The following is a 72,089-nucleotide window of genomic DNA, read 5'->3' on the forward strand; positions in this document are numbered from 1 at the left end:
CCTGGGGGCTGCTCTGGGCTTTTTGGTGGGGTCTGTGAGCACATCGACCCAGCCGGGGGTCCCCGAGCAGCCATGGTTGGCCTGGGGGCCGCTACGGGCACTCTGGCATGGGCTGTGGGCACAGACACCTAGTCAGGGGGTCCCTAAGCAGCCAGGGTGGGCATGGGGGCTGCTACAGGCATTCGAGCAGTGTTTGTGGGCACAGCCCAATTGCCAGGGGGTCTCTAAGCAGCCAGGCTTGGCCTGGGGGCTGCTATAACGGGGGCTTTGGTAATAGCGTGCTGTGCATCGGTACATAGTTTGCACCTATTACTACATGTGTAAATAGTTTTAATATCGGGCATATATATGCACATGCGTACATATGGTGTTATCACGATAAATTTATATTTACATAATATGTGCAAAATACATATGTACCTAATGCATACCTAATGTGTACAATATGTACTTTTTTGTAATATTAGACAATATATATTACTGTGATTATATATCTTATTGTGATTAAATATATTTTATCACTAATATTTTAAGGAATGTGCATAGTGTACACAGTATATACCTATGTATTGTGTACACAATATAGAAATATATAGGTACATATTTTACAGATTATGTACACTTTTTCTACATGTGTATTGTGTACACCTATGCACAGCAGAGTAAATGTACAGACTGTACCTATTTTATACATTTCTTGTGATATGCCAATAAATGTACACATGAGTACATTCTAAAATATAATTTTTACCATATTAGAAATTACTCCATTGACCAAAGTGGGTGTACACCCAGGTGTGTACATAGTCTATACGTGTACATATTGTGCATATTAGGTACTCATGTACAAAATGTACATGTCAACATATGTATTTATGTGTACATAGTGTGCAAATGTACATACTGTTCACACATATGTACATGTGCATATTTTGTACATGTGTACATAATGGGTACATGATGTGCATGTGTACACACTGTGATACCACAATAAATGTAAATGTACACGATGTGTGCAATATGTACATTTATATTATGTATTACTTGTGTATTGCGATTTTATATGCTGTTGTGATTATATGATATCATTGTAATATTACAATAAATGTACAGATTGCACACATTTCGTACATACCTATTGTGTACACATTATGTACCTGTAATTGCACATATTGTACAGATTATGTACGTTTTTGGTACATCTGTATTGTGTACACATATGTACATAACACTCTATGTACATATGGTATGTTTTCTGCACATTGATTGTAACATCTCAATAAGTGTACACATTATGAGTATATTGTGATATATGATTTTTAGTATATTAGATAAAAATTTCTTTCTATATCAAAGTGGGTATACACCCATGTGTGTCCATTTTTGATATAATCCATCATATTTTAAGTAGGTATTACTCTCATTTTGAAAGCAAGTGTTCACTCTGTGATTGTTCCAATATCACAGACAAAGTACAAGGCTTCTTTAATGTACTACCTAATATCCTGGGGACAAACGATTATTATACCCTGAATATCGCAGGAAGTGTACACCACCACTGTAGTATCGTGTCTAATATCCAAAAACGGAAAAGATATTACTCCAAGTATCTGATAAAGCACACAAGACCCCCGTGATATTTTTTATAATAACTAAGGGATTACAGATGACATTACTCACGATATGACTGGGGCTGTCCGCCGGTCCTGTGATATTGTTCCTAATATCCAGAGAACGAGAGAATAATGTTGCTGCCCATAGGCAAATCCTCTGAATACGGCAAGAGGAGTACACTGTGCTCTGATATGGTCACTAATGTAAACAAGAAAACAATTATATTGAATTTAACATTGCAAGGGGTGAAACCCCCTTAAGATTTCAATTCTAATGTCCAGGGGTGTGAGGATGACATTTTTGTCAATATGGCAGAGGTGTAACTAGAACTATTGCCTAGTATATCAAAACCCAGAATAACATCATTTCCATATGATATGGTCGCCAGCATCATATTACACCACATTTTCAAAATAGCCGGGCACAGCGCCCTAGCCAGGGGGTCCCTAAGCAGCCAGCGTCAGCCTGGGAGCTGTTACGGGCCCTCTGGCGGGGAATGTGGTTACAGCTACCTAGCCAGGGGGTCTTTAAGCAGCCAGGGTGGGCCTTGGGGCTGCTACGAGGCGGGCTGTGGTAATAGCCTGTTCTGCACAGGTACATAGTTTTAATAATGAGCACATATTTGTATAAGTGTACACATTGTGTTATGATAAATATGTACATATGTGCACAATACATATAGACCTAATGCGTACCTACTGTGTACAATATGTACTTTCTTGTGATATTACTTGATATATATATATTACTGTGATTATATGCGTTATTTTGATTATATATATTTTATCACTGATATTTTAAGGAATGTGCATAGTGTACACATTATGTACCTATACATTGTTTACACATTATAGAAATATGTAGGTACATATTTTACAGAGTATGTACATTTTTTGTACATGTGCACTGTGTACACATATGTACAGCAGGGTAAATGTACAGATTGTACCTATTTTATACATTTATTGCAATATGCCAATAAATGTACACACTATTACATTCTGAATTATTATATTTTGTATATTAGATAGAAATCTCTCCGGTTACCAAAGTGGTTATACACCCAGGTGTGTACATAGTTTATATGTGTACATATTGTGCATAGAATGTACTCGGGTACAGAAGGTACATATCTACATTATATGTACACATGTGTAGTGTACATATGTACATACTGTACCCACATACGTACACTTGCATATATTGTGCATCTGTACATAATGGGTACATGATGTACATGTTCACATATCATATCACAATAAATGTAAATGTACATCATGTTTGCAATATGTACATTTATATTGATATTACATATTACATGTGTATTGTGATTTTATATGCAGTTGTGATTATATAACATTGTGATATTACAATAAATGTACATATTGTACACATTATGTGCATACCTATTGTGTGCACATTTTGTACATATATTTGTAAAAATGATACAGTTTGTGTACATTTATTGTACATCTGTATTGTATACATGTATGTACATCACAGTAAAGGTACATATGTTACATATTCTGTACATTAAGTGTAATATCCCAATAAGTCTACACACTATGAGTTTTTTCTGGGTTATGACTTTTAGTATATTAGATAAAAATGACTTCCAATATCACAGTGGGTATATACCCATGTGTGTCCCTTTTGTGATATTATCCATCATATCCTAAGTAGGTATTTCTCTCACAATGAAAGAAGGTGTACACTCTGTGATTGTTCCAATATTATAGGCAAAGTGCAATGCTTCTGTGACGTAGTTCCTAATATCTCAGGGACAGAGGATGAGTATACTCTTAATATCGCAGGAAGTGTACACCACCACTGTAGTATTGTTTCTAATATCCAGAAACTAAAAGGATATTACTCCAAATATCTCCAAAACCACACAAGACCCCAGTTACATTGTTCTTAATAACTAGGGGATTACAGATGACATTGCTTACGATGTGACTGGCGCTGTAAGCCGGTCCTGTGACATTCTACCTAATATCCAGATAAGGAGAGAAAAATGTTGCTGCCCATAGAGAAATATTCTGAATACTGCAAGAGATGTACACCGTGCTCTGATATGGTCACTAATGTAAACAAGAAAACAATTATATTGAATTAATCATTGCAAGGGGTGAAACCCTCCTATGCTTTCAATTCTAATGTCAATGGGGTGAGGATGACATTTTTGTCAATATGCCAAATGTGTAACTAGAACTATTGCCCAATATGTAAAGAACCACAGTAACATTATCATTTCTGTGTGATATGGTTGCCAGTATCATATTACACCACATTTTCAAAATAGCCGGGCCCCAGCAGCTGTGGGCACAGCGCCCTAGGCAGGGGGTCCCTAAGCAGCCAGCGTGGGCCTGGTAGCTGTTATGGGCCCTCTGGCGGGGGCTGTGGGTACAGCCCCCTAGCCAGGGGGTCTTTAAGCAGCCAGGGTGGGCATTGAGGCTGCTACGAGCAGAACTGTAGTGATAGCCTGCTGTGCATAGATATGTAGTTTGCACCTATTTCTGCATGTGTACATTGTTTAAATAGTAGGCACATATTTGTATACGTGTACATACGGTGTTATCATGATACATATATATTTTCATAATATGTGCACTATACATATGTACCTAATACATACCTAATGTGTACAATACGTACTTTTTGGTGATATTACACGACATATATGTATTAGTGTGATTATATATCTTACTGTGATTATATATATCACTGATATTTTAAGAAATGTGCATAGTGTACACATTATGTACCTATGCATTGTGTACACATTATAGAAATATATAGGTACATATTTGACAGATTATGTACATTTTTTGTACATGTGCATTGTGTACACCTATGTGCAGCAGAGTACATGTACAGATTGTGCCTATTTAATACATTTATCACAATACGACAATAAATGTACACACTATGACTACATTCTGGGATTTTATATTTAGTATATTAGATAGAAATCTCTCCGGTTACCAAAGTGGGTATACACCTATATGTGTACCTAGTATATACGTGTACATATTGTACATACTGTGTACTCCTGTACAGAAGGTACATATCTACATTATATGAACATATGTGTAGTGTACATATGTACATACTGTGCACACTTATGTACACGTGTATATACCGCAAATCTGCACGTGTGCATGATGTACATGTGTACATATCGTAATATCACAATAAATGTATATAATGTGTGCAATATGTACATTTATATTGATATTATGTATTATATGTGTATTGTGATTATATATGCTGTTGTGATTATATGAAATCATTGTAATATTATAATATATTTACATATTGTACACATTATGTACATACCTACTGTGTACACATTATGTACATATAAATGTACATATTGTACAGATTGTGTACATTTTTTGTACATCTGTATTGTGTACACATATGTACATCACAGTCAAAGTACATATGGTACATATTTTGTACGTTGATTGTAATATCCCAATAAGTGTACACATTATGAGTATATTCTGGGATATGATTTATAGTATATAAGAAAAAAGTTACTTCCAATATCAATGTGGGTATACTCGCATGTGTGTCCATTTTGCTGTACCTTCTGTTAATCTTTGCCATTGAACATGATAGTGAGAGGTGGTTCTTTTCTCTAACAAGGTTTTCTGTTAATATAACTCAACTCTACTACCTTGTGGCCTCTGTATCTTCCATTGTAAATTGTAATTACCTATAAAAGAGAATATTTTGACATCACGTATCTACCTCTTGGATCCATCAGCCAGAGGCCTAAAATAAAAAAGACATTCACCCCACGGATGGTTATATAGTGGTTCACAACCCCACTTTATTCTAGGTAAATAATATCCTCTCTTTAACAGTAGCTACTTACAAGATTTGTGCATAAAGAATGTGACTTTTTTTATCAGTATCTAGTTTATTCTTACATAAATTTCTAAAATACTGAGAGAATATTCTGATCATTGGTTATGTACTATTTTAATTTAATTTTTTCCTCTCAAATTTTATCTTAACTGCATACTCTATTCTGTTTATAAGACTGCCCTATGGTTAAATTTAGTAGGTAGTAAATTATCCCGAGCACACAAAACAATTCTTTTTGTAATCAACTCTGAAACATCATTGAAAGAGCAAGGATATGGGAATGAGATTTATCTGGCTTTTATTTCTGGTACTTACTTGCTCTCTGACCTTGGGCAACTTATGTATTGCTCTGAGTCTCATCTTCTTCATCTGTAAAATGATCATAGTAATACCTAATTCATATGCAGCTTGGAAATGTGTAATTTAGTGATTGATATAAAGTTCCTGATACAATTTCTGACAAAATAATAGACACCCCACGAGAGATAACCATAACAATCAGTTTATATTCACATTAACTGGGATAAAATTGATCTGAAAATACAGCATAAAAAAGCAGCCAAAAATTCACAAGCATATATTTCGCTTGCCTTTTTATACAGAGCTGGAAAATTTCTCATCATTATCTCATTCATTGCCTGCAGCACGATCCTTCCAAAACTCCTCCTAAGACCGTCTGCCAGTGGAACACACTGAACCGCATGTGACTCTGCCTTTTCTGACTATTTTTGCAAGATTTTTCTCATAGAGTATTATTAACAGAAAATGGGGCTGTTATCAAGGTGACTAGGAATGGTGCATTCTCAGTTCAGGCTCTGATGGAATGTCTACTTGATCTGGTGCAACTCCAGCTGTGCTCTTGGCTTTCCTCACTTTTGTGGTTCTGAGAATGCAAATATTCTCCCATGGCTTCCTTATTTTGTCTTTCTCCATGAGGTCTCATTCAAGTATAAACATTCCCTTCAATTTTCTCAACTCATTTTATATTGTCTGAATAACCTTGATAATTTTCCCTTTCCTAAAGCTATAGACCTTCTTTTTGTGTGTAAGAACAGATTACTCACAAATGTTTACTGTCCGCTAAACATTTATGTGTCGTCAGTCCTTAATTCTACACACAAAATATCATCTCTACCAACATTTTACAACTATACTCTTTCTATAGAGAACTATGAAAGGAACTTGCTCTAAAGGAGAAACTTCCAGAGCTAAACCAAGGGTATGACAATTTTTAACAATATGTTATTCAGTAAAAATATTTTTTCAGTTAACAGAGAAGAATGCCATGGACAAAATGGCAAAACAGAACTTTTCAGCACTTACTCCTTCACAGAAACATCAATTTGAACAGCCATCCGTGCATCAAAGTGTCTTCAAAAGAGACAAGGAATCCAGGTGAGAGGTTATAGCACGTTTGTGGAGTAGAAAAGTAAGAAAAACTGCATAAAATACAGTATAAAAGAGAGTTTTCTATTACCTGCATTACCCCGCCCCTAAACCTGGGTAGTGCAGCATGGAAAGAGATACCATGTATGTGCAGAGAGGAGAGTAAATGTAACACCTGACTTCAACATCAACTCCAATGCCAGGCACAATTCAGTGAACTCAACACCAGGCAGGTTTCTATAGCCACAGGCTATGGGACAGACCCTGTCAACCCAAGCTCCAGGCCTTCCCCTATGGCTCTAAGATCTAATGCCTCCAACCTCCATGGCTCCTATCGACATAGGCTCCAGGCCTTCACCACAACCAGGCCATTTATGGCTTCCCCAGGCTCCACACTGGTTACTATAGACTCGTAAGTGCCTGGATAAACAAACCTCTACATCGACACAGTGGAATATTATTCAGCAATGAAAGCAATAATCTTTGAATGTGGCTTTTGTTGCAGAAAAAAAGCACGTGAGCTATGAAACCATTAAAAGACATAGAGGAAACTCAAATACATACTACTAAGTGAAAGAAACCAATCTCAAATGACCACTTACTATATGAATCCAACTATACGACATTCTGGAAAAGGCAAAACTATAGAGACATCAAAACGTTCAGTGATTGCTGGGGGTTGAAAAGCGGGGAAGGATAAATGGGCAGAGCATAGAGGATGTTTAGGGCAATGAAACTACTCTGCGTGTTACTATAATGGTAGACACATGCCATTACACCCTTGTCAAAACTCACTGAATATACGACAGCAAGAATGGTCCCTAATGTCAATTATAAACTATGGGTGACAGTGATAAGTCAATGTGGGTTCATCCATTGTAACAAATGTACCTCTCTAGTGAGGAAGGCTGATAGTGGAGGAGGCTGTGCATTTGGGGAGGTGGGAATGTAGGAACTCTCTGTACTTTCCACTATGCCTCACTATTCACTTTACACTGCTCTAAAAATAAAGCGTATTTTATAAAAGATTGAGCTGTTGATATAAGCCCAATGTCTACCTTGACGTCCAGAAATGTTTCTTTTAAAACGCTAATACACCACTTCCTGGAAGAAAATATTTGTTAACAAATTCTTTTCTAGAACAATTATTTTTGTGGGTGTTCCTGTCACAACTATACATAAAAATCAGAATATGCAGCAACATCTTGATACTCTAAAAACACAATACCAAAAACGTTAAGAAAATCATTTCTAAATTTGATCTAAGCCAAAATGTGGAGAAGCAAAAGGGAAGAAAATTATTTCTGTATAATGAGATTATAGGTTGTTTCTCCGAACTCCTCTACAGTTTTCAGTATTTTCCAACTTCTATCATGGAATTATATAAACATAGAAGTAGATATGTAGATATACAGTCATTAGATATATATTTATATATAATAAATAAACAGATACCATTTTTATTTTTATTATTTATATATTTATTTATTTTTTGAGATGGAGTTTCGCTCGTTTCCCAGGCTGGAGTGCAATGGCGCGATCTTGGCTCACCGCATCCTCCACCTCCTGGGTTCAGGCAATTCTCCTGCCTCAGCCTCCTGAGTAGCTGGGATTACAGGCACGCGCCACCAAGCCCAGCTAATTTTTTGTATTTTTAGTAGAGACGGGGTTTCACCATGTTGACCAGGATGGTGTCGATCTCTTGACCTTGTGATCCACCCGACTCGGCCTCCCAAAGTGCTGGGATTACAGGCTTGAACCACAGCGCCCGGCCTACAGATACCATTTTTAAAACATGTATTTATGTATTTTATATAATATATACATGTTCATATATACATCATGTTATCACCATTATGGATATAAAGAAGGACATTAAAATCGTGAAAAGATTAAAATAAAATGTACTAAAATGGAAACAGTAATTTAACTCTGCCTAGCTTTATGTGATTAAACAAGGTATTTTTCAAATCTATTTTTCTTTGCTTTCTAGAGGCTTTATAATAAATCTATATTTTTATATTTAAAAGCCTAATTTTTATTAAACAAATAAAAATTCAGCAACACTGTCTTTAGAACATTTTTTAAATCAACTTGAGCATGAAGAAAATGTTATGACTATGGTGGTGAGCATTTTGAAAGATTAGCAGAAGCAGGGATAATGTGACATTTAGCTGATCTTTCAAGGGAAGCTAGACAAATGACACTTTTCGAAAACAAAATAGTAACTAGTGTTGAAACATGGTATCGCCAGTATGATTAAGAAGGAAAGTGTCAACTTCTTCTGTGGAAAATCCTAACATTACCAAACGTAAGAAGGCAAATACTTCAACAACAGAAATGAAAAATATCTTGATTCATTTATTTAACACTTTTTTAGAGTTTAATCCCAAAAAGTCTATTTTGAAGAAAAAAAAAAATCTTACTCGTGTATATTACCCTTTGCAGTGAACTGGCCAAATAAGTCTATCCAAGGTACGTTGAATACCGAGCATGCTGGAAACATTTTTATTGACATCATCTCTAATCCCTACAACAATAGTGCAAGGAAAGGTTTAACATCTTCTTTTTACAGAGAGGAAAGCTGAGGCTCAAAGAGGTATAGTAGCTCATTTAACATTACACATCTAATACGTGGTGGAGGTGGGACCTATACTTACATCTGTCAGACCTTAAAGTCTGTGTTCTTCTTTCTACCTCTCTGCCTCAGTCCAACAATTGGGATCCTTGCCATGATGCCTCACGAGTTCACGAGGCACTTTTCAGGAAGTTTTTGACTCAGACTTTATCACTCAGCAAGATACCTCAACTAATTTACAAAATGTGACTTGAAAAGCAGGTTGTAATTCCAAAAGCAAAAATCCAACCATAAAAGATAAAGTCTTAATCAGTAGAGCTTTACAGAAGGAAGTAATGTAGGTAGTAAGGGCACTTTCGGAAATGTCTGGAATCAGAGGAGTCGATGTATCACCTGTTAGAAATTGTACTCGCTTGGTAGAAAAATTTTCCTTGTGTTCACTTCAAATAATAGTCTTGTTGTTTTAAAACCAACGCACAGTCAGAGGGTGACTTGGATGTTTATTTTTTATTCTCTTTGCCTTCTTGTTTTAAGAATGGATTTTTCCTAAATTCTAATTATTATTGCAATACATAAGTGCAGCCGATTTTGCTTTTAAGGATAAAACTACATTTAAGTAGCTTTGTCTGGATTATCAAAACCAGGCCCTGAAGAAGTGAGTTTCTAAAGGGTAGGAACTTTGCTTATGTCTATATCTCAGTTGTGTTAAACAGAATAACTGGCGCAAATTAGCAAATGATGCACTGAGGAATCATAGAACAAAAGACTTCATGAAGAACTAAGTTTCAGATTCAGGGTGACGCTAAGGAGCTAGTGTACCAGAGGATGGTATGCCTTCTGCAATCACAAAAGCAGCATTCAGTCTGATCTGGGCTCTAAGAAGTGCTCCTTGAGACCTGACATTTTATCCTAACACTGCCACTAACAGGTTAAGTCAGAAAGAGTTCACTTCCCAGAGCTTTCGATTTCTGGTTTCCAAATCAGCACAATGAGAAACTGAAAAGAAGGAAAGAGGAAAAAAAGAGAGGGTCAGAGATCCCTCCTGCTTGTACAATGCCATGATTTGGACACAGGGTTTGGGCAACCATGGTCCATCCACTCCACCAATTCCTGCCTGTCGTCTCTTGTCAGACAGCTCATGAGCCACGAATGTGAAAGAATTCAAAAAAGTAACAATATTTTGGGACATGTCAACAATTATATAAAATGCAATTTCTAGTTCTCATAAAAGTACTTTGGAACTCAGCCCCACTCCTTTATTACCCATTTCTATGGCTGCTTTCACACCACAACCACAGAGATAAGTAGCTGTGACAGAGACCATATGGGCTGCTGAGCCTAAAATATTTACTGCCTAGACCTTTCCAGAAAAAAAAAAAAAAGGATTGCTGATCTTTTACACAGACAATCAAGCAAGGGATCACCTGAGAACATTAAAATCTGTGTCTAGGACAAATGGGGCCTATATAAACTAGGGAATAATCTTCCCCACTACTTATGCAAGAACATTCACCCTTGAGAGAGCAGGCTACATGGCTTGGCAGCACTACTGCCACCAGTCCAGACTTCCCCTCACCTGTGCCCTATAAGTGACCAGCATTTCTAGGCATCCGTGGAGCAGCGGGGTGCATTCTCATGGCTGGCCCCACACCTTCCCTTCCTCCTGCTTCCTCACATTCTATTTTCTGAGTGGTTGTCAAAGGAACGCTGAATTTTGCTGTCACTTTTTCAGACCCCAATTCCACTTATGACAGTCTTGGTACCAGGAAGCATTCCAAGCTCCTATCTCATCACCACAACCGCCTGCTTCTCACTTAGTCCAGACGAGCTTGCCACAGTGCACTTGCTTTTTAATCGCTCTCTCTCTTCTTGCCCTCACCTCCTCTCCCTCCCTCTCTCCCTGGCTCTTTCTGTCACACGGGTGTGTGCACATACACAAGTTCCGATAAGATAAAAGAAGAAACACATTTTAAGTTTCTTTCTAGGCCTAATAGAAAATTCTTTTTTTTTTTTTTTTTTTTTTTTACAAAAACAGAGCTGTTTTTTTCCATTGCAAAAGTGTGGGTGTCCTTCCTTTTGGAGAGTAACAATCATTTTCTACATGGTCTTCTGACACATTGCATGTTATACATATGTGTGTGTGCACATGTGCATTTGAGTGTTAGAGTATGTGTGTGTAGCAGGGAGGAAAGGGATGGAGAGTGTGTATGTGCATGTTGGTTCATATGAGTGTGAGTGTGTGCATGCACGTGCCTGTGTGTGTGCACATGTGTATGAGCATGCTTGTATTTGCGTATGAGAATGTGCATGTGAGAGAGAAAGAAAGAATGCATGTATTTGTGAATGTGTACGTGTGTGTATAGCAGGGAACAAGGGGATGAAGGAGAGTATGCTAAAAAGAGAACACCTCAGAACAGTCAAATAAAAGATTCCATATCAACGTCATATCTTGTTAAAATACAGGATTCCCAAGTCAGTCACCTTCAAGCTGGAAGCCTGGAGTGTAAAAAGAGTGGGTGTTCTTCTCTGACAACTTATTGTCTAAGACAATTTTATGATCAAAAATATATTCGAATAAAAGTACCTGAGAAAAGTACATAAAGAGAATATAGCAAAATGTTAACAATGGTTTTCTTTGGGTGAGAGGAAGAAGAGGCAGGTTGTGGTTGATCTGTTTCTTTTAGTTCAACTATTCTGCATTCCTCACTTTTAAATTTTGGATATTAAGCTGGAGAGAAAGAACATGAATATAAAGATGAATTCGCTGAATGGAGCAACGAATGCTGAGTTAGCCAAAAATGTATGGCTACCTTCTATATCTAATTATCTGAGGGAAAATCAGAAAACACCACTTTCAGAAATTTTTTTTTTTTTTTAGAAATGAAGTTTTGCTCTTGTTGCCCAAGCTGGAGTGCAATGGCACAATCTCGGCTCACCGCAGCCTCCGCCTTTTGGGTTCAGGCAATTCTCCTTCCTCAGCCTCCCGAGTAGCTGGGATTACAGACACGCACCACCATGCCCAGCTAATTTTTTGTATTTTTAGCAGAGACAGGGTTTCACAATGTTGACCAGGATGGTCTCGACCTCTTGATCTTGTGATCCACCCAACTCGGCCTCCCAAAGTGCTGGGATTACAGGCTTGAGCCACCGTGCCCAGCCAGAAATTTTTTAAAATGTGTTTTACGTTATTTTCCCTTTCAGCCTAAGGACTAAAAATTGAACACAACTGGATCTGCGCCATTGCCTCAAAGATTCTTAGCCTAGTTCAAGATCCATTGTCTGGACACTCCTGCTTTTTAGACAGAAAACAGGGCTAAATTCCTATTGACTTCCAAATACACAGACACACAGATTTGTCACAGTAGCCTCTCTCTCTCACCCTGTCTCTGTCCGTCTGAGTCTCTCTTTCTTTCTCTCTCTCTTCCCTCACATCATCCCCAAATCAGAATGCATATATAAAAATTTGATTAACCGAAACATAGAATGATCAAGATTTTACTACAAGAGAAATACACAGACTTCAGCTAAGATGTTTGGTTGAATACCTGCATATGCCTTCACTCCATCATTAAACCACATTAACACGGGATGATTAAAAATAAATAAACCACCAAAGATAAAAGAAAATAAAGACAATCCCTTCAGCATATAGAAAACTGGCAAGCAGAAGCTGTCAGTGACACCTGACAGTAGACCCATAGATGCTAAATCCCAAGCCAGTGGCAGGAAGGCAACCAGGATCCCCAAGGGTTCAAGAGTTGGCAGCTAAATTTACCTAGGGAATTTATGTTTCAGTAGTAGGTAGATCCCAGATCCTCTCCCTAGAATCGGTGCCTGCATCCCACGGTGGTGGCAGGGTGAAGGTTTCCTCTCTATACAGTAAAATTTGGTGTCTCTAGGCAGGAGCTCTCTAGACACAAGTGCTTAAATGTACACACTGAACACTGAGATGCTCCAGGTTTTCCTACCACTGAGTTCCAATGAGGGTGGCAGATGCACTTGGTCAGAAGTTAAGATGATTTTTCTCTAGAGAGAATCTCTCTTTCTCAAGAAGAAAAGGTCTGACCCAGCAAGGCCACCGCCCACAAAATCTTACAATCACAGAACTTCCATCAGCTTTTAGCTTTTCAGTGCTCCATTTTTTTCTAACAGACACAGACAGCTAAGGGTCACCAGGCATCTGAGCAAAGCTTCTAACATGAATGGCCGAGACCAGAGCAAGAAGACACATAAATGCAGCCTGAATGAGGACTGTGCTAGGAGATAAGACCTTCTGAAACCCATATGAATGTTCTCGAAGAGATAAAAGTGTTACCATTTTCATAAAACAAGAACCAAATTTAAAGAAAAAGTAAACGCTTAGAAATTAAAAATATGACAGCAGAACTTGTGAAAAATTCTTGTTAGAATAGTAAGACAACAAAGTTGAGTAGATGAACCTTATGTCTTCCAGAAATAGCGATAAGAAAAAAGTTGAAATCCGGAAGAAAATTTGAACAGGTTCAACACTAAAATGATCAGAATTCCAAAGATAGAAATAGAGACAGAGAGAGAGAGAGAAAAAAGAACAGACACACGCAGCAAATAAGAAAGAGAGAGATAAACCCTAACACAGTAATTGCTGGAGACTACAACACCCAACTTGCAGCACTGGACGGATCTTCCAGATAGAAAACCAACCAATCAACATGAAATTTAATCTTTACTACAGACCAAATGGAACTGATATTCAAGGAACATTTCATACAGTGACTGCAGAATACACATTTTTTTCAACTCAACACATAGATCATTCATAAGTATAGAAGATACCTTAGGTCACAAAGCAAATGCAATCACATTTGAAATCAGGACTAAGAAATTCATTCAAAACCATACACTTACATGGAAACTGAGTCACTTGCTCCTGAATGACTCCTGGGTAAATAATGACATTAAGGCAGAAATCAAGAAGTTTAAGAAGTTCTTTGAAAGTAATGAGAACAAAGGTACAACTTACCAGAGTTTCTGGGATGCAGCTAGTCAAGTAGTGTTGAGAGAAATTTATAGTACTAAATGTTCACATCAAGAAGTGAGAACTCGGGACAGCTGCGGTGACTCACTCTTGTAATCTCAGCACTTTTGGAGGCCAAGGCGGGCAGATTACAAGGTCAGGAGTTTGAGACCAGCCTGACCAACATGGTGAAACCACATTCTACTCAAAATACAAAAATTAGCTGGTGTTGTGGCACATACCTCTAATCCCAGGTACTCAGGAGGCTGAGGCAGAACTGCTTGAACCCAGGAGATAAATGTTGCAGTGAGCCCATATCACACCACTGCACTCCAGCCTGGTTGAGAGAACAACACTCCATCTCAAAAACAAAATTGAGATCTCAAGTTAACTACCCAACATCACAATTAAAAGAATTAGAAATCCAAGAGCAAAGAACACCCTCAAAGCTATGCTGAATGGGAGTGGGGAGAGAGGGCATCTTTATCTTGTGCCAATTTTTAAGGGGAATGCTTTCAGCTTTTGTCCATTCAGTATGATGCTGGCTGTGGTTTTGTCACTTGTGGCTCTTATTATTTTGAGGTATGTTTTTTCAATACCTGGTTTATTGAGAGTTTTTAACACACATGAAAGTTGAATTTTATCAAAAGCTGTTTTTGCATCCATTGAGATCATCATGTGGGTAATTTTTTTCTTTAGTTCTGTTTATGTGACGATGACATTGATCAATTTGCATATGTTAAACCAAACTTGCATCTCAGGGAGGGTGGTTGTGACCAGGAATTTATCAGTTTCTTCTAGATTTCTCAATTATTTCAGGTTCAGTGGCTCACATCTGCAATCCCAGAACTCTGGGAGGTCAAGGTAAGTTGATCACCTGAGATTGGGAGTTCAAGACCAGCTGGATCAACATGGAGAAACCCCATGTCTACTAAAAATACACAATTAACCAGACATGGTGGCACATGCATGTCATCCCAGCTACTCAGGAAGCTGAGGCAGGAGAATAGCTTGAACTCAGGAGGCAGAGGTTGCACTAAGCCGAGATCTCACCATTGTCCTCCAGCCTGAGCAACAAGCACAAAACTTCATCTCAAAATTAAAGAAAAAAAAGTGCCTACAGTTGTACATCATATTCTCTGAGGGTGGTTCGTATTTCTGTGGGGTCAGTGGTAATATTGCCCTTATTGTTTTTGATGGTGGTTATTTGAATCTCTTCTCTTTCTCCTTCATTGGTCTAGCTTCAAGTTTATTATTTTTTAACCAGTATGATTTTAGTAGACCAGTTACTGGGTAGTAAATTGAAACATACAGAGTGCCATCTCCAAGAGCAGTCATGATTTCATTTGGGTTCTTGAAAAATGTTAAGAAGTAGGTTGAGTTTTATTATTTTTTTCAGAAAACCAGCTTTTGAAAAATTTATGTGGAACCAAAAACAGCCAAGGCAATCCTAAGCAAGAAGAGCAAAGCTGGAAGTGACATGCTACCAGACTTCAAACTGCATTACAGGGCTACAGGAAATAATGGCATAGTACTGGTACAAAAACAAACACATAGACTAATGGAACAGAATAGAGAATCCAGAAACAAAACCAAGCTTCTACAACTATCTGATCTTTGGCAAACTTAACAAAAACAAGCAAGGGGAAAAGATTCTCCCTATTCAATAAACGATGCCAGGATAACTGGATAGCCATATGCAAAAGACTGAAACTAGACCCCTTCTTTACATTACATACAAAAATTTGCTCAAGATAGATTAAACACTGATATGTAAAACCAAAAACTATAAAAGCTCTACAAGACACGAGACAATGCCATTCAAAACATAAGCACAGGCAAAGATTTCATCATGAACATGCCAAAAGAAAAGGTAACAAAAGCAAAATTGAAAACTGGGGTCAAATTAAAATGAGAAACTTTCACACAGCAAAATAAACTATCAACAGAGAAAACTGAAAACCTACAGAATGTGAGAAAATGTTTGTAAACTATGCATTCCACAAAAATCTAATATCAAACATCGGTAGGGAAATTAAATTTACAAGAGGAAAACAACCCATAAAAAGGTGGGCAAAGAACATAAACAGACACTTTTAAAACAAGACATATATGCAACATGCAATCATATTAAAAAAGCTCAACATCACTGATTATTAGAGAAATGCAAATGAAAATTATAATAAGATACCATCTCACACCAGTCATAATGGCAATTATTAAAGCAAAAAAAAAAAAACACATACTGGCAAGGTTAGAGAGAAAAACAACACTTACACACTGTATTCGGGAATGCAAATTAGTTCTGCCATTGTGAAAAAGTGTCACGATTCCTCAAAGACCTAAAGAGTGAAATACCATTTGATTCAGCAAACCTAGTAATGGGTTACTAGGTATGTACCCAAAGGAATATAAATCCTTCTGTTATAGAGACATGTGCACGCATATGTCCATGGCAGCACTGTTCACAATAGCAAAAATATGGAATCAAGCTAAATGCCCATCAATGGTAGACTGGATAAAGAAAATGTGGTACATATTCAACAAAAAACACTAGGCAGCCACAAAAGAATGCGATCATGTTCTCTTCAGGGACACAGATGGAGCTGGAGACTATTATTCTTAGCAAACTAATGCAGGAACACAAAATCCAAATACCAGATATTTTCACTTGCAAGTGGGAGCTAAATGATGAGAACACAGGAACATACAACAGGCGGAAGAACAACACACACTAGAGCCTTTCAGAGAGTGGAGAATGAGAGAAGGAAGAAGATCAGGAAAAACAACTAAATGGGACTAGGCTTAATACCGGAGTAATGAAATGATATGTACAACAAACCTCATGACAGACTTTACCTAAATAACAAACCTGTGCTTGAACCTTTGAACTTAAATAAAAGTTAAAAAAAAAAGGCAACTTCTCAAGTTGAATAACATAACCTCCTAGGTTTAAACACATGAACACAAACTCACACCAAGGAACATTGTCTTGAAAATCTGCAATATATGACAAAGGAAAACTGCTCTCCTAAGTTTTCAGAAAAGTTTTTTAAAAAACAGTATTTACAAAGAATCAAAAACCAGAATGATTTCAGGCTTCTCAACAGCATTACCAGAAGCTGGGAAATAATGGAGTAGTATCTTTAAAACTTGAATGGGAAATTATTTTCAATCAAAAATTCTATGCCCCACCAGTCATGTAAGTGTAAGAAGAAATAAATTCATATTTCAGAACAATTTGCTTCAGTGTATCCTTGCTTGAATAAGTTACTGGAGGATACAGTCCACAAACAAGAGATTCAGGGCACGGGGCAGTGCAAAACCACAGAGTGGGTTTGTATTTGTATTGAAAAGACAGCAGCATTCGAGAGTTAGGGAATACTGGAGGAGGAGTTTTCTCCAGCATCCCTGGAGCCCACACCTCTCATTTCCACATTCCTATGTCCCATTGCTGCCCATGAATTCTGATCACCTATTCCTTTGATAGAGGAATTTCTCTCACCGATTAGCTGTAGTCAAGTGGCTCTTTCTTGGGCTACACGAGGAAATCTATTGCTTTTCATTAAACATCAATTGGATTAACCTAGGCTTAAGGTCAGCATTATGCCATCAGCTGTACGTTCTTGGGAAGACATCTACTCACAAACTGGTTAAAGAACGTGGCCCTCCTACCTCTGACTTGTGTAATTCTAAGCAAGCTATTTAGCACCCTCTCATCTGTGAAACAAACATAAAGTTCTTATCTTGGGCTCCACAAACAGAAAGTGTTGAACAAGAACAGTTTCTTCTCCTCCAAGGCCAGACCATATGGAGTAACCTAAGACAGCCACAGCCTTGGTCAGTAGGACAAACACAACGTTCAAATTGCACCATTAAAACTGTGGCCAAACGTTTGCTCTGCCTCTGAGTCACTCACTGTCATAAGGCTCTACCGGTTCCCATTCCAGATAGAAAGTGGGCTTTTGTTGGTTTTCGTTGTGTTTTTCAAGAGATGGAGGCACCCAGGCTGGAGTACAGTGGCATGACCATAGCTCACTGCAGCCCCAAACCCCTGAGCTCAAGTGACCTTTCTGCCATGGCCTCCTGACAGAAGCTGGGCCAACAGGGTAGCAGGTATGCATCCCCACACCCAGTAATTTTTTTTGAGAGATGGGGTACCGCTATGTTGCCCAGACTGCTCTCAAATTCCTGGCCTGAAGCAATTTTCCCATATTAGCCTCCTAAATTTCTAGGATTACAGGTGTGAGCCACTGTGCCCAACAGGTATTCTTAAATGCAATTTCCACACTGCTATTCTGAAGAAGGGCAAGAAGCAAAGAGACCCTCCTTGAAACATCGAAAATAAAAGCATTCACTATTAAGTGGAGGCAGAGTTGATGATCAGCCAAAACTACTTCAACTGTAATCCAGAAGTCCCATTGATACAGGAGTTCTAAAGAAATTATTTAGTCAAAGATTGAGGGTAAGGAAGTCTTTGGTAAGGTTTCTCTTTGAATAAAAAGCAGCCCCAAAACCATTTCTAACAAAGAGCAGCCTGTAAAATCGAGCTGCAGATATAGACAAGCGAGCTGGAAGCTTGCACAGGTGAATGCCAGCAGCTGTAACAATAGAAGGCTACCTGGGTGCCAGGCATGCTCAACCTGACGGCTTTATCTTCCTTTTTCTTTATCAACCACAAGTGCAGTAAGGGACAGACAACATGCACTGGCCAAGTAGAAAACCTATATGCATAAGAAGATTCGGGTGGATAGCCAGCTTCTTCACGAGCTACGTAAAGCTCTCACCTGGTCCAACCCATATTTGGACCCTATGTAAATCAAACACCACCTCCTCAACAAGTCTATAAAACCTTGTGCAGTTCACCAGAAAACCAGAAAACACACTCAGAATCCCCTCTCTCTCTCTGCAGAAGAGAGAGATGTTCTCTTTTCTTCTTTTGCCTGTAAAACCTCCATTCTTAACCTCACTCCATGTGTATTCACGTCCTTGATTTTCTTGACATGAGGCAATGTACCTTGGGTATTACCTCAGATGGACAATGCTGCTTCATCATAGTTCTGTTTTGTTCAGGTTGTGGGACGAACGGCTCCTTTCCTCTGCAACCTCAGCTCAACCTTACTCAGGCCTCCTTCCAGCAGAATCACAGAGCCAAGTGAAACCCCTTAAGTCTTCTTTTAAATTGGCAGCCGCTCCAAAGAAAGCAGCATGATGACTTTCAGGTGGCCCGGTGTGGGGGCAGTGCTACTCTGGCTTCTCCGTGCTCAGTCCCTCTCAGTTCAAAGCGCACCACGTGGAGCAACAGAACACCTGCTCATCTGAGTTTTAAAAATAGTGGGAGGAAAAGCGCTGTCTTCATGCTTATTTCCTTGGCAGAGGGGAGGTCATAAAACACTAATTTCTAAGCAGTGGACCAGAGTTTTACTGATCTCTTCTGTTACTTACTCATGTTTACCCAGAGAAACCACATCACAAATCTGAGTCTCCTCTGGCAAGAGAAGGAATCGGATTCATGATTCTCTCAGCCCCCTTTCCACAGTAGAGTTCTGACTCCACTTCTAAAATACTTTTCTGCAAGCCTCTGTACCTCATAAATGTTTTACTATACTCGAGACAGCAAAGGGAAGCACAGATTAGCTACTGTTTTCAGAACAGTGGAAACATGCTGTCTTCTCCAAGTTTGGCATTGGAGTCAAAGATCAAGCGCCAAACAGTAGTTGTCAAGAATCCTTTCATTTACAATCAGGTTCTAGACTTTTCAAATGGTGTGGGCAAGAACCCGTTTTGCCAGAATAGGTTATTATCTACCTCTTACCTTTATAGGACAGGACTAAAAATTCTCTTTTTTAAGACAGAGTCTTGCTCTGTTCCCGAGGCTGGAGTGCAGTGGCATGATCTCGGCTCACTACAACTTCTGCATCTCAGGTTGAAGTGATTTTCCTGCCTAAGCCTCCTGAGTAGCTGGAATTACAGGGGCCCACCACTACACTCAGCTAATTTTTGAATTTTTAGTAGAGACAGCGTCTCCCCATGTGTGCCAGGGTAGTCTCCAAAGCCTGACCTTATGATCTGCCTACCTGAGCTGCTCATAGTACTGGGATTACAGATGTGAGCCACCACGCTGGGCATTTTTTTTTAATTACACTGAAGACTTTTGAAAGGGTTGTGTGTTGTATGAACTCCCTCCTCACCCAATTCTCATGGATGGGAAAATGCTGCTGCTTCATTTTAAAGCTAATGAGCTGCCTGAACAGGAACTTCTAATTAACCATTCAAACCGATTAGCTCACGTCCCTGAAGGCTGGAGAACATGGGAACTGCTATCCCACCTGAATACAATCCAAAGGCAAAAGGCTGTGGCCAAGTTGAAATAATGGGGCAGATAGAAGCGATAAAGACTGGAGCTGGGAGTGGCCCATACTTCAAGTTAAGCCAAACAAAGGTGTTTGCATGATTTATATGGACCAAATAGGAATTCCATAATAGAGAAAACCATTGATTTTAAGGAGGACGCTGCCCTGAAAAGCTTCCTGCCAGGGGTAAGGAAGAGGCTGCCCAGGACCCCCAGAGGCAGGTGATAGGAGGGCTCTTAGTGGCTTCCTAGAAACTGTATTACCTGAGGTAGTGAACTGCTGTCAGAGATCCCTACCAGGAGAATTTCTCAGGAACGCATGAGAAAGGGCCCAAAACTGCATGCCTGCTCCTAAAATGTGACACCATAATACAGCTGAACTATTCAATAAGGCCCTATCTGTTCCTCTGTCTCTCCTTTCTCCCTGCCCCTATCCAACCCTAGAAGAGCCAGAAAGCACTGCTAAGAAGTGAGGGTGGGTGGTCATAAACAAACACACTGCCCTCCTTTCCCTTCCCACTGTGGGTTTCTCAGGCTGAGGCTGTCACAGAGGAGGAGGGATGAAAATTGTTTTCGTTGATATTTTATCATGAACATTTATGAACGTACAGCAAAGTTGAAAAAACTTTACAGTGAACACTTTAACTGTATCTTCACCAACTTGGAGTCTTGTTTTATCTCATGTCCATCCATAGATCCATCTTTCTATCCATCCAGTAATCCATTATAGTTTTGAGGCATTTTAAAGTAAATTGCAGACGTCAGTAACTCAACGTGCATTAACTAGAGTTTGGTACCTTTTTTGTTCCTTTTGGTGTAAAGTTTACAAATGATGAAATGCAACAATTTTAAGTATGTATTTACCGAATTTTGACAAAAGTATACATATGTGTAACCCAAAACTCTATCAAAAAAAGAACATTACTATAATCCCTGATATGGTTTGGCTGTGTCCTCACCCAAATCTCTTCTTGAATTGTAGCTCCCAGAATTCCCACGTGTTGTGGGAGGGACCTGGTGGGAGAGAATTTAATCATGGTGACAGTTTCCCCCATACTGTTCTTGTGATAGTGAATAAGTCTCACAAGAGCTGATGCTTCTATAAGAGGAAAGCCCTTTTGCTTGTTTCTCATTTCTCTCTTGTCTGCCACCATGTAAGATGTCCCTTTGACTTTCTGCCGTGATGATGAGGCCTCCCCAGCCAGGTGCAACTGTGAGTCCCTTAAACCTTTTTTGAATAAAGTACCCAGTATCAGGTATGTCTTTATCAGCAGTGAAAAAACGGACTAATACAATCCCAGAAAGTTTCCTCATGACTTGTCTCAGTCTCCAGCTCTGTACCCTTGGATTTTTTTCATCGTAGACTAAGTTTGCCAACTTTAGAAATTCCACATAACTTGAATCATGTTGTGATAACCCTATATATAAGGCTCCCTTCAGTCCACAAAATAATTTTTATATTTATCAGTCAGGTTACACATATCAGTATCTCTTTCATTTTTATTGCTGAGTAGTATTTCATGCTATGAAATAACGTAGTTCGCTACCTGATCCTCTATTTGTGGTCACCAGAAATATTTTCAACTTTTGATTATTATGAGTAAAGCTATTGTGGTCTTCTATAAGTATTTTTATTAGCATGTATTTTCACTAATTGGGGTAGATTCCTAACTCGGACATTTATTATAGATGAGATGTATATTCGTTCTATAAGAAAATTCCAGAAATTTGACAAAGTAGTTGTACTGTTTTATAGTCCCATTAGCAATAGTTATAGTTGTGCTGTATTCTTGCCAACATTTGGTGTTTAGTCTTTCCCAACCTAGTTATTTTGTGGGGTGTGTAGTAGTATCTCACTGTGGTTTTAATCTGCATTTCCTTGATGTTAACCATTTTGTCCCACTTGTATATTATCTTTGCAAAGTGGCTCCTCAAATTTTTTCCCCTTCTAAACAGGAATTGTTATCTTTTTTTCTTTTAGTTGTTCTGTCATCCAGGCTGGAAGGCAATGGTGCAACCTTGGCTCACTACAGCCTCTGCTTCCTGGGCTCAAGCGATACTCCCACCTCAGTCTCCCAATTAGCTGATACCAGGCTAACTTTTTGTATTGATATTAGTTAACATACAAGGCTAATTTTTTGTACTTATACTAGGTGTCAGGGTCTCACCATGTTGCCCAGACTAGTCTCAAACTCCTGGCCTTAAGCCATTCATCCTCTTCGGCCTCCCAAAGTACTGGCACTACAGGTGTGAGCCACTGTGTCCAGCCTTATTTTCAGGTTATAAAACTGCTTTATGTATTCTGGAAATCAGGCTCTTTACTGAAAATAGATTTATGACCATTTTCTGTCAGGCTGTGGCTTGCATATTGTTTTGTTTAATGTATCTTTTAATTTTCCCAGACACATTTTCTGCAAAATTGGTGTTAGTTTTTGTTGTATTTTTCAGATACTTTGTTCATTTCATCTAAGTTGCAGAATTTGTCACCATGACGTTGTTTATGATAGTCTCTTATTATCCTTTTCACGTCTGCAGGATCTGTAGTGATAGTTTCACTTCGCTTTCACTTCTGATATTGATACTGACCATTTGTGTTTCCTCTCTTTTTTTCATGATAAGAGTAGCTTAAGGTTTATTAATGTTGATATTTTAAAACAACCAGCTTCTTTGCTTTGTTAGTTTTCTCTATTATTTTGTCTGTCTTCAATTTGATTTATCTCTGCACTTTTACCTTTATTGTTTCCTTCTTACTACTTCGTTGGAGTTTTCTTTGCTGTGTGCGTGTGTGTGTGTGTGTGTGTGTGTGTGTGTGTGTGTTTTCAATCTTCTTTAGGTGAACATTTACGTCATTGATTTTAGACCTTTCTCTTTTTCTTCTATTGCAGTATAAGCATGTACGGCTATACTTCCCTCTGGGAACTCCCATAGCTGTAATTCATAAGTGTTGGCATGTTGTATTTTGATTATCTCTTAGAATAAAATATTTTATATTCTACCTTTTGATTTCTTCTTGGCCTTGTGTATTATATTTAATCTCCAAGTACTTGGAACTTTCCTAGTTCTCTTATTGTTAATTTCTGTTTTAATCCTATTGTGGTCAGGTAACATACACTGCATGAATTCAATTTGATTTAATCTATTCAGTCTTCTTTTACGACCTAGCATGTGACCTATCCTAGTGAACACTACGTGTACTTGAAACATACAGTATTCTGTGGTTATTGGGTGTCGTCTTCCATTGGTTTGTTTAAGATGGTGGAGGGTGTTGTTCAGGTCATCTGCATCTTGACTAAGATTTTGTCTAGTTTATCTATCAATTGCTTGGGAGATGGGTATTAAAATCGCCAATAAAAATTGTGGATTGTTTGTTTATTCCTTTAGTTCAATTTTGTTTTGTGCAAATTGACGCACAAATTATTTTTAATCCATTTTTTTGATGAAATGACTCTTCTGTAATCATGAACTGTCCCTCTTTATCTTTGGAAATACTGTTTTGACTTAAGCATATTTTATTTTGTATTAATATAGCTTCTTCACACTTCCATTACTGACTGTTTGCATAGTATATCATTTTAAATGTACTCATTTAGGGTCAGGTACAGTGGCTCACACTTGCAATCCCAGCACTTTGGGAGGCTGAGGCAGGTAGATCACTTGAGGTCAAAAGTTTAGGACAAGCCTATCCAATGCAGTGAAACCCCAGCTTTCTTAAAAATACCCCCACATTTAGCTAGGCGTGGTGGCAGGTTTCTGTATTCCCGGCTACTCAAAAGGCTGAGGCAGGAAAATTGCTCGAACCCAGGAGGCGGAGTTTATAGTGACCAGAGATTGCACCACTGTACTCCAGCCTGGGAGATAGAGTAGGACACTGTCTTAAAAAAATTCAAATTTATTTATTTAGACCTACGTCTATTCGTCTTTTTTTTTCTATTCAAATTGTATATTTCATATACGGCACTGGGTCTTGTGGGTTTTTAAAATCTATTCTGGCAATCTCTGCACTTTAATTGGAGTATGCGGTATGATTCATTAACATTTAACGTTATTAAATATAGATTTATTAGTGGTTGAATGATGTAATTGGATTCAAGCTTACAATTTAATGGTTTGTTTCATTATTTTGTTTGTTTTTGTTTGCATCCCCTTCCCCACTTTTTGTTCTGTCCCTTTTCTCCTGATGTCTTTTGGACTCTTTAAATACTTTTAAAATTTCATTTTAAAGTATCCATGACTTATTAGATGTAGTGGTTGAATATTCCTTATCTGAATTCCTTAAGACTAGAAGTGTTTTGGATTTTAAACTTTTTTCATATTTTGGAACATTTACATATACATAAAGAGATATCTTAAAGGTATAACTGAAGTCTAAACACAAAATTCACCTATGTTTACGCACACCTCATACACATAACGCAAATAAAATTTTACATATTTTTAGCAATTTTGTGCACGAATCAAAGTTTGTATACATTGAACCATCAGAAAGCACACATATCGCTATCTCAGCCATCGATGTGGATGAATTTCAGATCTTGGAATATTTTGGATTTTGGGGTTTATGGATCAGAGATGATCAACCTCTACCTGTTTTCATTGTTGATGATTTTATGTGTTAAAATATGTAAAAAAGGGTTAAGTTTTCAGCTGAATGAGATTTTTGAGTTTGGAAATTAAACTAAACAGGATTTTTCTTAAGTTCCAGGATACAGGTGCAGAATGTGTAGGTTTATTATATAGGTATATGTGTACCATGGTGCTTTGCTGCACCTATCAACCGTTCATCTAGGTTTTAAGCTTCACATGCACTAGCTATTTGTCCTAATGGTCTCCCCGTCTCACCCTCCTCTGACCCCCAACTGGCCCCAATGTGTGTTGTTCCCTCCCTGTGTCCATGTGTTCTCACTGTTCGACTCCCAATTATGAGTGAGAAAGTGTGGTGCTTGGTTTTCTGCTCCTGTTTTGAACTAGACAGAATTTCTTAATATCTTAAATTGCTCAGTGAAATAGAAAATATCAAAGATTCTACCCAACAGGTGGGTAAGAATGAGACCACGTAGCAACTTTGATAAAGTGAAGGGAAATAACAAACCATTTCTGATTGCTCCCTGCCACAGCCAGTGCATTCAACCTTTTTACTGTCCTTTTATTATTTTTTCATTGTTCTTACAGTCATTATTATTTTTACCCACATGAAAAAATAAAAGTGGTGGGATTGATAGTGAGGAAACAAAGACTGACAGCTGCCCCTACACCTGAGTTTAACTTTTGAGAAATATAGTCAACATGATGATTTTCACACAGGGCTAGTAGGCCTTCTGCATCTGTTATAATTCCTGTTATGTTGTGGACAGAAAATAAATTTTTCTCTCCATGGGAACCTGTTAGTGATACTTGAGAACAATGTCAACTGTAGACCAAAACCGAATACAAGTGGAAATATTGTTTCATTTTTTTTTGCAGTATTCCTTTTTTAAGACCTGAGATAGGAGGATAAAAAAGGAAAGAACTATTGACATGTGCAACAACATGGCTGAATATCAAAAACATTTTCTTGACTAAAAGAAACCTTACATATGGAGTGATCACAATATAATTCTATTTCTATCAAACTTTAAAATCTGTGCTGAAAGAATATTTAAAAGTATATTTGGGTTCGGGACCGACTAAGAGGAGGCAAAACTGAACTTTTTAGTCTCTGCTGTGATCCAAAACCCATGCTATAAACTTTGTACACAGTATCTCATTTAATCCTCAAAATCACCCTAACAGGTAGTTACTGTCACTTCCCCTGCTTCAAACAGAACATAAAGCTCAGAGAATCCAGGTACTGTGGTTTTTTTTGTTTTTTTTTTTTTTGAGACAGAGTTTCGCTCATGCCAACCAGGCTGAAGTGCAATGGCGTGATCTCGGCTCACTGCAAGCTACGCCTTCTGGGTTCAGGCAATTCTCGTGCCTCAGCCTCCCAAGTAGCTGGGACTACAGGAACGCACCACCATGCCCAGCTAATTTTTTGTATCTTTAGTAGAGATGGGGTTTCACCATGTTGACCAGGATGGTCTCGATCTCTTGACCTCGTGATCCACCTGCCTCGGCTCCCGAAGTGCTGGGATTACAGGCATGAGCCACCATGCCTGGCCCGGTACTGTGTTTTACACCTACTTAGAAGTCACCAATTCCTAAAGTTCTATAAAATGTTCTAAATAAAATGAATAAAGTAGGCAAAAAAGACCATGTAAATAGCATTTCTACAAATATCTCCTAAGACAATTTTCACATCGATGTCCAAAGACATTTACAAGAATGTTTTCCACAACACTGTTTAAAATAATAGAAAACTACCAGCAACCTAAATGTCCATGGAAGAGTTAGATTCTTTCTCTTATTTCCGTATAATGCAATACTGTGCTAATGTAGAGATATCATATTCATTTTTAAAAATTACATTCACCTTCTTCTCATGGATCCAAGGAGATATGTTAGAGAATATCTATTGCATTTGGACATAAACATAAATACAAAGGAAATAGTAGGGGCTCTCTACAAGTGGTTATATATTGGAAGAGGAAGAAGAGAAAAATAAAAGGGATCATGAACTTTGTATATGCTTTGGTAGTGTCTGGTTTTGTATATAACTTGAATTTTTTCATAAATATATTTTACAGTCTGCATAATTACTAGGTAAGAAGACAAGTAAGTCACTTTAGTAAAAGTTCTTCCTATTACTGCAACTGATTTCTACAGCCACAATGTTCCCAGAACCTGAAAAGAGGAAGCACTATAAATGGAAGGCAGAAATACTGACACTAGAGGGCCAGAGCTGGAGAGGGTGGATCTAATGCAGCAAATCCATCAGCAGTTCTCATCGTCATCTTTGAGAAACCTCACAATTTTCCGTGCGTAATAAATGAGTTAAATTGAAAACAAATCCATGACAGTGGTGCATGAGAAAGGTTACATGTGTCCCGAATAAGGTCTGCGCACAATATAATTTAAAACATACCATTTTACATTCATAAGATTGACAAACAAAAAGTAAAAGCCTAGGAATATCAAGTGAAGCCAAACACAAAACAAGTTTCCCCACATTTCTTGTGGGAATACCAATTGTTACAACTACTTTAAATAATTGGAAATTCATAGTAAAAATGAAGACAAGCCTCCCGCACAATTTACCAATCCCTCTTCTGGGAACACAGTAAGAGAGATTCTTCCCAAGAAACCTGTAAACAAATGTATATGGCACTATGCATGTAATTGTACATAGTGGTATTTCCATATGGTAAAGTATTATTCGGCAGGGGAAGTAAGTAGACCAGAGGTAGACATTTCAATATCAATAAGTTTTAGAAAAATAAAATGGAGTATAGGAAGCTGCAACTATATCTGTAATGCTTTGTTTTGCCAGGAAAATAAAGGGACACGTGGGGAGGGCAAAGGACAACAAAAACTAAACAATCTGAAACACATGCAGAAAAATACCCATATTTTAAAATTTTCCATTGCTGCTTATATTAGTTTCTGTCTTTTCTATACGCTTGAAGTACTTGATAATCAAGAAAATATAAAAGGCATAGGAAAAAGTATTCGGAGAAAATACATCGAAAGGTTTATGGTTATTTGATTTGGTAAGATTTTAAATGACTTTAATTTTCTTTGTTATATCTCTCTATATGTCCTAGTCATACCATATTAAATGTGTATTTCATTTATGACAATAAAAATGTATTATTTAAAACTCATATATATGCAGTTTTATCTGACATATGATGAAACTCTACGAAACATAGATTCAGCAAAAATACTGAGAACAAGAAAAAAAAATGATATGAAGAGTTGTTGACTTTTGGATGGAGCTATGAGTGACTTTACATTTATCTCTAAACTCGATTTTTCTATAGTGGGCAAATAAAATATTTGTGAAAGCTAGATTAAATAGAAAGCTATAGGTTTTAAATGAAAAGGAATTCAAATAATTTTCCAGCATGATAAAATGTTCATATTCCTAAATATGAACTACTTTACAAAAGCACCAGTGATTTTAAAGAAACATTAGATGATTTTTAAAGGAAGTCAGTTATGATACTGCAGTTTATAGTGATACTGAGTGTTTGCTAGCTCCACTAATCAGGATATTAAGTTAATAGTATGTAATATGCCATAAAGAAGTTATATGAGCAGAGGTTACTGCAAAAGGAGAACACAATGATTTTAAGTGGGCTGGTGACCTGAATTTCTTCCAGTGAGGGGAAACATCAGAGTCATTTGATCAATGAAGTGCCTTTTATATATCTTCAGGAAATCTCCTATGAAGGCTTTAAGAAGATGGATTTCTTATTACTTCTGATGTATGTTCCCATGAAAGTTTTACCATTGCCACCATGGGCCTGCCCAGCCTAAGAGATGGAAACTGTGAGTCCAGCCCACTGACGCCCACCATCAGTAAGAAGATTGCACACTGAGGAGGCCATGACCAGCCTGCTGACTGAAATCTATACTGTAAAAGGATGATGCTGCTCCAGCAATTCTGAAACCCTGCCCTAGGATCAATGCAAAGTGGTGTCAACCTTAGAATTTCAATATGCCTAGGCAGATAGTTATCTTTAAATATAAGAACAGTATCATTTTCTGGAGAAACCAAAAGAATCCAGAAAAATTCTACAGTAGTCTACTCTGCCCTTCCTCCCCATTCGGTCTTGTTAGTAACAGCCAAATCCAGGCACAAAGATGTCCTAACTTCTACACCTGAGGTTGCCCACAACGTGTGCTAGGTGACACATCTTATAGAGCACATATGCAAACAATTATGGGATCTGAAAAACAATAACTCAGGCAGAAACATTAGGAATTAGTGCCCCTAAGTGAACCAGTGGGAACAAAGGAGGCTTAGAGAGTTTAAATGACTTTCCCCAGTAGCTGATAAGTTACGGTGGCCTTAGACAAGCTGACAAGAGTGGTAGCAAAAAGGCTTCAAGGATTACAAATTGTTCTACTATAAGGTTTTAAAAAGGTTTCAAAGGCAAAGAAGAGCAAATGAAGCCATGAATTTTACAATCTACATATTTTTAGCCCTTTCTCTTTTTTGCTTTTCTTGGGTAAACTAATTAGACCCTGAAAACACATTCCCACCCACAATGTTGTCTCCACTGCTTTAGGGCCTTACCTCTGAGCAGCCAGAGGAAATGCAGCTGACCCCTTATCTAGTTAACAACCTTTTATACTCTGCCCTTTCGCTTTGCTTTCTCCATGCCAACATAAGACATACAAAGATTCTTCTGCCTCCAAGATGCGGCAGCTTTCTTCTCAGCTAGTTACCCCCAGCTAAAAATAACTGTTCCACATACTCAGAGATATATGGCAATCAAGCAACCAAGTGCCCCTTTTGCCAATGACATGTTTTTAAAAAATATGTTCAATGAGAGGCTCCTTGAATATTATTCACTTTTTTCTGAGTTGCAAAGGAAAACGAAAGGCAAATTATGGCTCTATAAGCAACTGTTTGCACAGATCCCATTAATTCGCCATCCACAGGGCTATTAACAACTAGCTCTTTTCTCTTGTCATTTCACTTACCAGGCAGAAATGATTACAAACTTAATTTCTTTGGGGGGTTATTTAGGTTAGAGAGGGCCCCTTGATAATGCAGAAGTCATAACGGCCACCAGAGACAGGAGAGCAATAGCTCCCAGTGCTTCCACAATGGAGAGAGAGATAACTGAATGTCATATTCGGAAGAAATTCAAACCATCATTGATTTTTTCAGATGAAAAACCTGAGGCTCAAAGAGGTGAGGGGGTTAACCAAAGTCAGTCAGTGTTTTAGTTTGCAGCAAAGCTGAAAGCCGGCGCTAAGCATTGCAACACCTGGTGTCTCCCTTCCTCCCCTCCATCCTGCTGCTAGTAGTGTCAGTGGCAAATACAAGCCAGTTCAAGGAAATGTGGCCTCAGCGAGGAGTACTAAGGACCAAGCACCAATGCATCTTGCCATTTACAACAAATTCCTTAATTACAAGGCTTCATTTATTCACAGAAGCTGCCTCTTTTGTACATAGCCAAACACACACACACTCCACACACACACACACACACACACAGTGTGACAGAGATAATTTATCATTATCTGAACGCACTCAGGGTGGTCAATTTCAGCCAGAGTGAAGAACAGAGAAAGGCAGGGTCAAGGGCACTATAGAAATAGCTGTTCCTGCTTCACTTTTCAGCCCTCCTTCCCCTCCCATCAGCCCACTTTCATTACTTTTCTCTTTGATGCAAAATCTGAAAATCTTGGTCAGGCAGCTCTGCTTATCAGTGGGTTCTGAATAACCCACTTTTATCAAACTTCATCTGATGGACCCAAAATATATTTGATCTTAGCAAAAAGTACCCTTATCAGTCCTGAAATGACACTGTCCCAAAGTGAATAGTGTTAGCAGCCAACTCTCTAGAACCAGAAAGAAGTATGTTTAAATCCTCAATCCATCACTTTCTAGCCATGCTGTCATGTCCAACTCATTCTTCTTAAACAATATCTCACTAAGCACACTAGACTGTAGAAATGCACACAGATAGGGCCTTACCTTTTCTGGCTTTATTCCTGCGAGGCAGCAGTGGACACTAACATATCTGTCACTCCAGTTAATGTAAAGGTTTAACTGGTACAAGTGCTGTGCAGGCAGGTCTCTGGAACAATGAGAGCACCCAGGAGAAGGCTTTGCTTTAGTTACAGAGGTCAGGAAAGATTTCCCCTAGGGAGGGACCGAGATCAGAAGCATGAGTGGGCAGTAAGTGGGCAAAGTATGGACGATCTGGCATTCCTGGCAAATATGTGGTGCAGGGGGACCTGGACCTTGGCCAGTCCAAGATGCTCAGTCTTTGCAGTGCAGAGCAGAGAGGAGGGGCACGCCATGAGGACAGAGAAATGGAAAGAAGACTGTGGCCATGGTGAGGAGGTTTGTCCTCATTCTAAGAAGGACTGGGAGGTATGGGGCATGGTCTGACTTACGTGGAGGACAGACTGGAAACAACATGGACACAGACACACAGGTGGAAGGCCAGGAGGTAATCCACAGAAAGGCTGCAATGAGAATTTTAATGGAAAGAAAAAACAGAAGCTAAGGGATATTTAAGAACTAAAATCAGCAGGCCTGAATGGTAAGTTGGATATGAGAAGTGAGAGAGAAAGGGATAAACCAGAGCTCACTCATAGGACTTTGGCTTGTGTGACTGGATAGGTGGTGGCACCATTTTCTAAAAACCAGAATGGAAGAAGGAGCAGACTAGTGACTTAAACCTCATAGCCTCAGTTTTCTCATCTGTAAAATGGGAATAGTCCTACATATATCACAATGTTTTTGAAAGCATTAGAAAATATTCCTAGAAAATGAAGCCTTCATACAAAGTGGTGTATGATTCTCCCCCAAATAAATGGGACCTATTCTTATAGGCTTCTTTTTCTTGATCTGATTGGAAACTCAGGATCTCAGATATTCATTTCTTTTCATCCTCTTCTCTGATGGCTCTACCAAATTGCTGGTTTACTGATCTCATCACCCTAAACAACGTATGGTACTCCATACTAGTCAAATAGGCAAGTTGGCAATTGCTCTTCTGAACAAATTATTGTAAATGTCACTGCTACAGTGCAGCTCATCGTGGCTCACTTGGCTGTTCAAGGGAAAAATTCTTGCAAATGCAGCTCTTATTATTTGCCAAATGTTCATGCACAAATGCATTTATTTTACCAAGAGCGTAGTGTTGGGTCATTTAAGGAGAATAGAAAAACACCACTCACAATTGAAGAGGCAAAATAGCATACATACAGCACTCCAGAGCTTGCAAACCCCTTCATATACACTATACCAATGGTACCTCACACTGACTGCGGAGAGGCTGAGATGACGAGAAAGGGCAGGTATATTTATGATTATTTTTACAAGTAAGGTTAACTTAGACAAAGTAACTCTCTCCAGGTCACAACTCAAGGAAGTAATACATTTCTGTGATGAAAATACAAGTCTTGGGGCTTCTGATTTTATCATGTGTCTATCAAAATCCCCCACCTGCCAACGTTAAGCCATACAATGTAGAACATAAAAACCATACAGCCTCTGAAACAGAGGAGAGGGGCGAGATGAAAACTCATTTGAACATACATAATCATATTTTATCAATTCATTATTAGTCCACTATTATCATTGTGGTCATCATTAATAGACAAGATGTGTTGAGCAACTACTACCTGCCAGACCAAATAGGAAGGACTTCATCTGTGCTGTTTCACTGAACCTTTACTTTCAACAAAGGTGCTCTTAAAAATCAGAATTATGAAAGTACAGATGAGAAAATGGAAGCCGAGAAGGCTTGAGTTGCCTAAACCTGCTCCTAAATCCTAGCCTTTTTCCAAGGCCACTCTACTAGACTTGCTTCTGTGGGATCTATTGTATTCATAGTCAAATACCAATAAGGCCAAGACAATGAGTACTTTTGAGTTCTTCTGGGTTTTGGGGAAAATTTAAACAATGTCTCCCAATCTCCTGAATGCATTTAATGTATTCGGTTGATTCGATAAGTGAACAGGCACGAACGCTTATCTGAGATGTTACCACTCTAGTTTCACTGTAACAGTACATTTTGTGTAGAATATTCTATCTCAAATGCTGATCCTCATTCTGTTACTTACTGGCTGTATATCGTTGGACAAGTGGCTTAGCAGATCAGAAACTCAATTTAGTAGTCTGCGAAGTAGGGTTGACGATAGTTCCAATAGTACAATAAAAGTGGAACCATCTGCAGAAAGCACTTGACATGGTTTCTAGAACATGGTTAGTAAGCCACACATATTAACTATGATTATTTTTTATTTTGATGATCCTTGTGACCACAGAATAGAGGTTAGCTACATTCTACAGAGAGGAAACTGGTTCTAAGATATAAAGTGTTTTGTGTAAATTCAGCCAGCTTCATAGAATAAAGATAAGGAAGCACGTCTCCTAAATGTGACAGAGAAAATTTTGTTACTAAAATCTCCAGCAACCCTCTGAGGAGGTGGGTCTTGGTAGCTGAAGAATTCTGAAAGTAGGAGTGGACAGAAGCTAAAATGCTCATCGGGAAAAGATAAGAAATCAAGACACCTGAAAATGATTCAATAGTGAGCAAAGAGAAAAACAGGGGAGAGGGAGAATATGTTCAAAGGGATTTGAGAAATTTGCTCCCCACACACAATGTAAATTACTATGAAAATACTGTGTTATAAAAAATATACAAGGCCCTTTTCTACACTATTCTAAAGTATATACACCGTCTCAATATTGGCTGTCTTGTAAAATACAAAAATTCTATATTTATGCAGTTACAGAAAATATAAATACTCTAATTTAACCTTAAAAAATTTACTCTGAAGACACTCTGATAGAAAAAATATACAATGCAATTTTCTACTATGTTTTAAAGTATATGCACCGACTCAATATTCTCTATCTTGTAAAATATGGAAATTCTATTTTTATGCGGTTACAGAATATATACATACTCATTTTAACACAAATGTTAAACACAAAATTACTAAAAATATAAATATCCTCTTTCTACCCCAACGTTAAAAACAAAATTGTTCTGACAATACTCTGTTAGAAAAAATATACAATGCCCTTTTCTATTCTGTTTTAAAGTATATACACCATCTCCATATTCCCTCTTCTAAAACATGGAAATTCTATTATTACGTGGATAGAGAAAATGTAAGTATTTCCTTTGACATCAATGTTAAAAACCAAATTACTCTAAAGACACTCTGTTAGAAAAAATACACAATGCTTTTTTTAACTATCTTTTTTAGTATATACACAATCTCAATATTCTCTCACATGCAAAATACAAAAATTCTAAATTTACGTGGTTAGACACAAATATAAATCTCTATGCACCCCAATGTAAAAAACAAAATTGCGTGGAAGATGCTCTGTTAGAAAAAAAATAAAATGCTCTTTTCTACTCTCTTATGGTGTATATATACCATCTCAATATTCTTTCTCATGTAAAATACAGAAAATCTAAATTTACACTGTTAGAAATAAATATAAATATCCTCTATGTCCCCGAATGATATAAGCAAAATTGCTCGAAAAATAATCTGTTAGAAAAAATATACAATGTCCTCTTCTACATTCTTTTGGAGTATATACACAATCTCAATATTCTTTGTAATGTAAAATACAAAAATTATAAATTTACGTGAATAGAAAAACATAAAAATATTATCTATTTACCCAAATGCTGAAAGCAAAATTTCTCTAATGATAATCTGTATGAAAAAATATACAATGCCCTTTTCTACACTCTTTTGGAGTATATACACCAAATCAATATGCTCCCTCATGTAAAATATTAAAATTCTAAATTTACGCGGATATAAAATTATATAAATATTATCTATGTAACACAATGTTATAAGCAAAATGGCTCTAAAGAAAATCTGTTCCAAAAAATATACAATGTCCTTTTCTACACTGTTTTGGAGTATATACACCATATCAATAAGCTCTCTCATGTAAAATATTTAAATACTCAATTTACGTGGGTACAAAAAATATAAAAGCAAAATTGCAAATAATATAGTGTGTAAGAGAAAATATACAATGCCCATTTTTACTGTTTTTTGGAGTATATCCACCAAATAAATAGGCTCTCTCATGAAAAATACCGAAATTTTAAATTTACGCCAATATAAAAAAATCTGAATATTATCTAGGCACCCCAATCTAAAAAGCAAAATTGCAGTGAATATCATCTGTCAGAAAAAAATACAATGCCCTTTTCTACTGTGTTTGGAGTATATACTCCAACTCAGTAGGCTCTCTCAGGTAAAATACCGAAAGTCTAATTTTACGCGAATCGAAAATAATCTAAATATTATCTAGGCAACCCAATGTTAAAAGCAAAATGGCACTGAATATAATCTGGCAGAAAAATATACAATACCCTTTTCTACTCTGTTTTGGAGTATACACACCAATTCAATATGCTCTCTCAAGTAAAATACCAAAATTGTAATTTTACGCGAATCGAAAAAAATCTAAACATTATCTAGGCACCCCAATGGTAAAAGCAAAATTGCTCCGAATATAATATTTCAGAAAAAATATACAATGCAGTTTTCTACTCTGTTTTGGAGTATATACACCAACTCAATATGCTCTCTCATGTAAAATACCGAAATTCTAAATTTACGGGAATAGAAAAAAATCTAAATATTACCTAGGCACCCCAATGTAAAAACAAAATTGCTCTGAATATAATCTGTCAGAAAAAATATACAATGCCCTATTATACACTGTTTTGGAATATATACACCAACTCAATATGCTCTCTCATATAAAATACAGAAATTCTGAATTTAAGCGAATGGAAAAAAATTTAAATATTATCTTGGCACCCCAATGTTATAAGCAAAATTGCTCTGAATATAATCTGTCAGAAAAAATATACAACGCCCATTTCCTTATTGTACTCTGTTTTGGAGTATATAAACCAACACAGTATGCTCTCTCATGTAAAATACCGAAATTCTAATTTTAAGTGAATCGAAAAAAATCTAAATATTAACTAGGCACCCCAATGTTAAAAATAAAATTGCTCCGAATATAATCTGTCAGAAAAAGTATACAATGCCTTATTCTACTCTGTTTTGGAATATATACACCAACTCCATATGCTCTCTCATATAAAATACAGAAATTCTATATTTAAGCGAATTGAAAAACATCTAAATATTACCTAGGCACCCCAATGTTAAAAGCAAAATTGCTGTGAATATATTCTGTCTGAAACAATATACAATGCTCTTCTCTACTCTGTTTTGGAGTATATACACCGACTCAATATCCTCTCTCATGTTAAATACCTTAATTCTAATTTTACGCGAATCGAAGAAAATCTAAATAATATCTAGGTGACGCAAAGTTAAAAGAAAATGGCTCTAAATATAGTCTTTTAGAGAAAATATACAATGCCTTATTCTACTCTGTTTTGGAGTGTATACACCAACTGAGTATGCTCTCCCATGTAAAATACCGAAATTATAATTTTACGTGAATCGATAAAAATCTAATTATCTAGGCACCCCAATGTTAAAAGCAAAACTGGTCTGAATATAATTTGTAAGAAAATATATACAACGCACTTTCCTACTCTGTTTTGTGGTATATACACCAACTCCATATGCTCTCTCATGTAAAATACAGAAATTCTATAGTAAATCGAATCGAAAAAAATCTAAATATTATCTAGGCATCCCAATGTTAAAAGCAAAATTGCGCGAGGGGACTCAAGATGGCGCTGTGAGAACAACCCAGGATTGGAGCCCGCGTTGAATTCGCAAACGGTGAGTCAGTGCTGCATTTCCAGACTGATCTTTGTTGCCCACAGAACGGGGAAACTCCCAAGTATAAAAAGACACGGGACGCCAGGCAGTAGGTCTGCCTGGCGAAGCCGGCAGCTGGGGCGGCGGCGGCCGGCCCTACCCAGCAATCCCCACAGGGCGCGCTTGTCCGGGTGCCTTGTTGAACCGGCAACCTGAGACTTGAGAGGGCTGGACTTGAGACTGAACGAGACTTCCACAGTAGCCCAGCCCAGGGGATTGCAGGGACAGATCGCTTGGGATACCCAGTGGGACGAACAAAACCGCGATTTCAAACTATCCCGGGCAGACGGTCCGAGACGCTCTGTGGGGGAGGGGCGTCCACCACTACGGAGGCAACCTGCCCCAACTGATATACACGCCCACTGCTGAGGCAGCCAGCCGTTGCCGAGGCAACCCGCCCCAACTGAGATACACGCCCACTGCTGACACAGCCAGCCGTTGCCGAGGCAACCCGCCCCAACTGAGATACACGCCCACTGCTGACGCAGCCAGCCGTTGCCGAGGCAACCCACCCCACCTGAGATACACGCCCACTGCTGACGCAGCCTGCCGTTGCTGAGGCAACACGCTACAACAAAGAGACTCCGCCGCAGGGCGTGGCGGAGACCACAGCAGAGCCGGCAGGAACAGCGCGAATCACACAACAGCAGGGCGGAGCCTCGGCAGCCAAACAGTGGCTAGTCTGCCTTTGAGCTGGGCAGGACACCTGATCGGACATCCAAAAATAAAGCCCAAACCCCTCAACACAGAGCATTTGAGAAAAAAAAAAAGGGTTGTTTAATGAGCTGTGTTGCAGCAGAATCAAACATAGCAGCCTAACAGCCCTGAATGAACAACAGAGTGCACAGCTCAGCAATTAAACCCCTATAAAGTACAAACTGTCTCCTCAAGCAGCTCCCTGACCCCTCTATATCCAAAAGACTGTCATTAGGCAGGCATCATCCTGGGACAAAGAGAGCAGAAAAAGAAACTGGTAGCATCCCTCGCTGTGCCACGGCTACTAGAGGTGCACCCCAGACAAGCAGGGTCTAGAGCGGACCTCAACAGTCATACAGCGAAGGGGCTAGACTGGTAGAAGGAAAACCAAGTAACAGAAATACTTCATCATCAACATTCTGGGTGTCCACTCAGAGACCCAAACGAAAAGTCAGCAACTACGCAGACGACCAGCGGACAAATCCACAAAGATGGGAAGAAACCAGCGCAAAAAGGAGGAAAACACCCGAAACCAGAACACATCGCCTCCTAGAAAGGACCAAAACTCCTCACCAGCAAGGGAACAAAGCTGGACGGAGAATGACTGTGACGAAATGACGGAATTAGACTTCAGAAGATGGATAATGAGAAACTTTTGTGAGCTAAAAGATCATGTATTAAATCAATGCAAAGAAACTAAGAACCTTGAAAAAAGATTTGAAAAAAGATTCGAGGAAATGATAACAAGAATGGATACCTTAGAGAGGAATATGAATGAATTAAAGGAGCTGAAAAACACAATACGAGAACTTCGCGAAGCAAACGCAAGTTTCAATAGCCGAATTGACCAAGCAGAAGAAAGAATATCTGAAGTTGAAGACCAACTCAATGAAATAAAACGAGAAACCAAGATCAGAGAAAAAAGCGCAAAAAGGAATGAACAAAGTCTCCAAGAAATGTGGGACTATGTGAAAAGACCTAACCTACGTTTGATAGGTGTACCAGAAGGGGACGAAGAGAATGAATCCCAGCTGGAAAATACTCTTCAGGACATCATCCAGGAAAATTTCCCCCACCTAGCAAGACAAGCCAACACTCAATTGCAGGAAATACAGAGAACACCACAAAGATATTCCGCAAGAAGAGCAACCCCAAGGCACATAATCGTCAGATTCAACAGGGTTGAAATAAAGGAGAGAATACTAAGGGCAGCCAGAGAGAAAGGTCTGGTCACCCACAAAGGGAAGCCCATCAGACTCACAGCAGATCTCTCGGCAGAAACACTACAAGCCAGAAGAGAGTGGGGGCCAATATTCAACATTCTTAAAGAAAAGAACTTTCAACCCAGAATTTCATATCCAGCCAAACTGAGCTTCAGAAGTGAAGGAAGAATAAAATCCTTTGCGAACAAGCAAGTACTCAGAGATTTTGTCACCACCAGGCCTGCTTTACAAGAGCTCCTAAAAGAGGCACTACACATAGAAAGGATCAATCAGTACCAGCCACTCCAAAATCACACTGAATGCTAAAGAGCTTCAACATAATGAAGAATCTACAACAACTAACAGGCAAAACAGCCACTTAGAATCAAAATGGCAGTATCAAATTCACACATAACAATATTAACCCTAAATGTAAATGGACTAAATGCACCAATCAAAAGACACAGACTGGCAAATTGGATAAAAATCCAAAACCCATCAGTGTGCTGTATACAGGAAACCCATCTCACATGCAAGGATACACAAAGGCTCAAAATAAAGGGATGGAGGAAGATTTACCAAGCTAATGGAAAGCAAAAAAAAGCAGGAGTTGCAATTCTCATCTCTGATAAAATAGACTTTAAAGCAACAAAGATCAAAAGAGACAAAGAAGGCCATTACATAATGGTAAAAGGATCGATACAACAAGAAGAGCTAACGATCCTAAACATATATGGACCCAACACAGGAGCACCCAGATACATAAGGCAAGTTCTTAATGACTTACAGAAGGACTTAGACTCCCACACAATAATAGTGGGAGACTTTAACACTCCACTGTCAATACTAGACAGATCAACCAGACAGAAAATCAACAAGGATACCCAGGGCTTGAACTCAGACCTGGAGCAAGCAAACCTGGTGGACATTTACAGAACTCTCCACCCCTAATCCACAGAATACACATTCTTCTCAGCACCACATCACACCTACTCTAAAATTGACCACATAATTGGAAGTAAAGCACTGCTCAACAAATGCAAAACAACTGAAATCATAACAAACAGCCTCTCAGACCATAGTGCAATCAAGTTAGAACTCAGAATTCAGAAACAGACCCAGAACCGCACAGCTTCATGGAAACTGAACAACTGGCTCTTGAATGTTGACTGGGTAAACAACGAAATGAAGGCAGAAATAAAGAAGTTCTTCGAAACCAATGAGAATGAAGACACAACGTGCCAGAACCTCTGGGACACATTTAAAGCAGTCTCTAGAGGAAAGTATATAGCAATAAGTGCCCATATGAGGAGAATGGAGAGATCCAAAATTGACACCCTATCGTCAAAATTGAAAGAGCTAGAGGAGCAAGATCAAAAAAACTCAAAACCCAGCAGAAGACAAGAAATTACTAAGATCAGAGCTGAGCTGAAGGAGATTGAGACACGAAAAACCCTTCAAAAAATCAATAAATCCAAGAGCTGGTTTTTTGAAAAGATCAACAAAATAGACAGACCACTAGCCAGATTGATTAAAAAGAAAAGAGAGAACAACCAAATAGATGCAATAAAAAATGATAAAGGGGAAATCACCACAGATTCCACAGAAATTCAAACCATCATCAGAGAATATTACAAACAACTCTATGCACATAAACTAGTAAACCTGGAAGAAATGGATAAATTCCTGGACTCCTGTGTCCTCCCAAGCCTAAACCAGGAGGAAGCTGGAACTATGAATAGACCAATAACAAGGTCTGAAGTTGAGGCAGCAATTAAGAGCCTACCTCACAAAAAAAGCCCAGGTCCAGATGGGTTCACAGCCGAATTCTACCAGACACACAAGGAGGAGCTGGTACCATTCCTTCTAAAACTATTTCAAACAATCCAAAAAGAGGGAATCCTTCCCAAATCATTTTATGAGACCAACATCATCCTGATACCAAAACCCGGCAGAGACCCAACGAGAAAAGAAAACTTCAGGCCAATATCCATGATGAACATAGATGCAAAAATCTTCAATAAAATATTGGCAAGCCGATTGCAACAGCAAATCAAAAAACTTATTCATCATGATCAAGTAGGATTCATCCCAGGGATGCAAGGCTGGTTCAACATACGCAAGTCTATCAACGTAATTCACCACATAAACAGAACCAAAAATAAAAACCACATGATTATCTCAATTGACGCAGAGAAGGCATTTGACAAAATTCAACAGCCCTTTATGCTAAAAACCCTCAATAAACTCGGTATCGATGGAACGTATCTCAAAGTAATAAAAGCTATTTATCACAAACCAACAGCCAATATCATACTGAATGGGCAAAAACTGGAAGCATTCCCTTTGAAATCTGGTACTAGACAAGGATGCCCTCTCTCACCACTCCTATTCAATATAGTACTGGAAGTTCTAGCCAGAGCAATCAGGCAAGAAAAAGAAATAAAGGGTATTCAAATAGGAAAGGTGGAAGCCAAATTGTCTCTATTTGCAGACGACATGATAGTATACCTAGAAGACCCCATCGCCTCAGCCCAAAAACTCCTGAAACTGATAAACAACTTCAGCAAAGTCTCAGGATATAAAATCAATGTGCAAAAATCACAAGCATTCCTATACACCAATAACAGACTTAAAGAAAGCCAAATCAAGAGCGAACTGCCATTCGCAATTGCTACAAAAAGAATAAAATACCTTGGAATACAACTCACAAGGAACGTAAGGGACCTCTTCAAGGAGAACTACAAACCACTGCTCAACGAAATCAGAGAGGACACAAACAGATGGAGAAACATTCCATGTTCATGGTTAGGAAGAATTAATATCGTGAAAATGGCTATACTGCCCAAAGTAATTTACAGAATCAACGCTATCCCCATCAAGCTACCATTGACTTTCTTCACAGAACTGGAAAAAACCACCATGAACTTCATATGGAACCAAAAGAGAGCCCGCATAGCCAAGTCAATTCTAAGCAAAAAGAACACAGCGGGGGGCATCACACTACCGGATTTCAAACTATACTACAAGGCTACAGTAATCAAAACAGCATGGTACTGGTACCAAAACAGAGATATAGACCAATGGAACAAAACAGAGGCACCGGAGGCAACACAACATACATACAACTATACAATCTTTGATAAACCTGACAAAAATAAGCAATGGGGCAAGGATTCCATGTTTAACAAATGGTGTTGGGAAAACTGGCTAGCCATGTGCAGAAAGCAGAAACTGGACCCCTTCCTGACACCTTACACTAAAATTAACTCCAGATGGATTAAAGACTTAAACATAAGACCTGGCACCATAAAAACCCTAGAAGGAAATCTAGGCAAAACTATCCAGGACATAGGAGTAGGCAAGGACTTCATGAACAAAACACCAAGAGCATTGGCAACAAAAGCCAAAATAGACAAATGGGACCTAATGAAACTCCACAGCTTCTGCACGGCAAAAGAAACAGTCACTAGAGTGGATCGGCAACCAACAGAATGGGAAAAAATTTTCGCAGTCTACCCATCTGACAAAGGGCTGATATCCAGAATTTACAAACAACTCAAGCAGATTTACAGGAAAAAAACAAACAAGCCCATTCAAAAGTGGGCAAAGGATATGAACAGATACTTTACGAAAGAAGACATATATGAGGCCAACAATCATATGAAAAAATGCTCATCGTCACTGGTCATCAGAGAGATGCAAATCAAAACCACATTGAGATACCATCTCACGCCAGTTAGAATGGCGATCATTAAAAAATCTGGAGACAACAGATGCTGGAGAGGATGTGGAGAAAAAGGAACACTTTTACACTGTTGGTGGGAGTGTAAATTAGTTCAACCATTGTGGAAGACAGTGTGGCGATTCCTCAAGGCCTTAGAAATAGAAATTCCATTTGACCCAGCAATCCCATTACTGGGTATATATCCAAAAGACTATAAATCGTTCTACTATAAGGACACATGTACACGAATGTTCATTGCAGCACTGTTTACAATAGCAAAGACCTGGAATCAACCCAAATGCCCACTGATAATAGACTGGATTGGAAAAATGTGGCACATATACACCATGGAATATTATGCAGCAATCAGAAATGATGAGTTCGTGTCGTTTGTAGGGACATGGATGAATCTGGAGAACATCATCCTCAGCAAACTGACACAGGAACAGAAAATGAAACACCGCATATTCTCACTCATAGGTGGGTGATGAAAAATGAGAACACATGGACACAGAAAGGGGAGTACTAAACACTGGGGTCTATTGGGGGGAAAAGGGGAGGGCCAGTGGGAGGGGGAGGTGGGGAGGGATAGCCTGGGGAGAAATGCCAAATGTGGGTGAAGGGGAGAAGAAAAGCAAAGCACACTGCCATGTGTGTACCTACGCAACTGTCTTGCATGCTCTGCTCATGTACCCCAAAACCTATAATCCAATAAAAAATTTAAAAATAAATAAATAAATAAATAAATGGTTCACAACGGAAAAAAAAAAAAAAAAAAAAAAAAAAAAAAAAAGCAAAATTGCTCTGAATATAATCTTACAGAAAAAATATACAATGCCCTTTTCTACTCTGTTTTGTAGTATATACACCAACTCGATATGCTCTCTCATGTAAAATACCGAAATTCTAAATTTATGTGAATCGAAATAATTCTAAATATTATCTAGGCACCCCAATGTTTAAACCAAAATTTCTCTGAATATAATCTGTCAGAAAAAATTTTCAATGCTTTTTTCTACTCTGTTTTGTAGTATATACACCAACTCAATATGCCCTATCATGTAAAATATAAAAATTCTAATTTTACCCGAAACGAAAAAATCTAAATATTATCTAGGCACCCCAATGTTTAAAGCAAAATTGCTCTGAATATAATCTGCCAGAAAAAATATACAATGCCCTTTTCTACTCTCTTTTGGAGGATATAAACCGATTCAGTATGCTCTCTCATGTAAAATACCGAAATTCTAATTTTACACGAATCGAAAATAATCTAAATAATATCTAGGCGCCCCAAAGTTAAAAGAAAATGTCTCTGAATATAGTCTGTTAGAAAAAATATACAATGCCTTATTCTACTCTTTTTTGGAGTATATACACCAACTCAGTATGCTCTCTCATGTAAAATACAGAAATTCAAATTTTACATGAATTGAAAATAATCTAAATATTATCTAGGCATCCCAATGTTAAAAACAAAATTGCTCTGAATATAGTTTTTCAGAGAAAATATACAATGCCCTATTCTACTCTGTTTTTGAGTACATACACCAAGTCGATATGCTCTCTCATATAAAATACGGAAATTCTATATTTAAGCGAATCGAGCAAAACCTAAATATTATCTAGAAACACCAATGTTGAAAGCAAAATTGCTCTGAATATAATCTGTCAGAAAGAATATACAATGCCCTGTTCTACTCTGTTTTGTTGTATATACAAAAACACAATATGCTCTCTCATGTAAAATACAAAAATTCAAATTTTACCCGAATCGAAAAAATCTAAATATTATCTAGGCACCACAATGTTAAAAGCAAAATTGCTATGAATACAATCTGTCAGAAAAAATATAAAATGCTTTTTTCTACTCTGTTTTGTAGTTTATACAGCAACTCAATATGCCCTCTCATGTAAAATACAGATATTCTAATTTTAGCCAAATCGGAAACATCTGAATATTACCTAGGCACCGCAATGTTAAAAGCAAAATTGCTGTGAATATAATCTGTCAGAAAAAATATACAATGCGCTATTCTACTCTGTTTTGGAGTATATACACCCACTCAGTATGCTCTCTCATGTAAAATATGGAAATTCTAATTTTACACGAATCGAAAAAAACCTAAATAATATCTAGTCGCCCCAAAGTTAAAATAAAATAGCTCTGAATATAGTCTGTTAGAAAAAATATACAATGCCTTATTCTACTCTGTTTTGGAGTATATACACCAACTCAGTATGCTCTCTCATGGAAAATACCGAAATTCTAATTTTACGTGAATCCAAATAATTCTAAATATTATCTAGGTACCCCAATGTTAAAAGCAAAATTGCTCTGAATATCATCTGTCAGAAAAAATATACAATGCCCTTTTCTACTCTGTTTTGTAGTATATACAGCAACTCAATCTGCCCTCTCATGTAAAATACGAAAATTCTAAGTTTACACGAATCGAAAAAAATCTAAATAATATCTAGTCGCCCCAAAGTTAAAAGAAAATGGCTCTGAATATAATCTCTTAAAAAATATATACAATGCCCTTTTCTACTCTGTTTTGTAGTATATACAACAACTCAATATGCCCTCTCATGTAAAATACAGAAATGCTAATATTACCCTAATCGAAAAAATCTAAATATTAACTAGGCACCTTAATGTTAAAAGCAAAATTGGTCTGAATATAGTCAGTCATAAAAAATATACAATGCGCTATTCTACTCTGTTTGGAGTATATACACCAACTAAATATGCTCTCTCATGTAAAATATCGAAATTCTAATATTATACGAATCAAAGAAAATCTAAATAATATCTAGGCACCCCAAAGTTGAAAGAAAATGGCTCTGAATATAGTCTGATAGAAAAAATATACAATGCCTTATTCTACTCTGTTTTGTAGTATATACACCAACTCAGTGTACTCTCTCATGTAAAATACCGAAATTCTAAATTTACGTGAATCGAAAAAAATCTAAATATTATCTAGGCACCCCAATGTTAAAAACAAAATTGCTCTGAATATAATCTGTCAGAAAAAATATACAATGCACTTTTCTACTTTCTTTTGGAGTATATACACCAACTCAGTATGCACTCTCATGTAAAATAACGAAATTCTAATTTTACGTGGATCGAAAAAATCTAAATAATATCTAGGCGCCACAAAATTAAAAGAAAATGGCTCTGAATATAGTGTGTTAGAAAAAATATACAATGCCTTATTCTACTATATTTTGGTGTCTATACACCAACTAAGTATGCTCTCTCCTGTAAAATACAGAAATTCTAAATTTACGTGAATCGAAAAACATCTAAATATTATCTAGGCACCCCAATGTTAAAAACAAAATTGCGCGGGGACTCAAGATGGCGCTGTGAGAACAACCCAGGATTGGAGCCCGCGTTGAATTCGCAAACGGTGAGTCAGTGCTGCATTTCCAGACTGATCTTTGTTGCCCACAGAACGGGGAAACTCCCAAGTATAAAAAGACAGGGGACGCCAGGCAGTAGGTCTGCCTGGCGAAGCCGGCAGCCGGGGCGGCGGCGGCCGGCCCTACCCAGCAATCCCCACAGGGCGCGCTTGTCCGGGTGCCTTGTTGAACCGGCAACCTGAGACTTGAGAGGGCTGGACTTGAGACTGAACGAGACTTGCACAGTAGCCCAGCCCAGGGGATTGCAGGGACAGATCGCTTGGGATACCCAGTGGGACAAATAAAACCGCGATAACTATCCCGGGCAGACGGTCCGAGACGCTCTGTGGGGGAGGGGCGTCCACCACTACGGAGGCAACCTGCCCCAACTGATATACACGCCCACTGCTGAGGCAGCCAGCCGTTGCCGAGGCAACCCGCCCCAACTGAGATACACGCCCACTGCTGACGCAGCCAGCCGTTGCCGAGGCAATCCGTCCCTACTGAGATACACGCCCACTGCTGACGCAGCCTGCCGTTGCTGAGGCAACACGCTACAACGAAGACACTCCGCCGCAGGGCGTGGCGGAGACCACAGCAGAGCCAGCAGGAACAGCGCGAATCACACAACAGCAGGGCGGAGCCTCGGCAGCCAAACAGTGGCTAGTCTGCCTTTGAGCTGGGCAGGACACCTGATCGGACATCCAAAAATAAAGCCCAAACCCCTCAACACAGAGCATTTGAGAAAAAAAAAAAAGGGTTGTTTAATGAGCTGTGTTGCAGCAGAATCAAACATAGCAGCCTAACAGCCCTGAATAAACAACAGAGTGCACAGCTCAGCAATTAAACCCCTATAAAGTACAAACTGTCTCCTCAAGCAGCTCCCTGACCCCTCTATATCCAAAAGACTGTCATTAGGCAGGCATCATCCTGGGACAAAGAGAGCAGAAAAAGAAACTGGTAGCATCCCTCGCTGTGCCACGGCTACTAGAGGTGCACCCCAGACAAGCAGGGTCTGGAGCGGACCTCAACAGTCATACAGCGAAGGGGCTAGACTGGTAGAAGGAAAACCAAGCAACAGAAATACTTCATCATCAACATTCTGGGTGTCCACTCAGAGACCCAAACGAAAAGTCAGCAACTACGCAGACGACCAGCGGACAAATCCACAAAGATGGGAAGAAACCAGTGCAAAAAGGAGGAAAACACCCGAAACCAGAACACATCGCCTCCTAGAAAGGACCAAAACTCCTCACCAGCAAGGGAACAAAGCTGGACGGAGAATGACTGTGATGAAATGACGGAATTAGACTTCAGAAGATGGATAATGAGAAACTTTTGTGAGCTAAAAGATCATGTATTAAATCAATGCAAAGAAACTAAGAACCTTGAAAAAAGATTTGAAAAAAGATTCGAGGAAATGATAACAAGAATGGATACCTTAGAGAGGAATATGAATGAATTAAAGGAGCTGAAAAACACAATACGAGAACTTCGCGAAGCAAACGCAAGTTTCAATAGCCGAATTGACCAAGCAGAAGAAAGAATATCTGAAGTCGAAGATCAACTCAATGAAATAAAACGAGAAACCAAGATCAGAGAAAAAAGCGCAAAAAGGAATGAACAAAGTCTCCAAGAAATGTGGGACTATGTGAAAAGACCTAACCTACGTTTGATAGGTGTACCAGAAGGGGACGAAGAGAATGAATCCCAGCTGGAAAATACTCTTCAGGACATCATCCAGGAAAATTTCCCCCACCTAGCAAGACAAGCCAACACTCAATTGCAGGAAATACAGAGAACACCACAAAGATATTCCGCAAGAAGAGCAACCCCAAGGCACATAATCGTCAGATTCAACAGGGTTGATATAAAGGAGAGAATACTAAGGGCAGCCAGAGAGAAAGGTCGGGTCACCCACAAAGGGAAGCCCATCAGACTCACAGCAGATCTCTCGGCAGAAACACTACAAGCCAGAAGAGAGTGGGGGCCAATATTCAACATTCTTAAAGAAAAGAACTTTCAACCCAGAATTTCATATCCAGCCAAACTGAGCTTCAGAAGTGAAGGAAGAATAAAATCCTTTGCGAACAAGCAAGTACTCAGAGATTTTGTCACCACCAGGCCTGCTTTACAAGAGCTCCTAAAAGAGGCACTACACATAGAAAGGATCAATCAGTACCAGCCATTCCAAAATCACACTGAATGCTAAAGAGCTTCAACATAATGAAGAATCTACAACAACTAACAGGCAAAACAGCCACTTAGCATCAAAATGGCAGTATCAAATTCACACATAACAATATTAACCCTAAATGTAAATGGACTAAATGCACCAATCAAAAGACACAGACTGGCAAATTGGATAAAAATCCAAAACCCATCAGTGTGCTGTATCCAGGAAACCCATCTCACATGCAAGGATACACAAAGGCTCAAAATAAAGGGATGGAGGAAGATTTACCAAGCTAATGGAAAGCAAAAAAAAGCAGGAGTTGCAATTCTCATCTCTGATAAAATAGACTTTAAAGCAACAAAGATCAAAAGAGACAAAGAAGGCCATTACATAATGGTAAAAGGATCGATACAACAAGAAGAGCTAACGATCCTAAACATATATGGACCCAACACAGGAGCACCCAGATACGTAAGGCAAGTTCTTAATGACTTACAGAAGGACTTAGACTCCCACACAATAATAGTGGGAGACTTTAACACCCCACTGTCAATACTAGACAGATCAACCAGACAGAAAATCAACAAGGATACCCAGGGCTTGAACTCAGACCTGGAGCAAGCAAACCTGGTGGACATTTACAGAACTCTCCACCCCAAATCCACAGAATACACATTCTTCTCAGCACCACATTACACCTACTCTAAAATTGACCACATAATTGGAAGTAAAGCACTGCTCAACAAATGCAAAACAACTGAAATCATAACAAACAGCCTCTCAGACCATAGTGCAATCAAGTTAGAACTCAGAACTCAGAAACCGACCCAGAACCGCACAGCTTCATGGAAACTGAACAACTGGCTCTTGAATGTTGACTGGGTAAACAATGAAATGAAGGCAGAAATAAAGAAGTTCTTCGAAACCAATGAGAACGAAGACACAACGTGCCAGAACCTCTGGGACACATTTAAAGCAGTCTCTAGAGGAAAGTATATAGCAATAAGTGCCCATATGAGGAGAATGGAGAGATCCAAAATTGACACCCTATCGTCAAAATTGAAAGAGCTAGAGGAGCAAGATCAAAAAAACTCAAAACCCAGCAGAAGACAAGAAATTACTAAGATCAGAGCTGAGCTGAAGGAGATTGAGACACGAAAAACCCTTCAAAAAATCAATAAATCCAAGAGCTGGTTTTTTGAAAAGATCAACAAAATAGACAGACCACTAGCCAGATTGATTAAAAAGAAAAGAGAGAACAACCAAATAGATGCAATAAAAAATGATAAAGGGGAAATCACCACAGATTCCACAGAAATTCAAACCATCATCAGAGAATATTACAAACAACTCTATGCACATAAACTAGTAAACCTGGAAGAAATGGATAAATTCCTGGACTCCTGTGTCCTCCCAAGCCTAAACCAGGAGGAAGCTGAAACTATGAATAGACCAATAACAAGGTCTGAAGTTGAGGCAGCAATTAAGAGCCTACCTCACAAAAAAAGCCCAGGTCCAGACGGGTTCACAGCCGAATTCTACCAGACACACAAGGAGGAGCTGGTACCATTCCTTCTAAAACTATTTCAAACAATCCAAAAAGAGGGAATCCTTCCCAAATCATTTTATGAGACCAACATCATCCTGATACCAAAACCCGGCAGAGACCCAACGAGAAAAGAAAACTTCAGGCCAATATCCATGATGAACATAGATGCAAAAATCTTCAATAAAATATTGGCAAGCCGATTGCAACAGCAAATCAAAAAACTTATTCATCATGATCAAGTAGGATTCATCCCAGGGATGCAAGGCTGGTTCAACATACGCAAGTCTATCAACGTAATTCACCACATAAACAGAACCAAAAACAAAAACCACATGATTATCTCAATTGACGCAGAGAAGGCATTTGACAAAATTCAACAGCCCTTTATGCTAAAAACCCTCAATAAACTCGGTATCGATGGAACGTATCTCAAAGTAATAAAAGCTATTTATGACAAACCAACAGCCAATATCATACTGAATGGGCAAAAACTGGAAGCATTCCCTTTGAAATCTGGTACTAGACAAGGATGCCCTCTCTCACCACTCCTATTCAATATAGTACTGGAAGTTCTAGCCAGAGCAATCAGGCAAGAAAAAGAAATAAAGGGTATTCAAATAGGAAAGGTGGAAGCCAAATTGTCTCTATTTGCAGACGACATGATAGTATACCTAGAAGACCCCATTGCCTCAGCCCAAAAACTCCTGAAACTGATAAACAACTTCAGCAAAGTCTCAGGATATAAAATCAATGTGCAAAAATCACAAGCATTCGTCTACACCAATAACAGACTTAAAGAAAGCCAAATCAAGAGCGAACTGCCATTCGCAATTGCTACAAAAAGAATAAAATACCTTGGAATACAACTCACAAGGAACGTAAGGGACCTCTTCAAGGAGAACTACAAACCACTGCTCAACGAAATCAGAGAGGACACAAACAGATGGAGAAACATTCCATGTTCATGGTTAGGAAGAATTAATATCGTGAAAATGGCTATACTGCCCAAAGTAATTTACAGAATCAATGCTATCCCCATCAAGCTACCATTGACTTTCTTCACAGAACTGGAAAAAACCACCATGAACTTCATATGGAACCAAAAGAGAGCCCGCATAGCCAAGTCAATTCTAAGCAAAAAGAACACAGCGGGGGGCATCACACTACCGGATTTCAAACTATACTACAAGGCTACAGTAATCAAAACCGCATGGTACTGGTACCAAAACAGAGATATAGACCAATGGAACAAAACAGAGGCACCGGAGGCAACACAACATACATACAACTATACAATCTTTGATAAACCTGACAAAAACAAGCAATGGGGCAAGGATTCCATGTTTAACAAATGGTGTTGGGAAAACTGGCTAGCCATGTGCAGAAAGCAGAAACTGGACCCCTTCCTGACACCTTACACTAAAATTAACTCCAGATGGATTAAAGACTTAAACATAAGACCTGGCACCATAAAAACCCTAGAAGGAAATCTAGGCAAAACTATCCAGGACATAGGAGTAGGCAAGGACTTCATGAACAAAACACCAAGAGCATTGGCAACAAAAGCCAAAGTAGACAAATGGGACCTAATGAAACTCCACAGCTTCTGCACGGCAAAAGAAACAGTCACTAGAGTGGATCGGCAACCAACAGAATGGGAAAAAATTTTCGCAGTCTACCCATCTGACAAAGGGCTGATATCCAGAATTTACAAACAACTCAAGCAGATTTACAGGAAAAAAACAAACAAGCCCATTCAAAAGTGGGCAAAAAATATGAACAGATACTTTTCGAAAGAAGACATATATGAGGCCAACAATCATATGAAAAAATGCTCATTGTCACTGGTCATCAGAGAGATGCAAATCAAAACCACATTGAGATACCATCTCACGCCAGTTAGAATGGCGATCATTAAAAAATCTGGAGACAACAGATGCTGGAGAGGATGTGGAGAAAAAGGAACACTTTTACACTGTTGGTGGGAGTGTAAGTTAGTTCAACCATTGTGGAAGACAGTGTGGCGATTCCTCAAGGCCTTAGAAATAGAAATTCCATTTGACCCAGCAATCCCATTACTGGGTATATATCCAAAAGACTATAAATCGTTCTACTATAAAGACACATGTACACGAATGTTCATTGCAGCACTGTTTACAATAGCAAAGACCTGGAATCAACCCAAATGCCCATTGATAATAGACTGGATTGGAAAAATGTGGCACATATACACCATGGAATATTATGCAGCAATCAGAAATGATGAGTTCGTGTCGTTTGTAGGGACATGGATGAATCTGGAAAACATCATCCTCAGCAAACTGACACAAGAACAAAAAATGAAACACCGCATATTCTCACTCATAGGTGGGTGATGAAAAATGAGAACACATGGACACAGAAAGGGGAGTACTAAACACTGGGGTCTATTGGGGGGAAAAGGGGAGGGCCAGTGGGAGGGGGAGGTGGGGAGGGATAGCCTGGGGAGAAATGCCAAATGTGGGTGAAGGGGAGAAGAAAAGCAAAGCACACTGCCATGTGTGTACCTACGCAACTGTCTTGCATGCTCTGCTCATGTACCCCAAAACCTATAATCAAATAAAAAATTAAAAAAAAAAAAAAAAAAAAAAAAAAAAAAATTGCTCTGAATATAAAATTTCAGAAAAAATATACAATGCGTTATTCTACTTTGTTTTGAGGTATATAAACCAACTCGATATGTTCTCTCATGTAAAATACAGAAATTCTATATTTAAGCGAATTGAAAAAAAATCTAAATATTTTCTAGGCACCCCAATGGTAAAAGCAAATTTGCTCTGAATATAATCTGTCAGAAAAAATATACAATGCCCTGTTCTACTCTGTTTTGTTGTATATACAAGAACTCAATATGCTCTCTCATGAAAAATACAGAAATTATCATTTTTCCCGAATCGAAAAAATCTAAATATTATCTAGGCACCCCAATGTTAAAAGCAAAATTGCTCTGAATATAATCTGTCAGAAAAAATATACAATGGTTTTCTCTACTCTTTTTTGTAGTTTATACAGCAACTCAATATGCCCTCTCATGTAAAATACAGAAATTCTAATTTTAGCCAAATCGAAAAAATCTAAATATTACCTAGGCACTTCAATGTTACAAGCAAAATTTCTGTGAATATAGTCTGTCAGAAAAAAAATACAATGCGCTATTCTACTCTGTTTTGGAGTATATACACCCACTCAGTATGCTCTCTCACATAAAATACGGAAATTCTAATTATACACAAATAGAAAAAAATCTAAATAATATCTAGTCGCCCCAAAGTTAAAAGAAAATGGCTCTGAAAATAGTCTGTTACAAAAAATATACAATGCCTTATTCTACTCTGTTTTGGAGTATATACACCAACTCAGTGTGCTCTCTCATGGAAAATACCAAAATTCTAATTTTACGTGAATCCAAAGAATTCTAAATATTATCTAGGTACCCCAATGATAAAAGAAAAATTGCTCTGAATATAATCTGTCAGAAAAAATATACAATGCTATTTTCTAATCTGTTTTAGAGTATATACACCAGCTCAGTGTGCTCTATCACGTAAAATACAGGAATTCTAATTTTACGTGAATCGAAAAAAATCTAAATATTATCTAGGCACCCCAATGTTAAAAACAAAATTGCTCTGAATATAAACTTTCAGAAAAAATATACAATGCGTTATTATACTTTGTTTTGAGGTATATAAACCAACTCGATATGTTCTCTCATGTAAAATACAGAAATTCTATATTTAAGCGAATTGAAAATAATCTAAATATTTTCTAGGCACCCCAATGGTAAAAGCAAATTTGCTCTGAATATAATCTGTCAGAAAAAATATACAATGCCCTGTTCTACTCTGTTTTGTTGTATATACAAGAACTCAATATGCTCTCTCATGAAAAATACAGAAATTATCATTTTTCCCGAATCAAAAAAATCTAAATATTATCTAGGCACCCCAATGTTAAAAGCAAAATTGCTCTGAATATAATCTGTCAGAAAAAATATACAATGGTTTTTTCTACTCTTTTTTGTAGTTTATACAGCAACTCAATATGCCCTCTCATGTAAAATACAGAAATTCTAATTTTAGCCAAATCGAAAAAATCTAAATATTACCTAGGCACTTCAATGTTACAAGCAAAATTTCTGTGAATATAATCTGTCAGAAAAAAAATACAATGCGCTATTCTACTCTGTTTTGGAGTATATACACCCACTCAGTATGCTCTCTCACATAAAATACGGAAATTCTAATTATACACGAATAGAAAAAAATCTAAATAATATCTAGTCGCCCCAAAGTTAAAAGAAAATGGCTCTGAAAATAGTCTGTTACAAAAAATATACAATGCCTTATTCTACTCTGTTTTGGAGTATATACACCAACTCAGTGTGCTCTCTCATGGAAAATACCGAAATTCTAATTTTACGTGAATCGAAAGAATTCTAAATATTATCTAGGTATTCCAATGATAAAAGAAAAATTGCTCTGAATATAATCTGTCAGAAAAAATATACAATGCTTTTTTCTACTCTGTTTTGTAGTATATAGAGCAACTCAATATGCCCTCTAATGTAAAATACAGAAATTCTAATTTTACCCGAATCGAAAACATCTAAATATTACCTATGCACCCCAATGTTAAAAGCAAAATTGGTCTGAATATTATCAGTCAGAAAAAATATACAATGCTCTATTCTACTCTGTTTTGGAGTATATACACCAACTCAATATGCTCTCTCATGTAAAATACCGAAATTCTAATATTACACGGATCAAAAAAAGCTAAATAATATCTAGGCGCCGCAAAGTTAAAAGTAAATGGCTCTGAATATAGTCTGTTAGAAGAAATATAATATGCCTTATTCTACTCTGTTTTGTAGTATATACACGAACTCAGTATACTCTCTCATGTAAAATACCGAAATTCTAAATTTACGTGAATAGGAAAAAATCTAAATATAATCTAGGCACCCCAATGTTAAAAACAAAATTGCTCGGAATATCATCTGTCAGAAAAAATATACAATGCCCTTTTCTACTTTCTTTTGGAGTATATACACCATCTCACTATGCTCTCTGATGTAAAACACCTAAATTCTAATTTTACGCGAATCGAAAAAAATCTAAATAATATCTAGGCTCCCCAAAGTTAAAAGAAAATGGCTCTGAATATAGTGTGTTAGAAAAAATATACAATGCCTTATTCTACTCTGTTTTGGAGTATATACACCAACTCAGTATGCTCTCTCCTGTAAAATACAGATATTCTAAATTTACGTGAATCGAAATAAATCTAAATATTATATAGGCATCCCAATGTTAAAAACAAAATTGCTCTGAATATAAACTTTCAGAAAAAATACACAAAGCCTTATTCTACTCGGTTTTGGGGTATATACACCAACTCAATATGCTCTCTTATGTAAAATACAGAAATTGAATATTTAAGCGAATTGAAAAAAATCTAAATATTTTCTAGGCACCCCAATGGTAAAAGCAAATTTTCTCTGAATATAATCTGTCAGAAAAAATATACAGTGCCCTGTTCTACTCTGTTTTGTTGTATATACAAGAACTCAATATGCTCTCTCATGTAAAATACAGAAATTCCAAATTTTCCCGAATCGAATAAACCTAAATATTATCGAGGCACCCCAAGGTTAAAAACAACATTGCTCTGAATATAATCTGTCACAATAAATATAAAATACCCTATTCTACCCTGTTTTGGAGTATATACACGCACGCAGTATGCTCTCTCATGTAAAATACCGAAATTCTAATTTTACGCGAATCGAAGAAAATCTAAATAATATCAAGGCGCCCCAAAGTTAAAAGAAAATGGCTATGAATATAGTCTGTTATAAAAAATATGCAATGCCTTATTCTACTCTGCTTTGGAGTATATACACCAACTCAGTATGCTCTCTCATATAAAATACAGATAATCAAATTTTACATGAATCGAAAAAAATCCAAATATTATCTAGGCACCCCAATGTTAAAAAAAAACTGCTCTGAATATAATCTGTCAGAAAAAATAATCAATGCCCTATTCTACTATGTTTTACAGTATGTACACCAACTCCATATGCTCTCTCATGTAAAATACAGAAATTCTATATTTAAGCGAATCGAAAAATATCTAAATATTATCTAGGCACCCCAATGTGAAAATCAAAATTGCTCTGAATATAGTGTTTCAGAGAAAATATACAATGCCCTTCTCTACTCTGTTTTGGAGAATATACAACAACTCAATATGCTCTGTCATGTAAAACACCGAAATGCTAATTATACATGAATCGAAAAAAATCTAAATAATATCTAGGCGCCCCAAAGTTAAAAGAAAATGGCTCTGAATATAGCCTTTTAGAAAAAATATACAATGCCTTACTCTACTCTGTTTTGGATTATATGCACCAACTCAGTATGCGCTCTCATGTAAAATACAGAACTTCCAAATTTCCGTGAATCAAATATAATCTACATATTATCTAGGCAAACCAATGATAAAAACAAAATTGCTCTGAATATAATCTGTCAGAATAAATATACAATGCCCTATTCTACTCTATCTTGGAGTATATACACCAACTCAACATGCTGTCTCATGTAAAATACAAAAATTCCATACTTAAGCGAATCGAAAAAAATCTAAATATTATCTAGGCACCCCAATGATAAAAGCAAAATTGCTCTGAATATATTCTGTCTGAAAAAATATACAATGCCCTTCTCTACTCTGTTTTGGAGTATATACACCAACTCAATATCCTCTCTCATGTAAACTATCAAAATTCAAATTTTACGTGAATCAAAAAAAAATATTAATAATATCTAGGCACCCCAAAGTTAAAAGAAAATGGCTCTGAATATAGTCTGTTAGAAAAAATATACAATGCCTTATTCTACTCTGTTTTGGAGTATATACACCAACTCAGTATGCTCTGTTATGTGAAATACAGAAATTCTAATTTTACCCGAATCGAAAATATCTAAATATTATCTAGGCACCCCAGTGTTAAAAACAGAATTGCTCTGAATATAATCTGTCAGAAAAAATATACAATGCCCTTTTCTACTCTGTTTTGAAGTATATACACCAACTCAGTATGCTCTCACATGTAAAATACCAAAATTCTAATTTTACGTGAATCTAAAAAAATCTAAATATTATCTAGGCACCCCAATGTTAAATGCAAAATTTCTCTGATTATAATCTGTCAGAAAAAATATACAATGCGCTATTCTACTCTGTTTTGGAGTATATACACAACTCCATATGCTCTCTCTTGTAAAATATAGAAATTCTATATTTAAGTGAATGGAAACAAATCTAAATATTATCTAGGAACCCAAATGTTAAAAACAAAATTTCTCGGAATAGAATCTGTCAGAAATAATATACAATGCCCTATTCTACTCTGTTTTGGAGTATATACATCAACCCAGTATGCTCTCTCATGTAAAATACCGAAATTCTAATTTTACGTGAATCAAAAAAATCTAAATATTATGTAGGCACCCGATTGTTAAAAGCAAAATTGCTCTGAATATAATCTGTCAGATAAAATATACAATGACCTATTCTACTCTGTTTTGGAGTATATACAGCAACTCAGTACGCTCTCTCATGTAAAATACCGAAATTCTAATTTTACATGAATCGAAAAAATTTAAATATTATCGAGGCACCCCAATGTTAAAAGCAAAATTGCTCTAAATATAATCTGTCAGAATAAATACACAATGCCCTATTCTACTTTGTTTTGGAGTATATACACCAACTAAGTATGCTCTCTTATGTAAAATAGAGAAATTCTAATTTTACCCGAATCGAAGAAATCTAAATATTATCCTGGCACCCCAATGTTAAAAACAAAATTGCTCTGAATATAATCTGTCAGAAAAGATATACAATGCCCTTTTATCCTCTGTATTGGAGTATATACACCACTTCAATATGCTCTCTCAGGTAAAACACCGAAATTCTAATTTTACGCGAATTGAAAAAAATTTAAACAATATATAGGCGCTCCAAAGTTAAAAGAAAATGGCTCGGAATATACTCTGTTAGAAAAAATATACAATGCCTTATTCTACACTGTTTTGAAGTATATACACCAACTCAGTATGCTCTCTCATGTAAAATACGGAAATTCTAATTTAAAGCGAATCGAAAAAAATCTAAATATTATCTACGCACCCCAATGTTAAAAACAAAATGGCTCTGAGTATAATCTGTCAGAAAACATATACAAGGCCCTATTCTACTTTGTTTTGGAGTATATACACCAACTTTATATGCTCTCTTGTTAAATACAAAAATTCTATAATTAAGCGAATCGAAGAAAAATCTAAATATTATCTAGGCACCCCAATGATAAAAGCAAAATTTCTCTGAATATAATCTGTCCGAAAAAATATACAATGCCTTTTTCTACTCTGTTATGTAGTATATACACCAACTTAATATGCTCTCTCATGTAAAATACCGAAATTCTAATTTAAAGCAAATCAAAAAAAATCTAAATAATATCTAGGCGCCCCAAAGTTTAAAAAAAATGGCTGTGAATATAGTCTGTTGGAGAAAATATACAATGCCTTATTCTACGTTGTTTTGGTGTATATACACCAACTCCATATGCTCTCTTATGTAAAATACAGAAATTCTAATTTTACGTGAATTGAAAAAAATCTAAATAATATCTAGGCACCCCAAAGTTAAAAGAAAATGGCTGTGAATATAGTCTGTTGGAAAAAACATACAATGCCTTATTCTATTTTGTTTTGGAGTATATGAACCAACTCAGTATGCTCTCTCATGTAAAACACCGAAATTCAAATTTTACGTGAATTGAAAAAATCTAAATATTATCTAGGCACCTTAATGTTAAAAACAAAATTGCTCTGAATATAATCTGTCAAAAAAATATACAATCCCCTATTCTACTCTGTTTTGGAGTATATACACCAACTCCATATGCTCTCTCATGTAAAATACAGAAATTCTATATTTAAGCGAATCGAAAAAAATCTAAATATTATCTAGGAACCCCAATGTTAAAAGCAAAATTGCTCGGAATATAATCTGTCAGAAGAAATATACAATGCTCTATTCTACTCTCTTTTGGAGTATATACACCAACTCCATATGCTCTCTCATGTAAAATACAGAAATTCTATATTTAAGCGAATTGAAAAAAATCTAAATATTATCTAGGCACCCAAATATTAAAAACAAAATTGCTCTGAGTATAGTCTGTACGAAAAAATATACAATGCCTTATTCTACTCTGTTTTGGAGTATATACACCAACTCCGTATGCTTTCTCATGTAAAATACAGAAATTCTATATTTAAGCAAATCGAAATGAATCTAAATATTATGTAGGCACCCCAATGTTAAAAGCAAAATTGCTCTGAATATCATCTGTCAGAAAAAATATACAATGCCCCTTTCTACTCTGTTTTGTAGTATATACACCAAGTCATTATGCTCTCTCATGTAAAATACAGAAATTCTAATTTTATGTGAATCGAAAAGAATCTAAATAATATCTAGGCGCCCCAAAGTTAAAAAAAACTGGCTGTAAATATAGTCTCTTTGCAAAAATATACAATGCCTTATTCTACTCTGTTTTGGGGTATATACACCAACTCAGTGTACTCTCTTATGTAAAATACCAAAATCCTAATTTTATGTGAACCAAAAAAAATCTAAATATTATCAAGGCACCCCAATATTAAAAGCAAAATTGCTCTGAATATTATCTGTCAGAAAAAATATACAATACCCTATTCTTTTCTGTTTTGCAGTATATACATCAAATCAATATGCTCACTCATGTAAAATACAGAAATTCAAATTTTACCCGAATCGAAAAAATCTAAATATAATCTAGGCACCCCTATGTTAAAAACAAAATTTCTTTGAATATAATCTGTCAGAAAAAATATACAATGCCCTATTCTGCACTGTTTTGGAGTATATACACCAACTCAGTATGCTCTCTCATGTAAAACACCGAAATTCAAATTTTACGTGAATTGAAAAAATCTAAATATAATCTAGGCACCCCAATATTAAAAACAAAATTGCCCTGAATAAAATCTGTCAGAAAAAATATACAATGCCCTATTCTACTCTGTTTCTAAGTATATACACCAACTTTATATGCTCTCTCATGTAATATTCAGAAATTCAATATTTAAGAGAATCGAAAAGAGTCTAATTACGCACCCCAATGTTGAAAGCAAGATTGCACTGAATATAATCTGTCATAAAAAATATACAATGCCCTTTTCTTTTTTTTTTTTTTTTTTAATTTTTTATTTGATTATAGGTTTTGGGGTACATGAGCAGAGCATGCAAGACAGTTGCGTAGGTACACACATGGCGGTGTGCTTTGCTTTTCTTCTCCCCTTCACCCACATTTGGCATTTCTCACCAGGCTATCCCTCCCCACCTCCCCCTCCCACTGGCCCTCCCCTTTTCCCCCCAATAGACCCCAGTGTTTAGTACTCCCCTTTCTGTGTCCATGTGTTCTCATTTTTCATCACCCACCTATGAGTGAGAATATGCGGTGTTTCATTTTCTGCTCTTGTGTCAGTTTGCTGAGGATGATGTTTTCCAGATTCATCCATGTCCCTACAAACGACACGAACTCATCATTGCTGATTGCTGCATAATATTCCATGGTGTATATGTGCCACATTTTTCCAATCCAGTCTATTATCAATGGGCATTTGGGTTGATTCCAGGTCTTTGCTATTGTAAACAGTGCTGCAATAAACATTCGTGTACATGTGTCCTTATAGTAGAACGATTTATATTCTTTTGGATATATACCCAGTAATGGGATTGCTGGGTCAAATGGAATTTCTATTTCTAAGGCCTTGAGGAATCGCCACACTGTCTTCCACAACGGTTGAACTAATTTACACTCCCACCAACAGTGTAAAAGTGTTCCTTTTTCTCCACATCCTCTCCAGCATCTGTTGTCTCCAGATTTTTAAATGATCGCCATTCTAACTGGCGTGAGATGGTATCTCAATGTGGTTTTGATTTGCATCTCTCTGATGACCAGTGACGATGAGCATTTTTTCATATGATTGTTGGCCTCATATATGTCTTCTTTCGTAAAGTATCTGTTCATATCCTTTGCCCACTTTTGAATGGGCTTGTTTGTTTTTTTCCTGTAAATCTGCTTGAGTTGTTTGTAAATTCTGGATATCAGCCCTTTTTCAGATGGGTAGACTGTGAACATTTTTTCCCATTCTGTTGGTTGCCGATCCACTCTAGTGACTGTTTCTTTTGCCGTGCAGAAGCTGTGGAGTTTCATTAGGTCCCATTTGTCTACTTTGGCTTTTGTTGCCAATGCTCTTGGTGTTTTGTTCATGAAGTCCTTGTCTACTCCTATGTCCTGGATAGTTTTGCCTAGATTTCCTTCTAGGGTTTTTATGGTGCCAGGTCTTATGTTTAAGTCTTTAATCTATCTGGAGTTAATTTTAGTGTAAGGTGTCAGGAAGGGGTCCAGTTTCTGCTTTCTGCACATGGCTAGCCAGTTTTCCCAACACCATTTGTTAAACATGGAATCCTTGCCCCATTGCTTGTTTTTGTCAGGTTTATCAAAGATTGTATAGTTGTATGTATGTTGTGTTGCCTCCGGTGCCTCTGTTTTGTTCCATTGGTCTATATCTCTGTTTTGGTACCAGTATCATGCTGTTTTGATTACTGTAGCCTTGTAGTATAGTTTGAAATCCGGTAGTGTGATGCCCCCCGCTGTGTTCTTTTTGCTTAGAATTGACTTGGCTATGCGGGCTCTCTTTTGGTTCCATATGAAGTTCATGGTGGTTTTTTCCAGTTCTGTGAAGAAAGTCAATGGTAGCTTGATGGGGATAGCGTTGATTCTGTAAATTACTTTGGGCAGTATAGCCATTTTCACAATATTAATTCTTCCTAACCATGAACAAGGAATGTTTCTCCATCTGTTTGTGTCCTCTCTGATTTCGTTGAGCAGTGGTTTGTAGTTCTCCTTGAAGAGGTCCCTTACGTTCCTTGTGAGTTGTATTCCAAGGTATTTTATTCTTTTTGTAGCAATTGCGAATGGCAGTTCGCTCTTGATTTGGCTTTCTTTAAGTCTGTTATTGGTGTAGACGAATGCTTGTGATTTTTGCACATTGATTTTATATCCTGAGACTTTGCTGAAGTTGTTTATCAGTTTCAGGAGTTTTTGGGCTGAGGCAATGGGGTCTTCTAGGTATACTATCATGTCGTCTGCAAATAGAGACAATTTGGCTTCCACCTTTCCTATTTGAATACCCTTTATTTCTTTTTCTTGCCTGATTGCTCTGGCTAGAACTTCCAGTACTATATTGAATAGGAGTGGTGAGAGAGGGCATCCTTGTCTAGTACCAGATTTCAAAGGGAATGCTTCCAGTTTTTGCCCATTCAGTATGATATTGGCTGTTGGTTTGTCATAAATAGCTTTTATTACTTTGAGATACGTTCCATCGATACCGAGTTTATTGAGGGTTTTTAGCATAAAGGGCTGTTGAATTTTGTCAAATGCCTTCTCTGCGTCAATTGAGATAATCATGTGGTTTTTGTTTTTGGTTCTGTTTATGTGGTGAATTACGTTGATAGACTTGCGTATGTTGAACCAGCCTTGCATCCCTGGGATGAATCCTACTTGATCATGATGAATAAGTTTTTTGATGTGCTGTTGCAATCGGCTTGCCAATATTTTATTGAAGATTTTTGCATCTATGTTCATCATGGATATTGGCCTGAAGTTTTCTTTTCTCGTTGGGTCTCTGCCGGGTTTTGGTATCAGGATGATGTTGGTCTCATAAAATGATTTGGGAAGGATTCCCTCTTTTTGGATTGTTTGAAATAGTTTTAGAAGGAATGGTACCAGCTCCTCCTTGTGTGTCTGGTAGAATTCGGCTGTGAACCCATCTGGACCTGGGCTTTTTTTGTGAGGTAGGCTCTTAATTGCTGCCTCAACTTCAGACCTTGTTATTGGTCTATTCATAGTTTCAGCTTCCTCCTGGTTTAGGCTTGGGAGGACGCAGGAGTCCAGGAATTTATCCATTTCTTCCAGGTTTACTAGTTTATGTGCATAGAGTTGTTTGTAATATTCTCTGATGATGGTTTGAATTTCTGTGGAATCTGTGGTGATTTCCCCTTTATCATTTTTTATTGCATCTATTTGGTTGTTCTCTCTTTTCTTTTTAATCAATCTGGCTAGTGGTCTGTCTATTTTGTTGATCTTTTCAAAAAACCAGCTCTTGGATTTATTGATTTTTTGAAGGGTTTTTCGTGTCTCAATCTCCTTCAGCTCAGCTCTGATCTTAGTAATTTCTTGTCTTCTGCTGGGTTTTGAGTTTTTTTGATCTTGCTCCTCTAGCTCTTTCAATTTTGACGATAGGGTGTCAATTTTGGATCTCTCCATTCTCCTCATATGGGCACTTATTGCTATATACTTTCCTCTAGAGACTGCTTTAAATGTGTCCCAGAGGTTCTGGCACGTTGTGTCTTCGTTCTCATTGGTTTCGAAGAACTTCTTTATTTCTGCCTTCATTTCGTTGTTTACCCAGTCAACATTCAAGAGCCAGTTGTTCAGTTTCCATGAAGCTGTGCGGTTCTGGGTCGGTTTCTGAATTCTGAGTTCTAACTTGATTGCACTATGGTCTGAGAGGCTGTTTGTTATGATTTCAGTTGTTTTGCATTTGTTGAGCAGTGCTTTACTTCCAATTATGTGGTCAATTTTAGAGTAGGTGTGATGTGGTGCTGAGAAGAATGTGTATTCTGTGGATTAGGGGTGGAGAGTTCTGTAAATGTCCACCAGGTTTGCTTGCTCCAGGTCTGAGTTCAAGCCCTGGGTATCCTTGTTGATTTTCTGTCTGGTTGATCTGTCTAGTATTGACAGTGGAGTGTTAAAGTCTCCCACTATTATTGTGTGGGAGTCTAAGTCCTTCTGTAAGTCATTAAGAACTTGCCTTATGTATCTGGGTGCTCCTGTGTTGGGTCCATATATGTTTAGGATCGTTAGCTCTTCTTGTTGTATCGATCCTTTTACCATTATGTAATGGCCTTCTTTGTCTCTTTTGATCTTTGTTGCTTTAAAGTCTATTTTATCAGAGATGAGAATTGCAACTCCTGCTTTTTTTTTGCTTTCCATTAGCTTGGTAAATCTTCCTCCATCCCTTTATTTTGAGCCTTTGTGTATCCTTGCATGTGAGATGGGTTTCCTGGATACAGCACACTGATGGGTTTTGGATTTTTATCCAATTTGCCAGTCTGTGTCTTTTGATTGGTGCATTTAGTCCATTTACATTTAGGGTTAATATTGTTATGTGTGAATTTGATACTGCCATTTTGATTCTAAGTGGCTGTTTTGCCTGTTAGTTGTTGTAGATTCTTCATTATGTTGAAGCTCTTTAGCATTCAGTGTGATTTTGGAATGGCTGGTACTGATTGATCCTTTCTATGTGTAGTGCCTCTTTTAGGAGCTCTTGTAAAGCAGGCCTGGTGGTGACAAAATCTCTGAGTACTTGCTTGTTCGCAAAGGCTTTTATTCTTCCTTCACTTCTGAAGCTCAGTTTGGCTGGATATGAAATTCTGGGTTGAAAGTTCTTTTCTTTAAGAATGTTGAATATTGGCCCCCACTCTCTTCTGGCTTGTAGTGTTTCTGCCGAGAGATCTGCTGTGAGTCTGATGGGCTTCCCTTTGTGGGTGACCCGACCTTTCTCTCTGGCTGCCCTTAGTATTCTCTCCTTTATTTCAACCCTGTTGAATCTGACGATTATGTGCCTTGGGGTTGCTCTTCTTGCGGAATATCTTTGTGGTGTTCTCTGTATTTCCTGCAATTGAGTGTTGGCTTGTCTTGCTAGGTGGGGGAAATTTTCCTGGTTGATGTCCTGAAGAGTATTTTCCAGCTGGGATTCATTCTCTTCGTCCCCTTCTGGTACCCCTATCAAACGTAGGTTAGGTCTTTTCACATAGTCCCACATTTCTTGGAGACTTTGTTCATTCCTTTTTGCGCTTTTTTCTCTGATCTTGGTTTCTCGTTTTATTTCATTGAGTTGGTCTTCGACTTCAGATATTCTTTCTTCTGCTTGGTCAATTCGGCTATTGAAACTTGCGTTTGCTTCGCGAAGTTCTCGTATTGTGTTTTTCAGCTCCTTTAATTCATTCATATTCCTCTGTAAGGTATCCATTCTTGTTATCATTTCCTCGAATCTTTTTTCAAGGTTCTTAGTTTCTTTGCATTGATTTAATACATGATCTTTTAGCTCACAAAAGTTTCTCATTATCCATCTTCTGAAGTCTAATTCCGTCATTTCGTCACAGTCATTGTCCGTCCAGCTTTGTTCCCTTGCTGGTGAGGAGTTTTGGTCCTTTCTAGGAGGCGATGTGTTCTGGTTTCGGGTGTTTTCCTCCTTTTTGCGCTGGTTTCTTCCCATCTTTGTGGATTTGTCCGCTGGTCGTCTGCGTAGTTGCTGACTTTTCGTTTGGGTCTCTGAGTGGACACCCAGAATGTTGATGATGAAGTATTTCTGTTGCTTGGTTTTCCTTCTACCAGTCTAGCCCCTTCGCTGTACGACTGTTGAGGTCCGCTCCAGACCCTGCTTGTCTGGGGTGCACCTCTAGTAGCCGTGGCACAGCGAGGGATGCTACCAGTTTCTTTTTCTGCTCTCTTTGTCCCAGGATGATGCCTGCCTAATGTCCGTCTTTTGGATATAGAGGGGTCAGGGAGCTGCTTGAGGAGACAGTTTGTACTTTATAGGGGTTTAATTGCTGAGCTGTGCACTCTGTTGTTCATTCAGGGCTGTTAGGCTGCTATGTTTGATTCTGCTGCAACACAGCTCATTAAACAACCCTTTTTTTTTTTCTCAAATGCTCTGTGTTGAGGGGTTTGGGCTTTATTTTTGGATGTCCGATCAGGTGTCCTGCCCAGCTCGAAGGCAGACTAGCCACTGTTTGGCTGCCGAGGCTCCGCCCTGCTGTTGTGTGATTCACGCTGTTCCTGCCGGCTCTGCTGTGGTCTCCGCCACACCCTGCGGCGGAGTCTCTTCGTTGTAGCGTGTTGCCTCAGCAACGGCAGGCTGCGTCAGCAGTGGGCGTGTATCTCAGTAGGGACGGGTTGCCTCGGCACCGGGTGGCTGCATCAGCAGTGGGCGTGTATGTCAGTTGGGGCACGTTGCCTCCGTAGTGGTGGACGCCCCTCGCCCACAGAGCGTCTCGGACCGTCTGCCCGGGATAGATTGAAATCGCGGTTTTGTTCGTCCCACTGGGTATCCCAAACGATCTGTCCCTGCAATCCCCTGGGCTGGGCTACTGTGCAAGTCTCGTTCAGTCTCAAGTCCAGCCCTCTCAAGTCTCAGGCTGCCAGTTCAACAAGGCACCCGGACAAGCACGCCCTGTGGGGATTGCTGGGTAGGGCCGGCCGCCGCCGCCCCGGCTGCCGGCTTCGCCAGGCAGACCTACTGCCTGGCGTCCCGTGTCTTTTTATACTTGGGAGTTTCCCCGTTCGGTGGGCAACAAAGATCAGTCTGGAAGTGCAGCACTGACTCACCGTTTGCGGATTCAACGCGGGCTCCAATCCTGGGTTGTTCTCACAGCGCCATCTTGAGTCCCCTCCTCTACAATGCCCTTTTCTACTCTGTTCTGGAGTGTATACACCAACTCAATATGCTCTCTCATGTAAAATACCGAAATTCTAATTTTTACGTGAACCGAAAAAAATCTAAATAATATCTAGGTGCCCCAAAGTTAAAAGAAAATGACTCTGAATATAGTCTGTTAGAAACAATATACAATGCCTTACTCTACTCTGTTTTGGAGTATATAAACCAACTCAGTATGCTCTCTCATGTAACATACCAAAATTCTAAATTTACGTGGATCGAAAACACCACAATGATAAAAACAAAATTGCTCTGAATATAATCTGTCAGAAAAAATATACAATGCCCTATTCTACTCTGTCTTGGAGTATATACTCCACCTCCAAAAGCTCTGTCATGTAAAATACCGATATTCTAATTCTACGCGAATCGATAAAAAATCTTAATAATATCTAGGCGCCGCTAAGATTAAAATAAATGGCTCTTAATATAGTCTGTTATAAAACATATACAATGACTTATTCTTCTCTGTTTTGGAGTATTTACACGAACTCAGTATGTTCTCTCATGTAAAATACCGAAATTATAATTTGACCCGATTCGAAAAAATCTAAATATTATCTAGGCACTTCAATGTTAAAAACAAAATTGCTCTGAATATAATCTGTCAGAAAAAATATAAAATTTTATCTTCTACTCTGTTTTGGAGTATATACACCACCTCCATATGCTCTCTCATGTAAAATACAAAAATTCTATATTTAAGCGAATCGAAAAAAATCTAAATAATATCTAGGCGCCCCAAAGTTAAAAGAAAATGGCTCTGAATATAATCTGTCAGAAATAATATACAATGTTCTATTCTATTCTATTGTGGAGTATATACACCAACTCCATATACTCTCTTATGTAAAATATCGAAATTATAACTTTACGCGAATCGAAAAATATCTAAATATTATCTAGGCGCCACAAAGTTAAAAGAAAATGGCCCGAATATACTCTGTTAGAAAAAATATACAAAGCCTTATTCTACTCTGTTTTGGAGTATATACACCAACTCAGTATGCTCTCTCATATAAAATACCGAAATTATAATTTTACCCGAATCAAAAATATCTAAATATTATCCTGGCACCCCAATGTTAAAAAGAAAATTGCTCTGAATATAATCTGTCAGAAAAAGTATACAATGCCCTTTTATACTATGTTTTAGAGTATATACACCAACTCAATATGCTCTCTCATGTAAAATACCGAAATTCTAATATTACCCGAAAAAAAAAAATCTAAATATTGTCTAGGCACCCCAATGTAAAAAACAAAATTCCTCTGAATATAGTCTGTCAGAAAAAATATACAATGCCCTGTTCTACTCTGTTTTGGAGTATATACACCAACTCAGTATGCTCTCTCATGTAAAATACCGAAATTCTCATTTTACGTTAATAGAAAAAAATCTAAATATTTTCTAGGCACGCAAATCTTAAAAACAAAATTGCTCTGAATATAGTCTGTCAGAAAAAATATACAAAGCCTTATTCTACTCTATTTTGGAGTATATACACAAACTCAGTATGCTCTCTCATGTAAAATACCGAAAGTCTAATTTTGCGTGAATTGGCAAAAATATACAATGCCTAACTCTACTCTGTTTTGGAATATAGACACCAACTCCATATGCTCTCTCATGTATAATACAGAAATTCTATATTTAAGCGAATCGAAAAAAAATCTAAGTATCATCTAGACATGCCAATGTTAGAAGCAAAATTGCTCTGAATATAATCTGTCAGAAAATATATACAATGCCCTTTTCTACTCTGTTTTGGAGTATATACACAAACTCCATATGCTCTCTCATGTATAATACAGAAATTCAAATTTTACGCTTATCGAAAAAAATCTAAATACTATCTAGGCGCCCCAAAGTTAAAAGAAAATGGCTCTGAATATAGTCTGTTAGAAAAAATATACAATGCCTTATTGTACTCCGTTTTGGAGTATATACACCAACTCTATATGCTCTATCATGCAAAATACCGAAATTCTAATATTACGTGAATCGAAAAAAAATCTAAATAATATTTAGGTGCCCAAGTTTAAAAGAAATTGGCTCTAAATATAGTCTGTTAGAAAAAATATACAATGCCTTATTCCACTCTGTTTTGGAATATATACACAAACTCAGTACGCTCTCTCATGTAAAATACCATAATTCTAAAATTACCCGAATCGAAAGATATCTAAATATTATGTAGGCACCCCAATGTTAAAAACATAATTCCTCTGAATATAATCTGTCAGACCAAATACACAATGTCCTTTTCTACTCCGTTTTGGAGTATATACACCAAATCTATATGCTCTCTCATGTAAAATACAGATATTGTATATTTAAGTGAATCGAAAAAAATCTAAAAATTATCTAGGCACCCCAATGTTAAAAGCAAGATTGCTCTGATTATATTCTGTCAGAAAAAATATACAATGCCGTTTTTTACTCTGTTTTGTAGTATATACACCAACTCAATATGCTCTTCCCTGTAAAATACCGAAGTTCTAATTTTACGCGTTTCGAAAGACATGTAAATAATATCTAGGCTCCCCAAAGTTAAAAGAAAATGGCTCTGAATATAGTGTGTTAGAGAAAATATACAATGCTCTATTGCAATCTGTTTTGGAGTATATACACCAACTCAGTATGCTCTCTCATGTAAAATACAGAAATTCTAATTTTATACAAATCGTCAAAATCTAAAAATTGTGTAGGCACCCCAGTGTTAAAAACAAAATTGCTCTTAATATAATCTGTCAGAAAAAATATACAATGCCCTATTCTACTCTGTTTTAGAGTATATACACCAACTCCATATGCTCTCTCATGTAAAATACAGAAATTCTATATTTACGTGAATCAATAAAAATATAAATATTATCTAGGCACCCCAATGTTAATAACAAAATTGCTCTTAATATAATCTGTCAGAAAAAATATACAATGCCTTATTCTACTCTGTTTTGGAGTATATACACCAACTCCATATTCTCTCTCATGTAATATACAGAAATTCTATATTTAAGCAAATGGAAAAAAAATCTAAATATTATCTAGGCACCCAAATGTTTAAAGAAAAATTGCTCTGAATATAAGCTGTCAGAAAAAATATACAGTGCCCTATTCTACCTTGTTTTGTAGTATATACACCAACTCAATATGCTCTCTCATGTAAAATTCCAAAATTCTAATTTTACACGAATCGAAAAAAATCTAAATACTATCTAGGCGCCCCAAAGTTAAAAGAAAAGGGCTCTGAATATAGTTCGTTAGCAAAAATATACAATGCCTTCCTCTACTCTGTTTTGGAGTATATAAGCCAACTCAGTGTGCTCTCTAACGTAAAATATCGAATTCTAATTTTACGTGAATCAAATAAAATCTAAATATTATCTAGGAAACCCAATGTTAACAGTAAAACTTCTCTAAATACAATATGTCAGAAAAAATATACAATGCCCTATTCTACGTTGTTTTGGAGTATATACACCAACTCAATATGCTCTCTCATGTAAAATACCGAAATTGTAATTTTACACGAATCGAAAAAAATCTAAATAATATCCAGGCGCTTTAAAGTTAAAAGAAAATGGCTCTGATTATCGTCTGTTAGAGAAAATATATAATGCCTTATTCTACTCTGTTTTGGAGTATATAAACCAACTCAGTATGCTCTCTTATGTAAAATACAGAAATTCAAATTTTACCCGAAATGAAAAAATCTAAATATTATCTACGCACCCCAACATTAAAAACAAAATTGCTCTGAATATAATCTGCCAGAAAAAATATACAATGCCCTATTCTATTCTGTTGTGGAGTATATACACCAACTCCATATGCTCTCTCATGTAAAATATAGAAATTCTAATTTTACGTGAATCCAATAAAATCTAAATAATATCTAGGAACCACAATGTTAAAAACAAAATTGCTCTAAATATAATCTGTCAGAAAAAATATACAATGCCTTTTTCGGCTCTGTTTTAAAGAATATACACCAAATGAGTGTGCTCTCTCATGTAAAATAGAGAAATTCTAGTTTTACGTGAATCGAAAAAAATCTAAATAATATCTAGGCACCACAATGTTAAAAACAAAATTGCTCTAAATATAATCTGTCAGAAATAATATACAATGCCCTATTCTACTCTGTTTTGGAGTATATACACCAACTCCATATGCTCTCTCATGTAAAATACTAAATTCTAATAATACGCGAATCGGTAAAAAATCTTAATAATATCTAGGTGCCCCAAACTTAAGAGAAAATGGCTCTGAATGTAGTCTGTTATAAAAAATATACAATGCCTTATTCTACTCTGTTTTGGAGTATATACACCAACTCAGTATGCTCTCTCATGTAAAATACCAAAATTCTAATTTGACCCGAATCGAAAAGATCTAAATATTATCTAGTCACCCCAATGTTAAAAACAAAATTGGTCTGAATATAAACTGTCAGAAAACATATACAATGCCCAATTCTTCTCTGTTTTGGAGTATGTACACCAACTCAGTATGTTCTCTCACGTAAAATACAGAAATTATATATTTAAGCGAATCGAAGAAAATCTAAATATTATCTAGGCACCCCAATGTTAACAGCAAAATTTCTCTGAATATAATCTGTCAGAAAAAATATACAATGCCATTTTCTACTCTGTTTGAAGGATATATCCGAACTCATTATGCTCTCTCATGTAAAATATCGAAATTCTAATTTTACGCGAATCGAAAATAATCTAAATAATATCTAGGCGCCTAAAATTTAATAGAAAATGGCTCTGAATATAGTCTGTTAAAAATAATATACAATGCCTTATTCTGCTCTGTTTTGGAGTATATAAACCCACAAAGTATGCTCTCTTATATAAAATACCAAAATTCTAATTTTACCTGAATCGAAAAAATCTAAATATTATATAGGCACCCCAATGTTAAAAAAAATTGCTCTGAATATAATCTGTCAGAAAAAATATACAATTCCCTATTCTACTCTGTTTCGGAGTAAATACACTAACTCCATATGCTCTCTCATGTAAAATACAGAAATTCTAAATTTAAGCGAATCGAAAAAAATCTAAATATTATCTAGGCACTTCGATGTTAAAAGCAAAATTGCTCTGAATATAATCTGTCAGAAAAAATATACAGTGCTTTTTTCTACTCTGTTTTGGAGTATATACACCAACTCAATATGCTCTCTCATGTAAAATACCGATATTCTAATATTACGTGAATCGGTATAAAATCTTAATAAAATCTAGGCACCGCAAAGTTAAAAGAAAATGGCTCTGAATATATTCTGTTAGAAAAAATATACAATACCTTATTCTAGTCTGTTTTGGAGTATATACACCAACTCAGTAT

Source organism: Callithrix jacchus, chromosome 7 (genome assembly GCF_049354715.1).
Source record: "Callithrix jacchus isolate 240 chromosome 7, calJac240_pri, whole genome shotgun sequence".
In the NCBI taxonomy this organism is placed as follows: Eukaryota; Metazoa; Chordata; class Mammalia; order Primates; family Cebidae; genus Callithrix; species Callithrix jacchus.